At 35.6% G+C, this 72,089-nt stretch overlaps 4 protein-coding genes and 1 non-coding gene across 9 annotated transcripts; 2 read left to right on the forward strand and 3 right to left on the reverse strand.

The window, feature by feature from the left end:
- Positions 1 to 9,799: 9,799 nt before the first annotated feature.
- Positions 9,800 to 9,906, forward strand: LOC141670217 (small nucleolar RNA R71). The gene has a single exon (XR_012554458.1). It is a non-coding gene; the product is annotated as a small nucleolar RNA R71 (small nucleolar RNA).
- A 3,385-nt stretch (positions 9,907 to 13,291) lies between these two features.
- LOC141666973 (uncharacterized) lies at positions 13,292 to 21,272 on the forward strand. The gene is made up of 10 exons (XM_074473241.1): positions 13,292 to 13,648; positions 15,859 to 15,928; positions 16,487 to 16,611; positions 17,142 to 17,250; positions 17,328 to 17,391; positions 17,477 to 17,532; positions 18,646 to 18,753; positions 19,535 to 19,684; positions 20,461 to 20,631; positions 20,856 to 21,272. The coding sequence occupies exons 1-10, from the start codon at positions 13,413 to 13,415 to the stop codon at positions 21,087 to 21,089; spliced, it is 1,323 nt and encodes a 440-aa protein (XP_074329342.1). The 5' UTR covers positions 13,292 to 13,412; the 3' UTR covers positions 21,090 to 21,272.
- Positions 21,273 to 21,854: 582 nt separating this feature from the next.
- On the reverse strand, positions 21,855 to 22,990 carry LOC141666974 (uncharacterized). Its single transcript, XM_074473242.1, has one exon. It carries the CDS (start codon positions 22,760 to 22,762, stop codon positions 22,145 to 22,147), a length of 618 nt encoding a protein of 205 aa, XP_074329343.1. The 5' UTR covers positions 22,763 to 22,990; the 3' UTR covers positions 21,855 to 22,144.
- A 567-nt stretch (positions 22,991 to 23,557) lies between these two features.
- LOC141666971 (protein LATE ELONGATED HYPOCOTYL-like) lies at positions 23,558 to 29,309 on the reverse strand. Of its 4 annotated transcripts, none has more exons than XM_074473240.1 (8): positions 29,152 to 29,309; positions 28,935 to 29,034; positions 28,658 to 28,776; positions 28,203 to 28,314; positions 27,830 to 27,891; positions 25,793 to 26,020; positions 24,253 to 25,626; positions 23,558 to 24,163 (listed from the first exon to the last, which is right to left on the reverse strand). In XM_074473240.1, exons 3-8 carry the CDS (start codon positions 28,700 to 28,702, stop codon positions 23,771 to 23,773), a joined length of 2,214 nt encoding a protein of 737 aa, XP_074329341.1. In that variant the 5' UTR covers positions 28,703 to 28,776; positions 28,935 to 29,034; positions 29,152 to 29,309; the 3' UTR covers positions 23,558 to 23,770. The 4 variants fall into 4 exon arrangements, with proteins under 4 accessions (XP_074329341.1, XP_074329338.1, XP_074329340.1 ...); XM_074473237.1 differs by having other exon boundaries at positions 28,658 to 28,780; XM_074473239.1 differs by having other exon boundaries at positions 28,898 to 29,034.
- A 1,431-nt stretch (positions 29,310 to 30,740) lies between these two features.
- LOC141667317 (28 kDa ribonucleoprotein, chloroplastic) lies at positions 30,741 to 35,051 on the reverse strand. 2 transcript variants are annotated; one of them, XM_074473753.1, is made up of 5 exons: positions 34,563 to 35,050; positions 34,341 to 34,442; positions 33,926 to 34,231; positions 33,730 to 33,832; positions 30,741 to 31,089 (listed from the first exon to the last, which is right to left on the reverse strand). In XM_074473753.1, exons 1-4 carry the CDS (start codon positions 34,974 to 34,976, stop codon positions 33,770 to 33,772), a joined length of 885 nt encoding a protein of 294 aa, XP_074329854.1. In that variant the 5' UTR covers positions 34,977 to 35,050; the 3' UTR covers positions 30,741 to 31,089; positions 33,730 to 33,769. The 2 variants fall into 2 exon arrangements, with proteins under 2 accessions (XP_074329854.1, XP_074329855.1); XM_074473754.1 differs by lacking the exon at positions 30,741 to 31,089 and adding an exon at positions 32,999 to 33,410 and having other exon boundaries at positions 34,563 to 35,051.
- Between the last annotated feature and the right edge of the window lie 37,038 nt (positions 35,052 to 72,089).

Genomic DNA, 72,089 nt, shown 5'->3' on the forward strand with positions numbered 1-72,089 from the left:
TCCAACCTTATTATTGGGGTTTCTTTGATGTTCACCCCTTTCCTCACCTAACTTACCCTCCTTCACACTCCCCTCTTTGGCTTTGGTGGATTTTTCAACTGGTATCTTTTGAGAGATACCAGAGGGGATTTTCTTTGATTTGGTTTTGGAAATAGTAGTAGGTTTGGAGGCTTTGGTAGGAAACTGTTTGGTCATTGACACAGTTGCCATAGCTACTCCTGAATTTAAAGAAATAGTGGAAGTTGGAATAGTTGTAGGGATGGATGAACTTACCTCACTTACCTGAGGTGCCTGCATTACAGGAAAGTAGAACATTGGCACATCCTTGTGATGATTAGCCCTGTTCAAATCTGCAATGAGTCTTCTCTCTTGAACCCAACAATCTAGTTTGTTGTTAGGGTTCTCAAGCACAATCTCTTCACATAGGTGGTTAGCCAATAACATGAAAAATCTAGCATAATACACATTTTTACCTCTTTTTCCTAATTCACCCAATTTAAATCCTAACTCAAATAGCACAAGGTCACTGAAATTGTAAAATTTATCTGTAACTAGCATGTTAAGCATGGAAATATTCACTAAATCAAAATTACTGATTTTTCCAGAGTAAACCTTAGTAACTACATCACACATGAAATTCCACTCCTTCCGAAGACCCATTCTCCTAATATCACTCAGTTTAGAAGTAGGAAGTGCATAATGCATGGAATTAAGCATATTGATAATATCAGTGTCATTGTGTGGTGAAGTCACATTGTTATCAGGAATTTTGAAACATGCTTTTATCACATCACTATTGATACAAAATTATTTACCTTTGATGGTTAGAGTGATGGTCTTGTCAGTAGAGTTGTAGATAGCAGTGGTCCACATCTCTTCAACAACTTCACAGAAGATTGTGGGTGATTCCAGCATGGCATAACTGAGCTTGCAATTCTTCACAAAGTCCATCATCTTGTGGTAGTCCTCTGATTGTTGAATACCCTTATTGACCAATACAGTGAAATTGTTCTTCTCATAAATGAACCCAGTTTGAGACATAATCTTTACTACAGGTGCCATTGTTTGGAGAATAAAAGCTTGAAGAAAAGAAGAGTAAGTGCTTGAGAGAGAATTGAAATTAGAGAAGTTGAATTTGAGAATGATAAAAGAAAACAATTACAATGAAATAATCTTTTATACTATCTCAAAAATAACTGATAAAAATAATAAAGTAAAGTAAATTAACCAATAGATATTGCCTAAAATAGCCGTTTAAAAATAAACTGTAAAAATTCCACCCATTATCCATCGTGTAATGCTTACAAACTGTAAGTATACTTGATGGATAATGCACAGGGAATTAACGACTCAGATTAAGAAAATTCAACGGATGAGGGTAAACTGTTATCCGTCGAGACATAAGATATTCCAAACAAGTAACTGATTTTTATTAGCAAATAGTGTGTCGACGGATGTCCAGACTCGATGGATAAGGGTCATCCGTCGAGATGTAAATTTTGACTTAGCCAAAAATTTCATCCAGAATTGAAAAATCAATTAACTTTCTGGCTGCATTTCAACTTGCAAAATAACTCAGATAGATTTAAGAGTAATTAAGCATACCTAACTCACTTACCAACCTTGAAAAGGTGGATTCATCCAGTGGCTTGGTAAAGATATCTGCAAGTTGCTTCTCACTTGGAACAAAATGTAGTTCCACAGTACCATTCATTACATGTTCTCTTATGAAATGGTACTTTATATCTATGTGCTTTGTCCTTGAATGTTGCACTGGATTTTCATGATGGCAATTGCACTTGTGTTATCACAGAAAATAGGAATTCTCTCAACTTGCAAACCATAGTCTAGCAATTGATTTTTCATCCATAAAATCTGTGCACAGCAACTGCCAGCAACAATATATTCAGCCTCAGCTGTAGAAGTAGAAACTGAATTTTACTTTTTACTGAACCAAGACACAAGCTTGTTTCCTAGAAATTGACAGGTTCCTGTTGTACTCTTTCTATCAATTCTACAACCTGCATAATCTGCATCTGAATAACCAGTTAGATCAAAACCAGAATCTCTAGGATACCAAATGCCAAGGTTTGGTGTTTCCTTGAGATATCTGAAAATTCTCTTAATAGTTATCAAGTGAGATTCTCTAGGATCAGCCTGAAATCTAGCACATAAACATGTAGCAAACATTATATCTGGCCTACTAGCTGTTAAGTACAGAAGTGAGCCAACCATGCCTCTATAACTTGAAATATCCACAGACTTTTCAGTAGTGTTTAATTCAAGCTTAGTTGCAGTGGCCATGGGAGTTTTTGCAGATGTGCAATCCATTAGATCAAACTTCTTTAAAAGATCAAAAATATATTTAGTTTGACTAATAAATATTCCATCACTAACTTGCTTAACTTGTAAACCAAGAAAGTAAGTTAGTTCTCCCATCATACTCATTTCATACTTACTTTGCATCAATTTGGCAAACTTTTTGCAAAGTTTCTCATCTGTAGAGCCAAAAATAATATCATCTACATAAATTTGAACAAGTATACTAGAGCCATTAACATTTCTGAAAAATAAAGTTTTATCTACAGTACCTCTTGTGAAGTGATTTTCCAAAAGGAACTTTGATAAAGTGTCATACCAGGCTCTAGGTGCTTGCTTCAGTCCATAGAGTGCTTTCAGAAGATAATAGACATACTCTGGAAAATTTGGATTTTCAAAACGAGGAGGTTGACTGACATATACTTCTTCCTCTAAATCTCCATTCAGAAAGGCACTTTTGACATCCATTTGATAGACCTTAAAATTGGCACGGGCTGCATAGGCTAAGAAGATTCTGATGGCTTCAAGTCTTGCAACAGGAGCAAATATTTCATCAAAATCAATTCCTTCTTGCTGACAATAGCCCTTAGCAACCAATCTAGCTTTATTCCTGACTACTATACCATTTTCATCCATCTTGTTTCTGAATACCCATTTGGTGTCTATTGGATTCTTTCCTTTAGGGTTGGGTACCAGCTTCCATACATTATTCCTTTCAAATTGGTTTAGCTCCCCCTGCATAGCTAAAATCCAATCAGGATCCAATAAAGCTTCTTCTACCTTCTTTGGTTCTTCCTTTGACAGAAAGCTGCTGTATAGACATTCTTCCTGAGTTTCCCTTCTTGTTTGAACTCTAGAAGAAACATCACCAATGATAAGCTCAAAGGGGTGATCTTTTATCCATTTCCTTTGTTGTGGTAGATTAGCTCTAGATGAAGAGACCTCAATGTTGTCTTGATGTGTGATTGAGTTTTGATTGCTAGAAACTCCCCCTGAGTTTGTGGATCTTTGATTTGAGAAAGGAGAATTTTCTATTGGTGATCTATCTTGACCACTTGCTCCTTTTGATAACCCGACGGATGGTGAATTTTGAGTACCGACGGATGAGGCAGGTTGTCTCCCGACGGATAACGCAGGTTGCCTTCCGATGGATGAAGCATTATGCAACTCGATAGATGTTGAGTTTTGTGCTTCATTGGTAGCAGATTTGTCTGCATTATCCTTAGACATTATTTCTTGATCACTTTCATCATCACTGTCATCACTAACCATCTCCAGATTGTCGAATTTGAGGCTCGCATGGTAATCTCCATCTTTCAGTTCTTCAATCTTTTTATCATCAAACACAACATGTATAGATTCCACAACAATGTTGGTTCTTAGATTGTAGACTCTATATGCTTTACCAACAACATATCCAAAAAAAATTCCTTCATCTGCTTTAGCATCAAACTTCCCATTTTGATCAGTTTGATTTCAGGATATAGCATTTACAGCCAAAGACATGAAGGAAGTTTAGAGTTGGCTTCTTGTTCTTGAACAATTGATAGGGAGTCATGCATCTTGCTTGATTAACCAGAGAAATGTTCTGAGTGTAGCATGCAGTATTTACAGCTTCAGCCCAGAAATATGTTGGTAGTTTAGATTCTTCAAGCATTGTCCTTGCAGCTTCAATAAGTGATCTATTCTTCCTTTCCACTACTCCATTCTGTTGTGGAGTCCTTGCTGCTGAAAACTCATGCAGAATCCCATTTTCCTCATAAAATGCTCTCATGACAGAATTCTTGAACTCAGTTCCATTGTCACTCCTGATTCTTCTAACTTTGAAATCAGGATGATTGTTGACTTGCCTTATGTGATTGATGATGATTTCACTAGCCTCATCTTTAGACTTTAGGAAATATGTCCAAGAGAACTTTGAGAAATCATCTACAATTACTAGGCAAAATCTTTTCCTTGAGATGGATAATACATTGACTAGTCCAAACAAATCCATGTGAAGCAGTTGCAAAGGCTCTTCAATTATTGAATCAAGTTTCTTCCTGAATGATGCTTTGATCTGCTTCCCTTTTTGGCAGGAATCACACAGTCCATCCTTTAAAAACTCCACTAGAGGAATGCCTCTTACCAGTTCTTTCTTTACCAGCTCATTCATGGTCTTGAAGTTTAAATGGGATAGCTTCTTGTGCCATAGCCAACTTTCATCTTGACTTGCTTTACTGAGAAGACAAGTTACAGATTCTGTATTAGATGAGTTGAAATCAGCTAGGTACACATTTCCTTTTCTTACACCAGTGAGTACCACTTTGTTACTTCTTTTATTAGTCACAACACAGGCTTCTGAGTTGAAGGTTACTGAATTACCTTTGTCACAAAGCTGGCTGATACTCAACAGATTGTGTTTGAGACCATCCACTAAGGCAACCTCCTCAATGATGACATTGTCCTTAGAAATCAAGCCATATCCCACAGTATAACCCTTGCTGTCATCTCCAAAAGTAATACTTGGGCCAGCTCTCTCCTTAAACTCTGTGAGCAGGGTAGAATCACCAGTCATGTGTCTTGAACAACCACTATCCAAGTACCAAAGATTCCTTCTGTTTCCCTGCACACATCAAAATCAAATCAAGTTGATTTTGGTACCCAAGTTTCCTTGGGTCCTGCCTTGTTAGCCTTCTTTTTCTGTTTCTTAGGCTTTATCTCATTTGACTCAGAAATTTCAGATTCATTCTTAGTCATTTGAGTTGAGCCTTTGAAACCATTCATTGCAACAGAATTATCATGCATATTATGACTAACAGGAAATGGCATGCTATGAGTAAACATGTTATTCCAGTAAGGCATGCTAAATGACATTTATGGCAAACTATATGCAGCATAATAAGGATTAGGTGCAAATGGCATATTAGCAAAATGTGCATTCATGTTCTGTGTAGGCATAGCATTAACAGGCATGGGAGGCATGGAATTCATGTTAGGAAATTGAGACTGAACAGACATGGAAGTAGACCTAGCAGATTTGCAATTAACAGATAAATGATTTACACTACCACACTTGACACAGATTTTTCTAGGAGTATATTTATCAGGTGTGTAGTTATTGTGTTTGTTAATCCCTACTTTACCATTCCTATTGTTTTTCCTTTTAGTCTCTGTTTTTACCTCAATTTTCTCAAGTCTGTCACTTAACTGTTTGACAGTCATGTGACCAACATTAGCCTTTTTCCCTATCTTAACTTGACTTGACTCTCTAGAAACAAAGTTCTTGGAAACAGACCCATACTTCTCATTTAGCTTAACTAGTTTGGCTTTGCTAATGGGCTCGCTCACAGCCGACGGATGAGGATTTTCATCATTCGACGGATAACACTTTTTGTTATCCGACGGATAGTCCTCATCATCTGTCGAGTCTACATCTGTTAGCAGTCCATCTACCAAATTAGGTTCTAGTTTATCTTTGTCCTTTTTCCAGGCTTCATCACAGAAAGACTCGATTCCTTGAACTTTGGTAATTTGAGCATGGACATCCCTGGATGTTTTCCAAGCTTTAATCACCTCTTGTTTACGCTCGAGCTGCTTCTTTAAAATTTCTTCCTTTTTCAAGGACTCAGTTAATTCCTCATTAGCAATCTTACACTCAATTCTTAATTTCTCAAAATCAATAAACTGAGACTCAAGCACATTATTCCTCTCACTTAAAAACAGATTTTTTTCTTTGATTTTAGCATTTTCTTTAGTAAGAGACTTAAGTGTAACACGCAAGTGATATAACTCTGTAGACATATCATTTATGGCATCATTACACTCAGCTTTAGATAAATGTGCAAGGTTTGTGGTAATTACCTGATTGCTTGAGGAACTTGTCTCTGTCTCATCAGACTTGGCCATTAGGGCTAGATTGACATAGCTGACATCTTCATCCAGACCATCTGCTGCCCAGTCATTTTCTTGTGTAATAAAAGCCCTTTCCTTTTGTTTGAGTAGATCAAAGTATTTTTGCTTATAATCCACAGACTCAAACTTTTTATTACTGGAATCTGACTTTCTACACTCATTGGCAAAATGTCCTGCCAAGCCACATTTGAAACATTTGAATTTTGACTTATCCACCATGTTTCTATTTTTCTTGGTTGCTCCAAAGTTCTTCTTGAACTTGAGCTTGGAAAATCTCCTGGAAAGAAATGCTAGGTGCTCATCAATGTCCTCCATGTCATCTTGGCTCAATGAATCTTCACTTTCTACTGCAAGCTCCTTGCCCTTGTTCTCACAGACCTTTGAAGTTGATTCAACAGCTTCCATCTTCACTTCCTTCTCCTTTTCCAACTCAACAACTAGTGCAATGGATCCTCCTTTCTTCTTTCCTCTCTCCATCATTTCATCCTGCTCTATTTCAAGCTCATAGGTTTTCAGGATGCCATACAGTCTCTCCAAAGTAAACTCCTTATAATCTTGTGAGTTTCTTAATGAGACTGCCATTGGTTTCCATTCCTTTGGAAGAGATCTAAGGAATTTCATATTAGAGTCTTTAGTCTAATAAACTCTCCCATGCAACTTAAGAGCATTTAGTAGTTTTTGAAACCTACTAAAAATATCAGTGAGAGACTCATTTTCCTCATTGTGAAAATGCTCATATTGCTGAATCAAGAGCTGCATCTTATTTTCTCTAACTTGCTCAGTGCCATCACATATTATCTGTATAGTATCCCAGAATTCCTTGGCAGTTTTGCAGTTGATAATGTTGGCAAATATGTCTGCATCAACTCCATTAAACAGGATATTCATGGCCTTTTTATCCTTCCTGACTTGTTCAATGTCAGGATCAGACCATTCATGCCTTGGCTTGGGAACTGATGGCTCGTTTCCTGTTGCAGCTCTCATTGGAACATGAGGGCCTCTTTCTATGCAGTCCACATAGGCCTCATCTTGAGAAAGCATATGAAGATGCATATTTACCTTCCAATGATGGTAATTATCTTTATCTAGAAAAGGAATCTTGACTCCAACATCCTTCTTGTTCATCTTGCTGAATTGTTTTGATCTTTAAACTCTTTGTTGATTAAGAGCTTGCTCTGAACCCAATTGTTAGTCCCTTAACAATATAGCAAGAATTACAGAAGGGGGGTTGAATGGAATTCTTGAACCTTTTTCTTAAAATAAAAATGTTCAAACTCGAATACAAATATAAGTGTTTTGATTAGCACAATGCGGAATAAAAACTTAAGTGAATCAAAACATAAGTAATTAAAAACAAGAGTCTTTAAAAACTTTCTGGTGGATTTAAACAATTCCACTAGAGATATATATTATATCGAGAGAACTCTGTGTGCAAGAATGCTCACAGCTGCTTACAAATTTTAACTACTGAGAATACAGAGAAATGCTAATGATTCTGCTTACAAATGTTTCTCACTTTTTGTATCTCAAATTCTTAGTTTCTATTTGCTACTTCTTGGTTTATATATTACCAAGATTACAAAGTCAAAAGATAGAATCATTATAAAAACTATCAGTTTTTATGCTTTGCTACTTTGTTCTCTATTACCCAGTTAATAGGCTTCCTCATTCCATTTGCATACATCCCGACGCATGTGACCAGTTGTCACTGTCAACTGATGTTTGAATTCTTTATCCGTTGGGTACATGATCATCCGTCGACTTTATGATCATCCGTTGATGGCTTCATTGATCATCCGTCAACTGCTATAAAACCATCCGTTGATAGCCATTTGATCATCCGTCGATGGCTTTGTTAATCATCCGTCGGTAGCTATTTTGACACTTGACTTCAATTCATTTATGCAGAATTACAAGACATCATTTATGTACAATTAATCAACATATTCTGCATATCTAGTTAAAGTCAACACGACTTATATGCTACTACAGACTCTATACAAAGGTGTATGCAGAAATGTGCTACAGACTCATTATTACATAAGCTACTCACTCGATGGATAATAAGTCATCATCCGTCGGGACTATAATGAGTTATCCGTCAGGACTATAATTCTTATCCGTCGAGTGTTACATTATTTCACTAAGTAAAATCTACTTAGGTATTTTGTTTATGAAATCATCAAGTACACAACATATGCACAACACTTCTGCACATCTATCAAGGTTCGGCCAGTTGCCAAGAAAGGTCTTTCCAAGATTATGGGAATCTTCTTATCCTCCTCGAAATCAAGAATGACGAAATCAGCAGGGAAGATGAGTTTATCAACCTTGACCAAGACATCCTCCACAATACCGCGCGGATATGTAATAGAACGGTCGGCCAACTGCAAGGTCATATAAGTCGGTTTTGGATCAGGCAAGTCCAACTGCTTGAAGATTGACAAAGGCATCAGATTGATGCTAGCTCCCAAGTCACATAAGCATCTGTCAAAAGACACTTTTCCAATAGTATACAAAATAGTGAAGTTTCCTGGATCCTTAAACTTCGAAGGCAACTTCTGTTGCAGCACAACACTGCATTCTTCCGTGAGAGCGACTGTCTCTAAATCATCTAGCTTCACCTTCCGAGAGAGAATACCTTTCATAAACTTTGCATAACTAGGCATCTTCTCAAGAGCCTCAGCGAAAGGTATGTTGATATGAAGTTTCTTGAACACCTCCAGAAACTTCTCAAATTGTTCCACTTTTTCATCATGTTACTCTACTTCTTTCTCAGCCCCAGCTTCTTCAGTCAACTCTTGAGTTTGTTCGGGATTCGCAACCTTTCCAGACCTTAAAGTGATTGCCTTTACCTGCTCTTTAGCTTCCCTCTTTCCTGGCACTTCAGTGTCACTAGGTAGTGTACCAGGCTGACTATTTAACAAGGCATTGGCAATTTGCCCAATTTGATTTTCCAAGGTCTTGATAGAAACGGCTTGACTCTTGCACATAAGCTTCAACTCCTCTAATTCATATTTTTCATTGGCTTGTTGCAGCTGGAGTTGTTGTCTTGGTGCATTTTGCAGTTGCTGAAAACCAGGGGGTTGTACTGCTTAGCTGGATATTGCTGATAAGGTTGTTGAACCGCATTCTGAGTGTTGCTCCAGCTGAAATTAGGATGATTGCGGTTGTTGGGATGATAGGTGGCTGGCACTGGTTGCTGCGATCGCTGGAAATTCTCACAAACTGAGTTGATTCACTAGAAATTGCGCACTGATCAGTCTCGTGGGCACCAGCACAAAGCTCACATACACTAGCAATTTGATTAACTCCATAATTAGCCTAAGTGTCCACCTTCATCGTCAAAGCCTTAAGTTGGGCAGCGATAGTAGTTGATGCGTCCAACTCCAGAATTCCTGCGACTTTTCCCTGAGTCAGCCTCTGGGAAGGATTCTGGTACACATTAGCAGCCATCAGTTCAATAAGTTCATAAGCTTCATCGTAGCTTTTAGCCCACAAGACTCCTCCTGATGCTGCATCAAGCATGAGTCTAGAAGTAGCACCCAATCCATTGTAGAAACAGTTGATAATCATCCAATCAGCCATGCCATGGTGTGGGCACTTCCTTAGCATCTCCTTATATCGATCCCAAGCCTCACACAGAGATTCTCTTGTTTGCTGAGCAAACTGAGTAAGAGAATTCCTGATTGCAGCAGTCTTCGCCATAGGGAAGAATTTAGTGAGAAACTTTTGAGTAAGATCTTCCCAAGTGGTGATAGACCCTGCTGGTAGAGAATATAACCAGCACTTAGCCTTGTCCCTTAGAGAGAATGGGAAGAGTCTCAGCTTGATAGCATCTTCAGTCACATCATTGAACTTGAAAGTGTCGCAGATCTCGATGAAATCACTGATGTGCATGTTGGGGTCTTCAGTAGGAGAACCCCCAAACTGAACTGAGTTCTGTATCATCTGAATCGTGCTTGACTTGATCTCAAAAGTGTTATCCCTGATGGCTGGTCTGATGATACTTGACTGAATATCATTAATCTTAGGCTGAGAATAGTCCATCAAAGCCTTCGGATTTTCCGTTTGATCACCCATATCTACTAAAGTTGATTCTTCAACTTTCTCTTCTTCTTCTACCTTCTTTTCTTCCTCGAAAACTTCCTTACGAACTACCACAACTTCTTCATCGGCTTTATCCAGTGTTCTCTTACGAGTACGCGAACGCGTACGCATACACCATCGCTAGAGTACCTGAAATAAAACAAGGAAATAGCTAAGTAACAATGTCCGAGTCAATGAACTTTAACGACCACTGATGGAAAATATATAAACTAATAATTAACACTGCAGTCCCCGGCAGCGGCGCCAAAAACTTGTTAGTCGCTAAACACGCGCTAATATTACACGCAAGTATACGAGTTAGCAAGTAGTATAGAATCTTTTTTAGTTTGTTCCCACAGAGACTATATTGGTTAACTAATTAATTCACGCACTTAAACAACAATGTATGGTTATTATTCAATGCGAAGACGATAACAAATTGAGGTTGTTTATAACTAAGAATTTAACTAACTATTATAACTACGAAATTAAGATTGACTGAATTAATATATATGACAAACATGGCATTCTAACATCATTAAATACTTCATTCAATATCCTTATTGTTCTCAACCTTAGCATGCAATGGTGATGACACTAATCAGACAACACAAAACTGATAAACGTCAACTTTCGTTGCACGAGTACCATACTACCAGACATCCACAAAAGAGATAGAAGCTGAATAGATACCAATTATATTGAGACCCTATATGTCTATAGAATTTGACAACATAACGGTTTAAGCACAAGTTATCTATCTTGATTACACAGGGCAAGTAAGATGGGTAAAATTACCTACGAATCATGTATAACAATAATACATGAACCTATGCTAGCATGGCAAGTTCTAAATCCTTAAATTCACTGTCGCTTCATTAAGAATTAACACACAATCTTATAAGTTCGCGACGCTCATAAGACGAATACGCACAACCAATACTAGGATATCAATCAATCACCACATACTAACGTATCAAAACAATTTAACTAAAAAAATCCCTAAATAAATCCGCTAGAACCCCACGATAACGATTAGCCCATGATCGGACTCATCATCAACGTGGGTTCCGATGAAAGCATGGTATAACAAACGTAGTCTTTATAACGAATAAATAAAACCAAGTACAAAACAAGAGTAAGGTTCACAAGTAAGAAAACTAGCATCCAAATACAACTTAAAACAAAGATTCACAAGTAAAAATAAGATCTTCTTTGTCTTCGTTGAATCGTGCTAAAACGGTCTTCTTACGACTCTCCTTGCGCTCTGGTACGTCTCTCTTCTGAAAACGTTCTTATTTGAATATATATAGCATCCCTTTGGAATCTGGAAGTCTCCCCACTTAGAACGAATTAGAATCAGGATACATATTTTTCGCACCGGCGTGGCCGCGTGCTATCACAGCGCGGGCGTGCTGCCATTCTGGAATCCTGGCACGGTCGCGCGCTATAACAGCGCTGCCGCGCCGTCCTTCTGGGAAAAACTCAGATTTCATCTTTTTTCCTTGCTGCTTCGAGCCGGCTTTCCACGAGCTTTTATTCCAACACCACCTTGACAACACCAAATTAGCACTAAAACAATGCTAATTCACCCGATTCACAGATTAATGCATGAAATGCAAAAATACTAGAAAACACGTTAAAACACTTAACACCTTGCGTACAAATGCATCAATTCAAAGCTTATTAGAGCATTATAAAGTGTCATAAATGCCACTAAACAGCGTCTACTTTCCTTCCATAAAGGAGGGTCGTCTTATCTGCTCCTTTATTTTAGGTGTTTGTACCTCAATTTTGACTATTTTATCAATCTTAATCTAAATAATGTTTATACCAATTTTCGGGCATAACACATTCGATACAGATTTTTCATTGACGGGTTTCTTAAAAAGATACAGTTTTAATAAATCTTTCAGTTGTAATTTTTTTTAGTAATATTAAGTTGCAAAGTCATGTTTTTAACAAAAAATTTAATAAACTCATATCTTGTAAAAGAATCTCCAAGCATAAAGAACCCTTATCTAAAAATTGAGTTGGCATACCAAAAATAAAAAATATAGTCAACCTCTTCAAAAAATCTATAGCCAACCTCCTATGTATGACTACATTAGTCCATTCACTACAGGCCTGTAAGAAATCTGTAACAAGATTACACATCAGTTATTACCATATTAAAGTGATATATTCTATTTATAACAATCTAAAATATTAATAACATATTATTTTTAAATTATAGCCAAAATACCATTGAAGCAAAATGTCTTACAAGTTCAGCAAATTTTACATAATATCTTACAGGTCCAATGTAGCCAATCATTATAGCCAATCATTATAGCCAACCACATCGGAGATACTCTAAGTGAATAAAGTTCACGAGGGACCCCGTGAAATAAAATAAATAGAAATTATGTAATCCCTCCGTCCTATTGGATAGTTTATGTACACTATTTGCACACATTTCGAGTATTCTATAAAGTATAGTTCCATAACGTTTTTTTATAATTTTTTTTATTTGAATAAAAGTTTTATTAAAACTTTTATTCAGAGAAAAAAATTAAAAAAATATTATGAAATTATACTTTAAACGAGTATTGAAAAGCATGCCGAAAAGTAACATAAACAATTCAGTGGGACGGAGGGAGTAATAAGGAAAGTGAAATAAGTAGAAATTATTTAATAAGGAAAATGAATAATATTTTCATTTGATCTAAGTACATATCTCAGAAAAAATGTTTGGTGAGATAATTCTCAGGAAATTTACTCTCACCTTGTAGTGAAAATAAAAGATGTGTTGAAAGAAAAGATTAAAAAGGACTATTATAAATCTTACAAGTATTTTGCAATTTGTTTATGCTAAAGGGAACAAATAATCTTATTTAATCGTATTTAAGTATGAACGATAAATGACAGTTTAGGAAATTAGAAATATAAGCACGTAACTACGGAAGGTACATACAATACAATGTGGACCACGCAAGTTAAGTATGTTATGTCCGGTACTGGTAGGGTGTTTATTTGTCCAACACCAAATTAGATTTGGGGGATGTAAGAATAGGGGTTGTACTTGACAAAACTGAAAGTTTAGTTAAGTTATTATCATCAATCAGATCATGGCTGGAAGTTGGTTGCTAACTCCTCCTCCTATTCAGTTTAGTTTATTCAAGCACCGCCAATTTCATCACACTCTCTTTTGTAAGAATCAACTTATTAGCAGCAGCAGCAGCAGCAGCAGTGTATCCCATACAAGAATATATTGCAACTACAATTCTAATTATAATGATACTACCACTGATATCAATAATAAACCAGACAGAAATCCTCTCCAGCTTTACTCCCAGATTGAGAGGTTTGTTTCTCCCCTACTCTCTCTAATCTTCCTCAATTCCTCAGATTATTACTTACTTGTGATTATCATGTTTTTATATAGTTATGCAACTTTTTCTGGAGTAATTAACATGTTTAAAATGAATTTGTAAGACTTTATAATATGATTTTAGTTTTTTGAATTTTGGCAAATTTCAAGTGAATACTATAGAAAACCTCCATTTATCCATAGGGAAAAGCTTCATCTTAAAAGACATGTAACGTAATTCTTAATTTTCTAACTCTTTGCTACATGTTCGGGTTGTACCTTTAATTTGGAGTTTACTTGAATATAATTTAAATTGAAAACTTAAATATGGAATAGGGAGAATGTTTTCCCTGAATTTTATCATGTATTGAACAACGATTTGAAGTTCTAATAAAATTTCAATTTTTCTTGGCAAAAAAAAGAGTTGAAAACTGGAAATTAGGAAATTCTTTGGTATGCAAATCTTTACAGCATGGTTATCGATTGGCCTTTCAACTTGTTGCACTTGTGACTCATTATGTTGCAATATTTTCCACTCCCGTGCATCTTTCTTCGTCTAATGAAGTTTTCCTTGCATATATGTCCTTGGTCTTCTTGGTGGTTAATATTAACTCTGCATTTCCAAAATCTTTGCCTATATTATTTGTGAACTACTCTACATGATGCTTGGCAACTAAATGTGCTCTTTGATTGTCATGTTATTATTACTACCTCCTTGAGAGCATAATACATGTAACAACTATAAAGATAACTTTATCAAATATATATTTATTTAAAGAAATCAATTACATAAAATAAGCTTTACACGACCTTAGCCAAGGAACTTTAGTTTATGAGAGAATAATAGAAAATTAAACAAGTCATATCATGAAGAAAGTAGATCAAAGAATATCCTTTCACTGGTTGTTGCAAGGCGTTATCTTCCTTCCCTCATAAACTCACTAACTCACACATGACACCAAATTATATGGCTAATTAATCTAATTCAATGCTTACCTAATATTGAAATATGATTTGTACCTCGAACATATACAACTTTTAATGCTGCAATGAACATACAAGATAGTTTCCAGAACTAAATAGGATTTTAAAAGGTAAATTTGAGCTAGCTGTTTTTGCTCCGTTTCTGGGCTGTTAATTACTTAATTCTATAGTTTAATGTTGAGCTCATACTTGAATTAAAGATCCTTTCTTTAACTTCTCAAAGTTTGTTGGATCGCCTCAATTGAACTTCTTGAACCCTGAGATATGGTCCAACAATGTAAGTTGCAAAAGCTGCCCAAAAATTCAAATCTGTATTACTTCATAGTTCATATATATGCTACTCCAAATCAAATCCTTAATACTTTAATCATTCCGCCAAGATGTTTGGCTTCACCCCTATCTTGTGATTCATTAGATGCTTGCTTTTCCCACTTTCTTGTTCTCTTCCGGTCAACCGACCAATCCTTGCTACTTCGCTCACCTATGAGTTGTGAATACTTAGAGACATCTTATTACCTACACTAAGACAATTATATTTATTAAATAAAATTGTAATTTCATGCAAATACTTAGAATACAGGAATAAAATCAATACGAAATATCTATACAGATTAATATATCATTATGCAATAACTACTTTTTTGCTTAACAGTAATAAACCAATCTCTGTCTCGACCTGTAATGCTTTCTGATGCCTACCAAACAAAAGTTGAGGTATAAGTGTTGAACCTTTGTTGCATTTAAAATTATGGCAGAAATAGTATATTTGCGAATAATCTTGTGGCCTCACCATTGTTATTGCTAGGAACTTTCATTTGGTTGTCTCTCCAATTTAGTTGTCTTAATTGGTTTGTACACATATATGAAGGCAGGATGTAGTGTTCTCGATCAATATATAAGTAAAGCTATATTTTGGCATAACCCAGTGTCCTCCATTAACAATACCATATGTTATAATGTGATTTTTTTATTATATTGAAGTTATTTTGTTGTTTCCCTATATATGGCAAAGATAATTGTGATAGTGTTAAGTGCTAACCTTACAACACTGTGTGATGCCAGAAGTTTTCTATTTAACAATCTTTCTTTTTAAATCTTAATCTTCCTGCATTTGGGAGAAGCTCAACTAACTAATCAATTGAATTATATAGCCTATTAAATGCCTCGTCTTAATTTTCTTCTTTATCAAACTACACCACTAATCTCCTCTTCTTTTGCAGAGTACTTACGGAGACTGTGGTACAATCTCAAGTTGGTTCCGGTAGCTCAGGAGATTGGAATGAAGTTGAGGTATCCTTTGATAAGATAAATCATCATCTTTATTCATATGATTATAATCTTTTAATTTCTTGCTCCGCATCAACTCGTCTACTGAGTATGAGTTAAAAGAACTGTATAATACTATGATGGCACAGTCAATGAACTCATATATTAGATAGAAATGGAATCTTGAAACTTTTTAACCAAGGCAGATGTGGATTTAGCAAAAAAAAGAAATTGCATGTGGAACTTTTAGGAATGAGGATAACAATGTGGAAAGGTGTTGAAATTAATGTTTGATTACAGTCTTCACCTTGACACCCTTGGACTTGGTCTTACTTCGGCATTTATATCCAGATAAAAGGTACAGTCTACTGGATCTGTGGAACAAGCCATAACTCTCACACTTTTAGCATCTGTTCTAATTTGACTCTTCCCAAGCAGTTGATTTTTCTGTAACACCCTCTTTGGCTGAAGGCTGATATTCACAAAGAGGATGAGTATTGTAATGTCAGATTATTATGCAATAATATCGTAGTCAATTCTCAGTTTATAGGGATATTTGTAAGATTACTGTCATTATCTCAGGGTGCATGGATATTGAAACCAAGAAACTCAACACCAAGGGCCATTGTACATTTTGTTGGTGGCATATTTGTCGGTGCTGCCCCTCAGCTCACCTATCGATTATTTCTAGAAAGGCTTTCAGAAAAGTGGGTGACTAAACTGTTTATTAGTTTAAACTTATTTGAGTTTATTATTTGCCTGAACATGTGCCATATACTTTATCACATGTCACAATTAACTTGCGAGTATAATATGAGCTTTATAGTGCATAACACCAGTGTAGGATGTACAAATTGGAAACAGAAATGCTTTGGGAATCACATAAAATTGGAATTAGTGGAACTGTATCCTTTTTATTGCATTTCTCATAAAAAGTAATTAATTTAATTGGAAGGAACAAGATATGTACATACGTCGAGTGTACGACATAAAAGGTAGGTGAACAAGTCCCGTGAGAAGTTGCACTACAGTATTATATTTTTGTTGAAGGCTTTCTTTTTCTCAAACCCATCCTTCGTTTTATTTTCCTTGTATGGTTTTTTCTTCTTTGGTGTATGTATGTTTGTTGATTTGGAAGGAGTAAATAAAATTTAGAGGCTTAATTGCTGGTCCAAATACTTTTGTCCTCTTTATTCTTTTCTTACACCCCTTCCTCCGTTTGGTTGCTATATATTAGGGGTTTGTATGTGATTGCAACACCTTATGCCAGTGGATTTGATCACTTCCTCATTGCAGATGAAGTACAATTTAAATTTGATAGGTGTCTTCGGTTTCTACAAGAACCAGTGAGTTTATTTAATTAATTTAGATTACTTTTTAACTCTGTCCCCCACAGCTCTGCCATTTGAAGTGTTTTTTACAGGTGAAAGATCTTCCTACTTTTGGACTTGGTCATTCCCTTGGATCTTTAGTTCATCTTTTAATCGGTAAAAACATAATTCATTTCCTCATCTTCCTTAATCGGTCTAGCAGATCTAACTATGCTACTTAGTCGTTTTCACTGTGAATCAGGTTCACGATATGCAGTGCAACGAAATGGGAATGTACTTATGGCATTTAATAACAAGGTATATGTCTAATTTAATTTGACCTTTCTGTATTGGTCAAAGCGCTTTGCAATACCTACTGGAGTTGTGATCGACAATTGGGCTGCTAGGTTGAGAAAATGTTTTAGCCACACAAGTAGCACCTGTCCTGGTTGACCGGTGTGTAAAAAATTAAATTTATAACCTCATCCTAGCCTAGAATTTCTTCCACCTTGGCCTACCTGTACCTCCTTCCCACCTCACTATTGTTATTCACTTATCGGAGATTATAGTGAAGAGAGGTAGAATCATGGATACATCAGAGAAATAGAGTACAGAGGAGCACATGTAGATATTAACACCTAGATAAAAAGGGGGAAACAAATTGAGGAATGGAGAAAAATTTGGCATCGAGAAATAAGTATTGTTTGAAATTATTGGGAGAGATTGGACCTTTTGAAAGTGCATTATCCTATTAATCTGTATTATCGTTGACATCTGTTATCATAATTGAAGTAAAAGTTTTATTTCTTTTTATTGGTGTTCATTTTTGTTGTTAGATGAGTGGAAGTGATAGCAGTCCATCACAGTATTGAGAGAGAACATATTATAATTCAGTAGTCTGGAGAGTTAAAGATCAGACCCTTATTGCTTGTTACCTCCAAGTAATTAAATACTTGTTGACTCAGGCTTTTATGAAGGACCCTGTCATAACTCGTAATTAGTTTGATCTATCTGGACACTTATTTTCAATTTGTAGAAATCTTTTCTTTTCAGTTGATGTTCTTATTCTTTTAAATCTTGCTCGGGTTTGTGTTGATTCCTTCTTTTAAAGGAAAAATAAGAAGCTGTGTTGCTGAACTGAAACAAGTCAATTTAAGAGATAATATATTACAAGACATTGTATAAGATGATCAACATTATGATACACTATTTAAGAAATTATTGCAGCCATCGGAGAATTTTATTTTCTCTTCGACGAGTTTGTGTGTTTCCAGAAACTGTTAGATGATCAAATGCAAGATTGCCCCTCCCAGTTAGAAGATCAAATTGCTAATTACTACACTTGACCATTCCTTAGAGTTTAAACAATAGGTGCTAAATTACTCTGTTCTTTAAAAGTTCTGAATTTGATAACAGTTGCTAATTTTATAGGAAGCAAGCATGGCCATACCATTATTTTCACCTGTTATTGTTCCAATGGCACAAAATATTGGACCTCTTCTGTCTCAGATTGCATCATCTTCCACTTTCCGTCTTGGGGTGAGATTTTTTACTTTTAGCATAGTACTATATCGTTTTCTTTGGGCTAATGATGTGCTCTTCTGCTTGATATTTATTTTTTGTCTTATGTTATAATAAAGAATAGAGTTATTTGAGCATGATAAGAAGCGTTTGTGCTTCTCAGATATTAGTCAGATAATGTCTTGGTTGATATTAATGTTGAGACTTGAAATAAGGATTAATATTAATCAGCCCTTTTTTCATTAAGGAACTGCAACAAAGAAAAGGAGATAGATGGTCATTTTTTTGAGCTCTGGCAGTGCATGTTCCAGGGGCATGTTCAAACCTCAGATAGTCTTTTTTGTTCATGTCTGTCTTGTTTTCATAGTAAATTATTTCAATTACCAAGTACTGGTTGTTCCAAATTTACTGGAAAGTTTGGTACAGATTTCTTGTAGTCTTGTCTTCATAAAGCCCTCAAACTTTACTATACTAATCGCTGTGGGATGTTATTATCTCTTCATTTATCTGGAACCCTAAAGCTGCATTGAAGTGGAACTAGTGGAAATGATGTCTGTCAAGTTCTTTTTATTATTTATTTTTTTTGAGCCACATGCTTGATTTATGTCGAGTAAAAGAATCACCTTGTTAGTAGGATATATAGCATTAGGTTAGTTCCGCAGATATGCTTGATTTACATTCTGGTTATAGTAGTTGAGTTTTAGCAAGTTCTGTTATCTGCATCATCTCCGTCAATTTAAGCTGTAGATGATCAGTCATGAAGATTTGTGGACACTAACTTAACTAGTAAGTTGTGCAGGCAGAGATGACTCTAAAGCAACTTCAGAATCTTAGTCCCCCGATTGTGAAGCAAGCTCTTCCTCTATTTGAGCAACTTCCTTCGTTGTACATGGATTTGGTTAATGGAAGGGAAAATTTTATCCCAAAACCAGAAGAAACTCAAAGACTGGTACACTAAATCTCCATCTTAAACAAAGACATGCTTTAGGTCACCTCATTTTTTGCATGATTTTGCCGTATTAACCCATGATCCTTGCATGTTGTACGCGAGGTCTATGTGGATACTATGTTTTTCAAATGACTACATTATAAAATTCTTTTAAAGGGATTGTTGCAAAAAAAAAAAAATAGTGTAGAAGCGCACCGTTGCACGTCATGTAAATAATGATGGACACAAGTCCTCCAGAGAGAAGGCTACTTGCTGATCTCTATCTTTAAGTACCAAGGGATTGTAACAAGACCCACAAATGAAGTTGCGTTGACTTTTGCTACAAAATATGAGATCAGAAGTGACAGCCTAAAACAACCCTCCGATAGACCTCACAACTCTGTTGTTTCTTAAAATACTCTTTTCCATCACAATATTACGATATCGAAGAGGTTTGCACATCCAGACACATGATAGTTACCATACAATTAATTAAAAGCCCACTCGTAAGTCATAGCAAACTGTTTAAATTTCTAACATTGTTAAAACCGGGTAATATAGACATAGGAGTAAGTGAACCGACTGCTGCTCCCTGGCAATCCTCATGAACGAACTGACAAACACAAAGGTGGCGATGCAAGGCAGAGCAAGAGAAGCTAGAATGTGGGGTGAAGTAGTCTAAATAATTGTTAAGCCAGCAATTAGACATCGGTAACCCGTGCTAGGCACATGCTACTAAACTTGCATAGTTTATTACTAACCCATTTTTTGAAATTCATTTGTTTATCAATTTTCAGATAAAATCCTATTACGGTATATCCAGAAATCTTTTAATACGATTTAAAGACGATACAATCGATGAAACACCCGCCTTAGCACAGGTCCTTGGCTCCGGTTCGGCAATCAGCTCAATGCTTGATATGTCAATTCGACTATTACCTGGGGATCATGGCCTTCCTTTACAACAGGTTTGTGCTAAAGACAATTAAAATGGACAGACTGTTGAATTTTATTATATACCTAACTCATTCTGTTAAGGTTTTATGAGTGTTATTAATGCAAAACCTATTTTTCTTGTCTACCAATTGTTTTGTGTCAGATGGCAGACACCGAGTCATTAATTTTTTGAGTAGTATTTTAGCATTTCCAAATTTCTTATCGAATGCAACCCAATTTACTCAATTTGTGCCAGGCTATCCCAGATGTTCCCCCAACAATGGCAGAGGCAGTGAACAGAGGAGGAGAGTTCTTGGCAAATTTGACTGCAGGTACACCGTGGGAGCCAGCTACCAGAGAAGTAGCCAACGCACTAGGTGCAGAGTCAACTATACTTCGTGCAGGAATTTCAAAGGATATGGATATGCTTGTAGATGTGATCGCATCTTGGATCAACTTTAACATGGGTAATAAACAATTAAGTGACTGAAATATCGGATATCCTCAATATAATTAAAGCCATTAAATGTATATATGTTAATGTTTTACGGTTTCTCTATTATTATATCTACCAAAGTCTATAATGTAATTCTTGTTCCAACTATGAATCAGAAAGAAAAGTTTAGAATTTTTCAACTCTTACATTGATAGATCCTTCAAAGAATTTGCTCCATATTAGTCTTATATTTGTAAAAGGGATAGTCACGTTGTAAACAGGAAAATATTAGTTTTGTATTTGATAACAATTCCTTTGCCATGATTGGTTTTATTTTGTGCGAGGACTCCAACTGTGGTTGTATATAATCAATATGTGGTTAGTAGGATAATAGCTAGGTATTAAAGTAGGAGACACACAAACACACACACACACACCGTTGCTTTCATTTTCTTCTACTATTTTCATCCATCAAGTACCTACTACAATATGAGAGTATTATATATGTTTTAGTTTCTTTTTCTTGTTCGTTGCTTCAGTGCTTTCAGTACGATGACACTGATGATATTTTAAGGATCCTTCCTTCATATAGTTCGACCTTATACAGGTTCCAGTTTTATGCAAGGATGTGGTACTAATAGTTACTAGTTGGTAGTAATAATCTACATCTTACCTCAAAATCGCTCCGAAAACGTTCTCAAATGACACATGACGTGTTTTTTATTTGTGGGACTACGCATTTGAGAATGGTTTCAGAAACGATTTTGAGAATTCTAGCATTTCTCCGTAAATAAGTGAACCACCAAAATAAACTAAATGTGGAAGGCACAATTATGACGGTAACATTATGAATTCTGAAAGTGGAATTACAGTAAACAGGTTGATTGTAGCTGCTTAGAACACAAAAAAATATAAATAAATAAAAGTAAATATTAACACACTAATTTAGTCACAGAAAATAGAAAAAGAATGAATAATGACCTTGCTCGAATCGATCTACCAACCCTTTCAACAGCCCACAAAAGGGGAAGGAGTAGGACATAGAACCAACAAAGAGTCCCAAACAAGTGAATAATCTTATGTGTGCATATATTGTATTTAGTACTTATCTACCGGCCTCCTCCAGATGGGAAGGGGATGGAGTTCATTGATGATGATCTTTTGTTCTCGACTCCATTATTGATGTGATCATACTTGAAGGTTTGAGGAAGGGTGAGATTGGAGGAGGAACGGAGGGATAGGATCTTATCGAATTCAGACCGGACCTTGTAGAAGAGGTGCAGCCAGCTACCCTTGTTGTGGGAGCCTAGGAAGGATGTTTCTTCGTCATTCATCTCAAGATCTTGCGCAAATGCTGGCTTTCTTGACAGGATCCAGGACCATCCTAAATCCCACCATTTCCTGATGGAGCTTCCTGCATGCTCCAAACCCTGTGAGGATTTCGATCTCATGTTGTTGAATGAATCCTTAGGAATGGAGGAAGTTATCGAGTCTTGAAGCTTGTTGAGAGATAATGAGGATAACCTCCTCCGAATGCCTTTTGGTACTTCATCATTGTTGTTATCATTGCCAACATCAACTCCTGCACCGACAGCAGGACTACTGCTGGTCTTCTTCGTATTGCGAGATGAGTAGTGATCCCCATTTGTGGAGACTGGGAGCTGGTTTTTGGTGGTTAAAGATGAAGGCAAGAAAGTAGTTCCAGCCTTCTGCAACATGGAGCTCATAATTGTGTAATTTCTTTGTTGATAAGCCTAAAAATCTGAAAGAAGTACTAGAATGTCAGAAGAAGAATAAACCAAACAATAAGTGAGATTTAAGTGTTGTGGTTGCAAGAGGTAGAACAAGGTGAGATATACAATGTTGTTGTTGTGTACGAGTAAAGCTGTGACAGAGAAGAGAGAGGGGAAAGTAGGAAGGATGTATCTGTCAATGCGGTTGGTCAAATAAAATTTTAGCAGTGTTAAAAGAATATAAGAAACACCATTACAGGTTGGGTGCTTAGCTGTTCATTTCTACAGCTTGGCTGCTTAGCTGTATCCTTTGTATTATGTGTCATGTGGTTGCTTCCTTTGAGAGTGTCGGCTAGGGGTGTATTAAAGGTTTTAAATTTTAGTCGGTCCAATCTTTCAAACTACTGTATGAGTTTAGGCCGGTTTCTTCACACAAGATTGGCGTTTTAGTGGGATTTTTTTTTATCATTTGTTAATTACCTTAAGCTACGGAAAATTATTTAATATAGGTTTAAATTTTTGTAACAAATTAACAAAATGGAAACTATGAAAATTGACTAGAGGAGCATGCACTGCGAGTGATGTAGTTTTAAACAAAAATGATCATGAGATTCCACCTAATGTACAAGTGTGTTATCCTTTACTTTTCTTATATTTATGACTCAGAATCAGAAGATGGATCTAAGTAAAGAGCTTATCTTCCAATGGTTGGCCTTAACATAGTCTTGCACGATAGCCAGAGATGATGCAAATGCAAGCTTTTTTTCCCTTTTTACCACAGACTTGGAGGAACAAGCAACCACAACAAAGGACACTTTAATTTCTTTACAAATTCTTCTTAGGTTTTCTCAAAAGTCTCCCAGTGCTTCTCCACAGAGAGCACGTAATATACATTTAAAAATATTTAGTAGACACCTACACAACAAAGTCTCATGAGTTACATAACTATGATAGATAAAACGATTATAACAAAGGCTCTTCAAATGCTTGTGCTGCCAACCATCAATGGGAAGCACCTCCTTCCAAGCGCATTTTTTTAGGAGCCTTGCCTTCTTCTTGATTCATTGTAGATGCTGCTACCCTACTTTCCTTGGCCTCCACTGAACACCTTTTGTAAGGTTTAAACCCTGTTCGGCGGGCTTTGAACTTCAAACATCCAAGTCCCAAATTCAGTGTTCCCTCTCCCTCATTGCTTCCACTTGTAAAGGAAAGATTATGCTCCACAGATTTATTACTTCCACATGCTTTGTTCATATCAAATTGTAATCTCTCGTTTTCTTCCTCGTATGGGTGTTGCTTCTCCTCCCCAATACTGTACTTTTGATGGCAATACGAAGATGCAAAGCTTTGTGGCAATACTTCTCGAGAGAACAATGCTTGAAAAGCCAGTCGCCCCTGAAATATAAGTCACCGGAATTTTGACAATGAATAGAAAAACAAAATCGAATTTTGAATAATATTAAACTTAAATAATGTTCTCTTACCCCTTCCGAGACTTCTTTCCAGGATTCATTTAGATTGCTACAAAATCTACCACGACGATTAGTGGAATCACTAACTAGGAGACTTAAATCAGGTTCATTTGCTTCTTCCTTATCATGCTTCTCCAAAGCATCTGTTTCTACTTCACTACTGGAAGCGGTATTAGAGCCACATGAAGATCGGTCCACCAGCTTTTGATCCTTTGTTTTGTTTAAATCTTGAGCTTTGGTGACTGCCTCAGCTTGCTCCGGGACAACATTACTTAACTTAGTATTCAGCTTTTCACTTTTACCTTCTGCAGACTCAGATGGTGATAAAGGTGGGGACTTTACAGCTGATTTATGTTCTAGCAAAACTTCTGAACACTTTGCCTCTAGCTGCTGATCCTTCAAGGGAAGATCAGCTGGGTTCTCTCCGCTTTTATCATTGCTTACTCTAGCTTCACTGTTATCCATTGTTGTTGCAATCAAGGGCGCAGCACTGCTGGTACAGCTTGCATTAAAAGAAGTACACAAGGGAAGTAGCCCTTGGGATGCCCACCAAGCAGTCGCGGCTGTCACAGTAGCAGCAGCAAGTGCTTCAAGGCTAGGAGCTGTATTATCTAACTTATCTGCATGAGGATCTGCTGAAGGTTCAACGTGTGCAACAGGCCAGAATCTAGCTGCAAAGCTTGCTGCAGCATGGGCAGCTGGGTTTTCTAATAGAGCAGATGCAATAAGACTAGTAAAAGTAGAAGGGATCTGGAGCAATGAGTGACAATCACTTTGAGGATTTGGTACTGGGACAAAAGGAGAGTGGAATGTTGGAAAATGATTAATTGGAGATTGTGACGAATTATTCTCATTTTCAGTTGTTAAAGCAGGAGCTACGTTACCAAACATACCGGCACCAGTTTGACTATTCATTCCAAGGCTTCCATTCACAATGTGCACGGGTACATGTCTCGGATAATTTGCAGCAGCTTGCATATCATATGATGACAATATACCATAATTTACAGGAGGCTTCAGTTCATTTACTTTCTGTTTTTGTAACAATTCATGTGAGGACTGACAGTTTACAAATTTTGCAGAGTCAGAAGGAAGAAGATCTCCAACCAACTGTTTGGTATCATGTTCTTTGTCATTTCGGCCACCATTAGCTATGAAGGTTAGTTCAGATTTATTTGTTGCATCTTTGTTAACTACCTCTTGGAAATTGGGAACAAACTCCTTAAAATTGCAATGACTAGTAGATGTCGTCTTTGACACAGTACTTTTATTTTCTGAAAACAAAGGGGCGGAAAGAGCTTCTTGGGAAAAGGAAAATGCTTCAGCACAATCACCCCCATTTTGATTATTCTTTACAATTTCAATCTGCTGATTAGCACTTTGTTTCTAGGGATAGAAGAAAAACACAAGTTGGATAAATTGGACAAAAGTATAACAAATAAAGACAACCATAGATCACTTTTGACTTTTAAGAATGCATACTTCGAAATTGGGACAAATGAAGACACCATAAAGCGCTCTTAAAAGCTTTCATGCATAAAGATATGTGTACCTCAGGAGTTTCTTTTTTTTCCAAGTCTGGTACATGTGCAGTGGAGGGCAGAGAAAAATTGGATATTAAATGGTTCCCATCTTTCGTTCCAACTTGTAAGTTCAACGTTCCAACACTGGTTTTACGAGGATAAGGATTGCTTGGTTTTCTTTTAGGACGTGGAGGAGGTATTTCAATGTCAATAGCCTGTCCAATCGGAAGTCCTCTAACAAGAGCCTCCTTCTCCAGCTATATACACAGAGAATATGCATCATGTTAGTTCAACAGATCAATGTAAACCCTTTTGGCACAGAAAGCGGCAGCAGACTTGAACCTTGACCAAAATACAGACACAAAGACCATTGCATAGATTCTTAAAACTAGAAATTCGTATTGTATATGTGCATAAAGATAAAGGCCTATATACTTCTATGTTCTGTGATTAACAATGTGCAAGAGATTTCATTCATATTTAAATTACAGTAGTACTTTTGGAAAGTGGATCAATTATTTCTCACTCCTCAGTAGCAAGGCAGCAAGGCATTTTTTTTATTATTTCAAAAAGATTTTTGAGTATATATATCAGTTATTTTTGTTTTATCATAATATAATATATACTTTTTATTTAAGCTTTTCCCCCTTCATATTTCATTTTGAATTCTAAATATGTGATTTTTTTATATAAAATAAATTAATAGATTAATAACATCAAGAATGCTTGTATATATATGTCAAAACTGCATGTTAGATCTCCAGTGTGAGTGTGACAATCAAATTATATTTGCTGCATGTTTTGCCATAATAATTATCTTCATGTGATCCTGTAACGGAGTAAATGAATAACTTCTAGGAAATATTCATGTATTATTATTTGCCCCAAGTAATGACAATCATTTCTTTAAGTTAAACAGTGTTTAAATTCTACCAAGAAAAGCATTTGCCACTACAAAATAAATTTTATAATGTACTCCACACTAGTACCGTCCAGTGAACAATTAAACATTGAACGGGATTTATTCAAATTCACAAATTATGATTCAAATTCCTTCCTGCCAGCACAGCAGTCAGCTAAGTTTTTGAAGTTGTGTTTGACTGAGTGTACCTTTGTCATGTATAGTTAATTTATTTTTCAGGTGCCTCCAGGAAAGAAAATCTGGTTCTGCCACAGGCCATACACTTACTCTGTATGCATGCTTGTATAGTTGTATAGATGATGCTTACCAGATAAATAAATATTTTTGACATATTGAAGGATAATATCTAATTCTTAAAAAACTTGTTTGAGTGATTAGACAAAGGACCTATTACTATAGCAATTCTAAGAACTGCCACTGTCTTCTATGCACGATACTCTTATCCTACTCTAGCGCAGTCATTTTTTGAGTAAAAAAAAAAGAGTTCTCCGTACACATGATGAAGCATCTTCTGAAATCCTCTTCAGTGTCCTCATATCATCTGAAATCTGTTTTACATGATCTACTTTTAAATTCCACAAGGCAGTGGATGTGCACTTTTTTCCCTATCTTTAAAGAGGAGGTACCTACAACACAGGAGTACTGCTACATTTTTCTATAATCACTCAAGGAAATCAAACTATTGACGGGATAGGACACCTTGTATCGATTGTTATGGTTATGATTATTTTTTCTCTTTATTCAGTGGCTTTCACATTGCATAGGGAGATGTGTCTTTTTAATGTATTCACTATTGTCAATTTATCCACAACAAAATATTGATTAGAGAACAGCAAGTACCAATGAATGTGAAACAACAAAATGATGGCAAGACTGTAAGAGGGAAATCATTGGTACATTGGTTAAATTGTTAAATTACTGACTTCCATACAAAATCAGCTAAGCGCTCAGATCAGGAACATGCTAACACTCCTATTCAAATGCATATGTGATATGTCAAAACTTACTACGGCGTGGTGTCGCGTGGTGTGTGTCTGTGTATATATATTCACATGCATATGTTGAAACTTACTACCATTGTGTGTGTGCGCACGTGTGACAAAATATATTAAGACAGGAATAAAATGAGAAGGTACCGATTAACCTTTGTAAAGAACTTCTGTGCATGACTTCTGATCTGCACTGCAGTCTTGGTTCCTATATGTTCTGTGCACCACAAGACAATAAGGCAAAGCAAAAAGAAGATCACGAATAGGTCTCCGATTGGGGGTAACCTTTTAAGGTAAGAAAAAGAAATAAATATCCGAAGTGTTCAGTTCAGCTGAAAACACAGAAACATATATTTCAGATACGTTCACCGGAATAACAAATTCTTGAGGTTGTGAACACTTAATCTATTCATGATTTGAAATTTGGACTAGCATGATAAATTTAATATGATACCTTCAATTATATAAGTGTAAAACAGCGGATAAGGGAAAACAGGCAAGGAGAAGTAAAAGAGGTAAGAATGGCACCTTCTATTCTCTGCCAAGCACGGCCATAAAGTTTCAAAGCTTCAAGAAACCTAGTGTGCTCTTCCTCAGTCCATCGCTCGCGTTGCTTGGTAATTGTGTAAGGTTTCCTTGTCTAGACATGTAACAAGGTAATGATCGTAAATTTAGAAGTGGCAGAGCAAGTGAATAGGAATCCCAAGCATTGTAGCCTAGTACTCTTCTCTTGGTAACAAAAGGTCCAAGAATCGGGTTGAGTATTAGAGGATACATGTGTATGCGAGTATTCAAGTATTATAATCGACTAAACCGTTAAAAGGAGTGAATACTTTTAAGTTACCAGTTGAATGAGGGAAAATGCTAGGATAATAATATATGATCCAATAAAGAACTCATCCTGACACCTTAAAAGAGCTGGTAACTTAACAAATACGATCCACTAAAAAGTTACTAATAAAGGGTGAATAGCGAGAAGTGACCTTAGTATGCAAAAGTTCTTCTCCAGAAGAGTAATTGGTGTCCATGTAGGGCGACAACAACGAGAGCGAAAAAAGCAGGCTAGCAGTGATACAGGAAAGTGATAGCCTTCTCTCATTTACTTACTAGGCACAAAGACAAAGAGAAAACAAGAGCAAGTAACTATATCTTAGCCAAGAACGAAAACACGAAAAAAGAGGCAAAAATCGATCCCTGTTAGGCAAAGAGAGAATAAAACACACTATAACAAAAGGACGCATATGAATTGTGGAAATAAACCAGAAATCCATCCTGGTTAGGCTAGCTATAACAGCAAATCATCGTCCATTGCTTATCACCCTACAGTTCCAATCCACACTACTCAATCAATCACAAAAACCTACACAAACACATATAAAATAAATCAACAAACAATTGAATCCAATTAAAAACAGGTACAATTACAACAAAGTACAGACAGATGATGAAGGAGACAAGGTCATATGGTGATACATACCTTAATAGAGAGCTGTTTAGATCTGGTTGTGTAATAAGTGATCTAAAAAATAATAAAAGAAAAGGGACTAAAAATATAATGATTTTAAGAAGAGGAAGATGAAGAAGACATAGGTGAAATAAAAAGTGCTACTCATTTCTCAGCCACTATAATTTCTGGGGGTATTTTTAATAATTTCTTACAAGATGCAGGAGGATAAAAATATGAGGCTACAAAGGAGCAGAGATGAAATGAGGTGGTGTAGTGGTGACAAGTGTCGTGATTATAGTGGTGTGTGACTTTTAAAGAACTCACCCTTGGCTTGCACTTTTCCTTTTCTTTTCAACACCCAGAAGACATCAACCACTACTAGTCGTTTATTACTACATTGTATGTATAATGTATGTAAGTGTATATACTACTTGCATTGTTTTGAGTTTGGACCACTTTGGGTTTAATTTCAACCACAAACTCACCTTATGTGGAACTACTTGCACGGGGTAGGTCTGCGTGGCGTTACCGGATGTGGGTTCCACCTTTTTATTTTCCTTTTTAATTTCTCCCATTTCTTTAATATTTTATTTCTTCAATTTTAAAGATTTTTGTAAAAATACTGTATTTTTCTAAATATATTTGTGAAAATAGGTTCTACAACCATTTTCCAAACATGTCTGCAACTTAAATTTTAAAAAATATTTGCAAATTTATAATCATATTACAACATATAATGTAACATGAAATACAACCTAATGTTGTTACACAATTCAAAATAAATACAATTTATAATGTAATATTATAGTTTTGTAAATATTTTCAAAATAAGATAGTATTTTTACAATAAGTTATATTTTTTATAAATTCCCTATTTTTTTGCTAGATTGTTTTGAAGAAATTTATTGTTTAGATTTTAATATTTAAAAAGTAATCCGCAACTATTTGTACGTAAATATTTTTTAAATTTATTATGCGACAAAAAAGATATACTGATTCAGTGCAAAATGCAATAATATAAAATATTTAATTTTATTATGATAATTATTGAACTTAGGGAAAAAAATTATTCTTAATAACTTTAATAAACAATTTAACAAAATTAATTAAATTATATATTTCTTTTAAATTCATATGTTGCCAATATCTTCCATTTAGGTTATACCTAATCTTCAAAATGGATTTACAAAATATTATTGTAAACAAATCTAGTAATAAAAAAATAATGTGATATAAAAGTTCATTTAATTTAAATGTTTATGACAAATAAGTATCAATTTTTATTTTCAGAATCACAATTGAACGAGCATGTATATTTTCAAAAAAAAATTGGATCATAGCTGCTCAACAAGAGTGATGGTTTATCAAGATAAGATGATGTTAATTCTAGAGGCAATTGAGCTGCAATCCGGAGACCATTCCAAACAATGACAAAGAAGTACCTATGGACCGTGGTGCAACATCTTACCAACACTGCTGTATCTATGACTGCTCTTCGTTAAGTCTGTCACATAGAACTTCCTTCAGGCTGCTATGGTCTATACTAGTAACTTTGTTACTGCTAATGATCCACACAATGCTGCTGATTTAGATTTTATACTTGAAAATGCGTTCAATACTAAAAAGAAGAAAATATAATAACATTTAGACTTGAAGGTGCACATAAAACCCATCCGAGTATGGGCATTTTTGTTAATCAATATAAATTAGTCCTAGTTCTTGCTGGAACATGCTGGTTTACTAAGTGCAAAACACTTGAATTACCAGTTTGCTGTCCAACCTGTTGCAAATATTGTTAATACCAACTGTCTCTAGACATGATATTTTCTGCATTGTTCACCATTTACCCCAGTGTATGCATTCTCGTACTAGAGCACACCACTCCTCGAGGGTTTATCATTTTCTACTTTGCTCTGATCTTGCGCTCAGCATCTCAAGGTATACTACCTCCTACCTGCATCCTTTTACCTGATATTATGGATCTTATCATTAGTGCAATTTCAGGACTCAACAATATGTCTCCGTAGAGCATGTCCATTGTCCAATGTGTAGTTATAGTTGTTGCAATAGCTAAAATATAGATTTAGATTTATAAAATGATAAATCCAATGCATAACTATGACTAGATAAAAATATATGCATATCTGGTTTTTAAAAAGGAACCAATGATATTCTTGCCACATCAACTAATTTATGCGATATATATATCTAATTTATGCGATATATATATATATATAATTATTAAATGTCATTGGTACATAAGTGTAACCTCAGATATAACAATAGTTAAAACTATTTTATTATTAACATTACATCATCAATTTTATTTAAGCACAAATCACTTTCTGGTGTTACACATACTAGCATTACAGTGGCTCTTAAATGATCAAACCCTTCTTTTCCAAACATTCTTAGGCTCAAAACTTGAACCCAGCCAAATGGGATGTTAACCTTGGTGGAAATGTGATGGGAGTGGAATGGTATGTACTGGTGAGGGATACAAGTAGAACTGTAAAAGGTTAAAATGAACACTGGAATTTCCTATGTTTGTAGTATTTCCTATGTTTGTTGTATTGAGTTATAATTAACGTTAGCAATCTACATAGCTTGTGCACGAGCTTATATAATAGTATAAATATAAATAGTTTAAAATTAAGATATACTCCCTCAGTCCCTTCCAATTGTTTACATTTTTGAAGAAGTGTCCGGCATGCATTTTAAGGTGCATAAAAAGTATAGTTATATAACTTATTTTTACAATTTTCTTTTTCTGAATACAAGTTGAATGTTTTAATTTTTATTCAGAAAAACAAAATTATAAATTTTTTTTACTGAACTATACTTTATATGCACTTTAAAATGCGTGTCGGACACTATCTAAAAAATGTAAACAATTGAAAGGGACGGTGGGAGTATAAAATAAAAAATAAATATTTAATTGGATTGAACATTTCTATGGGTTTTGTTATTTTTAAGTACCTTAAAATGAGGAACTAATGTTTGACCAGGTAAGTTTTATATATATACTGCACATACTACATAACTTTGCACTGCATACTGCAATACATATATAAAAGGTACTACACTGAACTTTTGCCATATATAATATTAAAATAAGACTAACTCATACAAATATAGAATATTGCACACAATTATAAAAAAAACTCAAAAATTAACTCATCTATATTATGTAAAGGCTAAAGCCCATGTTTTTAACTTTTTATCATTGTAATCCGGTCCAAAGCACTAAATAATCTATGTTGTCATTATTATTATTATTTTAACCAGAAAAGAATACCATAAGTCATTAGAAAACCCAAAAAAAACTCATTTATATTACTAGTTGATAACCCGTGCTTCGAGAAGAAATCAAAGAGTAAAATTTAATTATGTAGTTATAGAGAATCGAACTCGGGGTGAAATTAAAGTAGTAAAATAAAATAAACAAATCTTATATAGCTATGTAGTAGGAAATCGAACCCGAGCCTGGAGTGAAAGTGAAACTAATTAATAAAATTATACATTGATGACCAAAATTTAGTAATTTGGTACTTTTGTATTCCACCAAAAGGGTAATTTGGTACTTTTGTATTCCACCAAAATTTGGTAATTTGGTACTTTTGTATTCCACCAAAAGGGTGTTTCCCTTATTAATAAAGAGTATATATTACTCTAAAATTCATATTTTTATTATTGTTATCCGGTCCAAAGGACTAAATAATCTATATTGTTATTGTTATTATTTTAACTATTACAATTTCGGCTTAAATAATATAGTAAGTATTTGGTATAAATAGAATGGAGGAAGGATAATTAAGTAATGCCAACAAAACAATAAGAAATCATTGCATTTCACCTTAATAATTCCTTCTAATCAAATGTAATCATCTGTAGTAGTTTTTATATTTTCCATTAGCTTGAAATGCTTGCCTCATCAAAAAATTTAACTTAACATACAAACTTAAACTTAAAAAGTACCATTGCTACCCAAAGTTAAAGTAAATTTAACTGATGTGATGAATAACAACATGCATTAATAAATATATCTCGCAGCCCCAGCCTCCAGAGTCAAATTAGAACTTCATAAAGAAGATGGCTAGTGTTGCATTTGATAGAAAAGCGGTCCACTCGAAGTGTTTGTTTTCGAAGTATTTTCTGGCTAGAGTTTCTCCCATTAAATTAAGTTCCCTTAGGTTCTGGTTATCTCCTCAGGTTCTCGTACTCTATAATACAGGGTTATACTTCTCCTCAGAGCAATATAAAACTCATACCAGCTCCCTTTTAATCTTCTGTTCACAAAGGCAACGATTCATCATTTTAAATTGTTAAGATATATGGTTCGCTGCAAATTTTAATACTCATGTACAAGATATATCTTTAAGAATGAATTATCAGCCAAAGCTAAATTAACAACATATCAATCCCGACAAGTTACAAACTTATGGTTTTGTAAAGTTTCTAGTACATGCTCATGACATGATGGTTTAAGGTTACAACATGCATAATGCAGAGATTGGGTATAATGAGTATAAGTAAAATTAGATAGTCATAGTAGTCTACATAAAATGAATAAAGTTGCATAGTTGCTGGTGTCATGTATACACATACCTTTCTTTTCCTACTCTTTATCCATGAAAATTTTCCAAGATCAAACAGTCAAGCCTGAACTTTGTTTCACTTCCCTAAGTACTATCTTCCTACCACGGTAGTCCTGCCACAGAGTTGAGGGGAAATACAATAAAGTTAGTAATGTAAGAGAAAGTGAGAGTGTTGAATAATTACAAAGAGAGTACAGTGACAGAACTGTTCCATTCAAAGCCATGGCAGCCTCAAGTTCAGCGGGTGAGGAAAATGACAGAAAACCATAAACACGGCTTTTTCCAGCTTTACGGTCTTGCTTAACTCTTGCACTGACCACCGTACCAAACTGGGAAAAAAGATTCCTCAAATCCTCGGGCTTAATAGACCAGGTGAGATTCCCGGCATAAAGTTTATAAGGGCTTTCGAAAATCAAGTCTCTTTTAGGGGATGAGTTCAATGCATCAACATTCCTCCTTCCCTTATTCACGTCAACTGAAAACATAACGCGTAGTTCACGCCCACCAACATCCTGGAAAGCAAAGAAGATGAGAGGACAATTTAATTGATTAAAAAGAATAAACAAGTAGGGTGGGGGGGCATACAAAATGTAGAGGGGGAGGGATGTTAGAAGGACATACAGAGCCATCTAATGCGGAAATTGCTGATTTGGCTTGATGAATGGAGCTCATAGTGACATAACCGCAGCCGCGGCTTAGGCCAGTTTGGGGATCCCGTGAAACCTTAATTAAAAATGTAATTAAGCATTACAAATAAATATAAAAAAGGCATTGAGATGATTGATTATGCGAAGTGAAAGAGGAGCAAGCAATAAAAAGAAGCTCAAGTAGGGGGGGGGGTACCTCAACAGATTGAACGGTGCCGAAAGTATCGAAAAGATGAAGAAGGTGAGAAATATCGAAAGCAGATGGAAGATTACAAACATAGAGTTGGCAAGGTAGTAGTTGTTTCTTGTGTTCCTCCTCAGCCTCGGACTCAGCCTCAGACTCGGTGTCCAACTCAGTATCGGACTCGGTGTCATCGTGTTGAAAATGTTGAGTGTCCAGAGCTAGTGCAAGCGGGAACACAGTAGACTTCTTGTTGATAAACAGATTGGGGTTATAAACTCCATTGGGGTTATTACAGTACTGAAGAGCAAAAGGCGGCCGGTAATAATATGTGGTGGTTGTGAAAATAGTAGGAGAAGGAGAGTGTTTGTTGACAATTACTAATGGATAACAACATGAAGTAAACAGACAAGATGGTGTTGCAGCCATCCCCCTTCAAAACCTACTTCTTCTAATCTAATCTTCTTCTGTCTGCGGAACTACTTTGAGTTCCGACTTTAACTTCCTTTTTATTTTATTTGTTTTATACTTTTTAATTTCCTCATAAAATACCTCTGCTCTTTAATTTTTGGTATTTATAGGTGAAAATATATATATTTGTATATAGAGTTTATTGTATATAATATATTGAGAGAGTCGAGTTCTATGGAAACCAAATTTTTATTGGAGACCACCTATATTATGCAATCAAAATATTATGAAATATACAAATATCACTAATTTATTAAAATTCTTGAAGATCATTTAAATTTAATAAATATATTGTGTATATTCTGCAATTTGAACAAATGTTCTGCAAACTAAACATGTTTCGTAGAATAAAATATTTTGTAATGTTCTACATGCGGTACATGTATGATATTCAAGATTTTGAATAAAATAATGATCTTTGTAGAACATAATTCACAAAATAATATATTTTCCAATATTTTTATGCAAGATTTTAGTTGCTGAACATAAGTGGTCTCCGTGGTCTCCAACAAAAACGTGGTCTTCATAGAATTTGACTTTATATTGGAAATAAATTATTTTTTTTGTTATTGAGATAGTAAGGTCATTTTGAGTTAAAGAAACGATTACTCTTCCTTTTTCATTTTGTAGAATTATGTGTCTTGTAATTAGTTCTAACTTGTAATTAGTTATAGCCTAAGTCTTAATCTGGACCATTAGTTTTGTCTGATTGTATATACAGTGATAGACTTTGAGATGCTGAGTTGTTTTTTGGATGGTAGCAGTTAGACTCCAGTATATAAACATTGCAATAGAACTTTAGGGTTCAGACCCCAAAAAAAAAATTTGGCCTCCAGAAAGTTATCTTTGGCTTTTACATTCATTTTGATAACTTGAATGCTAATTTTCTCGTGGTATCAGAGCAAACATAAGTCTGATTATTGACTATCAATAAACCATTATTTATAAGTTATTAGATTTATATCTTAAATCTTAAAAATCAAAAATGGCCACTGAACTTGAAAAGAATGGGAGAGGAATGGTGATATCATATGTTGATCCTTATTATCTGGGAAGCTCGGATAACTCCAACACACCACTTGGAACTTCAACGGAAAGAATTACAACAACTGGTGCAGAAGTGTGACAATGGATTTAGGGGCAAAAAACAAGTTGGGTTTTTTAGATGGTAAGATTTGTAAACCAGATTGTAAGTCATCTGATTATAATAAGTGGATTAGGAATGATTATATGCTTAGGTGCGGGCTTTCTGCAACTATTACACCTAGTATAGCAGAACAAATGTTACTTGTAAACTCTGCAAATGAACTCTGGGATGAGTAATTTGAAATGTATGGACAATCAAATGCACCAGAATTGTATATGCTTAAGAAAGAATTGAATGATTTGACATAAAACAACATGAATGTGTTTGAGTATTATAGAAAGCTAAAGGGATATTGGGATAAAATCAATAATATAGAAGGGTTTCCATTTTGTAGTTGTGATGTTATGTCTAAATGCACTGGTGAGATGCTTAAGAAATTAAATTAGAGGGAAGAAAAGAACAAGGTCATTGAGTTTCTAATGGGGATGAATGGAGGTTATGATAATCAGAAACAAAATATCATAACAATGGAACCTTTACCAACTGTTAATAAGCCGTATCAGATGGTGTTGCAAGTGGGGAAACAAAAGGAAATACCTGGTCTAATGGAATCAGGGGTTGAGGAAAGTTCATTGTTAGCAGGAAAACAACAAATTTATTACCCTCATCAACGAAATAACAATGCATCAAATAACTATCAGAAAAGAGAAAGTAAGGAAGAGAAGAGTAGAAAGAAATGTCAGCATTGTAAGTTCACGGGACACAACAAGGATGAATGCTTCAAAGTCCATGATTATCCAGTATGGTACACAAAGTTAAGGCCTAAAGGTGTAAAATGTTAGATATATTTGTGATGTCATGTATAATATGTTGTGTTTAGTTTCAGAACTTAATATCAGGACTTACTGAAAATCAGAACTTACTGAAGTCAGAACTTATATCAGAACTCAAGGTCGTCAGGATTTATATCAGGACTTAAGTGCGGGTATTTCAGATAAGGAATGCGGCTGATTTACAGGAGAGGATCTGGACTAAAACAAAAGAAGATATGCATGAAGAATTGGACATCTAGAAGACTTGTAGAAGATAATATCTGATTGATATATTTTAGGAGACAGAATTATATTCCATATCAATTAGAAGATATCTTGTAACTGTGTACTATTTAAACACAGCTTAGGGTTTACACTATAAGTGTTATCATTCACGAGAACATTATTCATTCTAACCTATAAGCTCTTAGTGATATTTGTTCATCACTGAGAGAGTAGTTTAACCTACTTTGTAACAGAGCTTATTATATTGAATAAACTTGATTACTGTTACATACTTGTGTTCTAAATCGATTTGATTGTATAAACACTATATTCAACCCCCTTCTATAGTGTTGTGTGACCTAACAAGTGGTATCAGAACCTCTATGTTGATATATAAACAGTGAGATCCAGTTTACAATCATGTCTGATGAAACACAAACTCCACCTAAGCCCACCAAAACTCAAGATACTCAAAACAATCAAACCCACAGTCGATATGAAACCATTAGGGTTCCCATACTGAGAGCATTTGAGTATCCTATATGGAAGGTAAAGATGGCTATGTTTCTGGAAGCCACAGATCCAGAATACCTTGATAGAATTAATGATGGACCATATAAGCCTACCAAGCTTTCTATTGCAATTGCTGATCAACCAGCAAAGATGATACCAAAGGAGAAAGGTGATTACACAACTGAAGACATCTCATCTATTGCCAAGGATGCAAGGGTAAGGCATCTGCTGCATAGTGTAATTGACAATGTCATGTCAAACAGGGTAATTGGATGCAAGACTGCAAAGGAGATATGGGATGCTTTGAAGACAAGATGCCAGGGAACTGAAGCCATCAAAAAGAACAGGAAGACTATACTCACACAAGAGTATGAGCACTTTGACTCAAAAGCTGATGAGTCATTAACTGATTTATATGACAGGTTTGCCAAACTCTTGAATGATCTGACACTGGTGGACAAGGAATATGATCTTGAAGATTCAAATCTAAAATTCCTTTTAGCTCTTCCTGAAAATTGGGATTTGAAGTCTACTACCATAAGAGACAACTATGACCTTGCTGAAACTACTCTTGATGAAATTTATGGTATGCTCAAGACTCATGAATTTGAGATGGATCAAAGGAGCAAAAGGCATGGAATAAAGTCAAAGACAGTTGGACTTAAAGCTGAGGAGGAATCTCCTAAAGTGGGTGTCTCAAAAAGGGGCAAAGGAAAGGCTCTCATCATACAGTCTGATTCAGAGTCATCATATTCTGATGATGATGATTCAGAATCTGAAAATTTATCTGAAGTGGATGTTGATGCAGAGATGATGCAACTGTGTGCTCTTATGGTGAAGGATATCACAAAGATAGCCTACAAGAAATTCAGAAAGGGCAAGAAGTTTTCCAGGAAAGGTAGATGTTCTGAAAAGAAAGGGTTCAGAAAGTCTGAAGGCAAAGGAGGAAAGTCTGACAGAGGAGACAACTCAAATGTCAAATGCTACAATTGTAGTGAAAGAGGCCACATCTCTCCTGACTACATGAAATGAAAAGGTGATAAAGGTCAGGCACTTATCATAAAGAAGAAAAACTGGGCAGACACTTCAGATTCTGAAGAAGAGGTGAATTATATTTTGATGGCAAATGCTGATAGCAGTTCTGAAACTGCTGAATTGAAGGTACCTCATTCAACTCTTGCTTTTCATACTGATGATATTTCTGAGCTAAGATTATATCTTAAAACCATGTTCATTAGTTTTAGAGATCAGACTTTAACAAATGAAAGATTAACATCTGAAAGTCTTGCTCTTAGAAACAGAAATGACTACTTAGAAAAAGAGTTAGTTATATTTCATCAAAATCAGAAAGAAAATGATGAGGCTTTGTATGTTAGAGATGAACTGCTAAAATTGAATAAATCTCTTAAATCTGAACTGGAAAAGGAAAAGGAGATAATCAAAACTTGGACTAACTCTGGAAGAACAACTCGGAAAATCTTAGAAAATGGAAATTGGAAAGAAGGACTAGGTTACCTAGATAAAAAAAGAAAAAGGGACTGTGTCATCTATACCAAACTTCACCAAGAAAGCTGAAAAGCCTAAATTTAACCCTGTCAAGTTTGTGTCAAATTCTGGCAAGTCAAAATTTGAAAAGATGAATGATTATAAAACAGAAATCAAAGAAAAGTCAACTTCTGATAAATTAAAATAGGATAAACCAAATGTGGTAAATGTTGGATTAATGACAAAGAAGCAACTTAAGCATAAGCTGAAAGAGATTAAAAATGTAAACAAGCTCAAGGAAGCTAGGAAAAATAGGAATGGAAAGAAAGGTGTGAATAAAAGCAACAATTATATGCCTGTTCCTAATGCTCCTAGAAAGAAATGCTATAATTGTGAAAACTCTAACCATCTTGCTTCTTTTTGCAGGAAAAATAAAGATATAAACTATTTACCTCCTAGATCAGGAGTTAAGAGTCAGTCTGTTAGGTTTAAACCATAAAATCCTTGTTTTCATTGTGGTAGTTTATGTCATTCTATTTATACTTGTAAGGAATATCATAGTTTGTAATATGATTATTATCAAATAAAACATTCTTTAAAGAAAGTTAGTGTAATTCTTTTTAGTGTAAATTCTGATGCAAAGTCTGATATAAAGTCTGATAAAAAGCATGTTAGCATAAACTCTGAAACCAAATCCGCTGCAAATGCTAACAAACTTAAAAAGGCCAAAGGATCCAAGAAAGTCTGGGTCATTAAAACTAACCAATAGTGGTCTTTGTGATTGCAGGGCAACAGGAAAAACATCCTGGTTCTGGACAGTGGATGTTCAGGACATATGACTGGATATAAAGCCCTGCTATCAGACTTTGTGGAGAAAGCTGGCCCAGGAGTTTCTTATGGAGATGGCAACATGGGAAAAACTCTGGGATATGGCAATATCAATCTTGGGAATGTCAAAATTGAAACAGTAGCTCTTGTCTCAGGACTTAAACACAATCTGCTAAGTGTGAGTCAAATATGTGACAGAGGTTATCATGTGGATTTCTTTGAAGAACACTATGAAGTTGTAAGTAATTCTACAGGCAAAGTGGTTCTGAAAGGTTACAGACATGGTAGCATATATGAAGCCAGACTTTCAACAAATTCTGATGGTTCTGCAATCTGTCTGTTAAGCAGAGCATCAATTGAAGAAAGCTGGAATTGGCACAAGAGACTCACTCATTTAAATTTCAATAACATAAATGAGCTAGTAAAGAAAGATCTTGTGAGAGGACTGCCAAAATCAGTATTTGCTCCTGATGGTCTTTGTGACTCATGTCAAAAGGCAAAACAAAGAAAATCTTTATTTAAGAGCAAAACTAAATCCTCAATTCTTGAGCCTTGTCACTTATTGTATGTTGATCTATTTGGTCCAGTCAATGTCATGTCCATTGCAAAGAAGAAATATGGTATGGTTATAGTGGATGAGTTCACAAGATATACTTGGGTGTATTTCTTGCACAAGAAGAATGAAACTGCATCTACTCTAACTGATCATGTAAGACAACTGGATAAGTTGGTCAAAGATTCTGTTAAAATAATAAGAAGTGATAATGGCACCGAGTTCAAGAATTTAATCATGGAAGAGTTATGCAAAGAACACGGAATAAAGTAGGAATTTTCTGCACCTGGAACTCCACAGCAGAATGGAGTTGTAGAAAGAAAGAACATGACTCTTATTGAAACTGCACGAACTATGCTTGATGAAGCGAAGCTACCAACCTACTTTTGGGCTGAAGCTGTGCATACTACTTGTTTTACACATGTGCTCCACTCATAAACAAGAACGGAAAAATACCATATGAGATGGTGAAGAAAAAGAAGCCAAATCTGAAATACTTTCATATTTTTGGATGCAAGTGTTTTGTTCTTAAGACTCATCCTAAACAGCTGTCAAAATTTGATCTAAAAGCTGATGAAGGAATTTTTGTTGGATATCCACTTTCCACAAAAGCCTTCAGAGTCTATAATTTAAGAACAAGGGTTGTCATGGAATCTATCAATGTATATTTTGATGATAAAAAGATTACTGGACTTGAAGATTTCAATGATCATGATCAGCTGAGATTTGAAAATGAAGATGTAAATTCTGATTATGTAAATTCTGATGACCTAAATTCTGATACTGTAAGTTCTGACGGGTTAAATTCTGATGTCATTGAAACTGTGGTAATTGCTCCAAAGGGAAATGTACTTGTTCAGGGGGAGTAAGCTGATGATTATACCACATCTCAAGACTCTCAAGAAGCATCAGAACCTGTCACTAGCTCTTCAAGTTTTGATTCATCAAGTCCTGATGAGCCAAATTCTGATAATTATGGAAACTCTGATTCTTCAATTTCTGAAGGATCCAACTCAAACTCTGAAATTTCAGAGAGCATAACTTCAGAGGGAGCATCATAAAATGCTGATGGAGACAGCATGGATCATGGGGGAGGATCCAGTTCTAGAGATCAACTTCCATCTGCAAGGAAGTGGATTGAATCACACACACCTGACTTAATAATTAGAGATCTTGAAGCAGGTGTCAGAACTAGAACTACAACATTAAATGAATGTTTCTATCATTCCTTTCTATCTCAGACTGAACCAAAGAAAGTGGAAGAAGCTCTTCAAGATGTTGATTGGGTGCAAGCAATGCAGGAAGAGTTAAATGAATTTGAAAGAAATAAAGTTTGGACCCTAGTGCCAAGACCAAAGGACAGATCCATTGTTGGTACAAAATGGGTGTTCAGAAACAAAACTGACAGTGATGACATAATTACAAGAAATAAAGCAAGGCTGGTTACTAAAGGTTACTCTCAATAGGAGGGTATTGACTATGATGAAACATTTGCTCCAGTTGCTAGATTGGAAGCCATAAGAATCTTTTTGGCTTATGCTGCTCACAAGAAGTTTAAAGTCTTTCAAATGGATGTGAAAAGTGCTTTTCTCAATGGAGAATTAGAAGAAAATATATATGTTGAACAACCTCCAGGCTTTGTAGATCCAAAATTTCCAAATCATGTCTACAGGCTTGACAAAGCACTTTATGGCCTTAAGCAAGCTCCTAGAGCATGGTATGAGACTCTAGCTCAATTCCTTCTGGAAAGTGGATTTACCAGAGGCACAATTGATAAAACACTGTTCTACCTCAACCATGGAAATGACTTACTTTTGGTACAGATATATGTTGATGATATCATCTTTGGCTCTACAAATATAAAACTTTGTGAAAGATTTTCCAAGTTAATGCAGTCAAGATATCAAATGAGTATGATGGGAGAATTTAGCTATTTTCTGGGACTTCAATTCAAGCAAACTGAAGAAGGTACTTTCATAAATCAATCCAAGTACACCAGAAATTTACTCAAGAAATTTGGAATGCAAGACAGTTCAACTACATCTACTTCCATGACCACTGCCACCAAGTTAGATAAAGATACTGTAGCATTAGTAGATATTACTAACTACAAAGATATGATTGGTTTTTTACTCTATTTAACTACAAGTAGACCTGATATCATGTATGCTACCTGTCTTTGTGCAAGATTTCAGGCTGATCTAAGAGAACCTCATCTAATAGATGTGAAAAGAATTTTCAAGTATCTCAAGGGTACAGCTGATCTAGGATTGTGGTATCCTAGGGAATCAGATTTTAAGCTAATATGTTACTCAGATGCAGATTTTGCAGGATACAAAATAGACAGAAAAAGCACTAGTGGAAGCTGCCAATTTTTGGAGGCAGATTGGTTTCTTGGTTTAGCAAGAAATAGAAATCAATTTCCACATCAACTGCAGAAGCAGAATATATTGCTGCAGGAAACTATTGTGCACAGATTCTTTGGATGAAGAATCAGTTACTGGACTATGGGTTAGAATTTTCTAAAATACCCATTTACTGTGATAATCAAAATGCTATTGCTATGACACGTAATCCAGTTCAACACTCAATGACAAAGCACATCAGCATTAGGTACCATTTCATAAGGGAACATGTGATGGAAGGTACAGTGGAATTGCATTTTGTCCCAACAGATCAACAACTAGCAGATATCTTCACAAAACCACTATGTGAAGGTACTTTTACAAGACTGGTAAATGAACTTGGAATGGTTTGAGGTTCTTTCTCAAAATCTCTTTAGTTTTTGTTCTCATGCATCAAACTTTATGATCAGTATTTATAGATTGTCTTATATGAATGTAATATGTGCTTAAAATGTATCATATTAAATACTGATTATTATCTGATGTGATTCTATATACTCTGATAGTGTTTTGAATGTTATGTGACTATTCAATCTAATGAGGATTACTTTGCTAGATGTTGACTTAGTAGTCTTTAACAAACTATGTATCCCATGTTTGAATTAGTTATTTATGTGGAAATCCATAACACAAGCAAACTCTGATTTTGATCTTAGTCAAATTTACTTCTTGTATCTTATTACTAAGTCACAAAATAGATTATTATTTCTTTTTTGTCAAATTCTGATGTCAGTAAATCTTAAGGATGAACTACATGCTTGATAAGCCTCACTTATCTGAAGAAAACAAATGAAAAGAAAAATTGAAGTCAGGTACTCCTTTGAGATCTAGAATAAATATGTGAAAGGGAAGACCCAAGTGCATTGCTGGTATTAAGTTATATGTATTAGAAAAGCAAATAATTTTTTCTTGGTGACTTTTCACATTCTCTGATTATTGGAGAAATATTCTGATAATAGCATAAATTCTGATAGCAGTTGTGACTCATTTACACTGAGAAGCTACTGTATAAAGAATGTCAAAAGATGCATAAAATGAGCACAAACAGTTGAGGTGGACTCTTGCATAGATTTATTCTATAGTAGACTTCAAAATTAAAGACAGATTTTAAGCATTTTTCTTAGTTATGCCTTAATTCTAAGATATTTGAAGTTTATCAGACTTTAATCTTTATCTGATCATTTGTAAGTGCGCACACTCTCACTCCATATGAATGATGAAAATTATTGTGGTGATTAAGTTGTTTCTGACAAACACTTAGGTATTATTTGCATAAATTCTGAGGACAAGTTCTGATGAAAGTTCTGATGATTAAACTCTGAAGAAACCAGTCAGTATTTGTGTGAAGAATCACAGAAACAGTCATTCACTTTTTGAGTACAGAAGCAGTATTCTGATGACCGTTAAATTCTGATAATAGTCAAGTTCTGATGCAAATCCTGATGGAAACTCTGATGCTTACGTGGCATTATTTAATTACTTGACTTATTTTTAGTATTTACTGTAACGGTTATATTTTGTCAGAAAATGATTAAGTGAGATAAAAATAGTGATAATCATTTGGTTAATGGGTTGCGTGTTTGTTTTGGTAACAGCATGTGAGCAATGATTACTGCATGTTTACCGTGCCCACTCATTACTGCTTTGACTGTTTCCATGCTACCAGGTGTAAAAAGTCTGTTCTGCTTCACAAAAAATAGCCGTTGTCACGTGGAGTGCATAAATAAGAGAGTTAAAAGATTTTACAATCTTTTACCTACTATTCTTATTTTCTAATCTCTCTTATTCTCTCACTCTCTAATATTCTCTGAAGCTATTTCTTACAGACATTTTATCAAACACCTTTCGTACACACAACTTTTCACTTAATTTCTTACAGAAATGGCACCCAAGGACATCATCTTTAATAGAGCCAATTCGTCCCCAACAATTATATGGCTATTCTCAGCAAGGATGAAGCTCCATTAGATCTTCACTTCATCCAAGACTTTCTTACTCGCAGTGAGATTGGGTATGTTTTGACCCAACCACAATTACTCTCAGGAACACATATACTGGAGTTTTGGAGGAGTGGAGTTTATGATGATGGTGGTGAAGCTGGGTCCCCAAGAATTTATTTGACAACAGGGGAAGATGAGCATCTGGTTAGTGTGTCTACTGTTCGACAAGCTCTACATCTGCCAGAAAATTGCAATTTCAATGCTCATATTGAGGAGCCACTTCTACAAGGTATGATGGCCAATATTGGCTATGAGAAAGGTTTGTCCAAGCTGGGACAACTGAAGAGGCCATACATTAGAAGGGAGTGGAGTTTTTTCTTTGACTGCATCACCAGAGCTTTTGCCAACAAATGCTCCAACTTTGATGCCATTCCCATTCTAAGTCGGTAAATAGGGTATGCACTTCTAAATCAAACTCACTTTGATTATGATACTGCTATTTTGGGTTTTATTGGGGATAGGATGAATGAGGACCCAAATACTGTTTACTTTGCTAGATTTTGTCAACTCATTTATAGTTTTTGTTGTCCTGATAAGCCCCAAAACTTTAGTGAGTCACTTCAACCTTTCAAACTTGCTAAAAGGGCCTTCACAGACTTGTTATCTACTGATAATAAGAAAGAGATACTAAGACCCCTTCAAATTCCTGATTCTGTAAAATAGTTCTTAGTAAACTCTGACCCCAACACATACACACCCAAATTTCCTGAAGTTGCACCCTCTCAACCTCCACCAACACAGCCTTCCACTACTAAACCACAACCTACTATCAGAACCTAATATCAACCAACTTCTGGTACTTCTCAAAAGGTGCCAGTTGTAAAATCTAACACAACCAAAAGAACTAAATATGTTCCTAAATATCCACCATGGAGAAGAAGGATGATTCTTAGAGATGAATCAGATGAAGATGAACATGTCCAGGTTCCAGCATCAGAACCTGAGACAATAGAAGCTGAAAATGTAATTTTTCAGAAGGAGGTAGAAGCTGAAAAAGAAATTTTTCAGAAAGAGGTAACTCCTCATAAATAGACTGAAGCTGAAGGTTTTGGAATTTTAAAAAGGAAAAGAACTTCAAATTCTGATGTTGCTGAAGCAACTCCTCCATCATCCAGAAGATCATCCAGAAGATCAAAGAAGAAGAGAGCAGGTGTGAAAATTACACAAGATCAATATGAAGAAGCTGAAGAAGGGGATCAGGAATATATAATCTCATCAGAACCAATAGTGATTGAAGCTTTGCCACCTCCACCTCAAGCTGAAGACATTGTTCAAGATACAGTGATCACACCTCCTGTCTCTCCAATCAAAGAAACTGTTACAGTTGAAGATTCAGGATTAAGTCCTGAAATTGAAATTCACAGGCTGAACATACCAACTGTCTTGTATCTGGAAGCACCAGCAAATGAGACAACTCCACCTGTTTCTCCACTAAATGCTAAAGTTCCTACCACACCAATTCTGGATGTGGAAATATATGAAGTTGTACCAGAATCACCTTCAGTGACACACACTTTAGTAATGTCAGGATGTTAGGTCACACTTTCACTGTAGAGGGGGTGAATACAGTGTTTATTACAATCAAATCAAACTTCAAGAACTTATGTAACAGAAAACAAACTTTATTTAAACAATAAACTCTGTTACAATCTGGAACTGTTATCTCTCAGTGATGAACAAAATATCACGAGAGCTGCTAGGGTTATAGTAAATAATATTCTCGATAATGATAACACTTATAGTGTAAACCCTATGTCTGTGTTTATATACTACACAGTTACAAGATAATCGCTAATTGATATGGAATATAATTCTGCTTCCTAAAATATATCAATCAGATATCTTCTATTCTAAGTATTCCATTCTTCACGGAATTCCTTCTTCATGCATATCTCTTCTTATGTTTATCTTGATCTTCTTAACTTTAATCAGCTACTGTCCTTATCTGATCGTCCTTCAGCACTTAAGTTCTGATATCTATCTCCTGATGCTTATCTCCTGATAACATAAGTACTGATATCCCTTAAGTTCTGTCGTCCAGTATAAGTACTGATCAGTTAAGTATTGATTTGTTCTGTTCAAATAAGATCTGAAATCTAAACATAAAACATATTAGCCATGACATTATCAAATATATCTAACAATCTCCCCCAACTTGTAAATTAGCAAAATATACAAGTTTAACAGATATTTGATGATGTCAAAAACATTAAGTACAAATGCATGAGAAATAGACAAGATAACTACAACTTACAGTCCTTAAAGCTTTTACCAATTCAACTTCTGATAACAACTTTGGTCTGTATACACATCAGAATTTAAGTAGTTGTAGATCTTTGACTTGGCTTCATCATTTTCTGATCTCTCTGATGTCAGGAGTTGTTCTGAGATAATTCTTCAACAAACATTTCTCAGCATATCTGAGTTCATCAATCATTCTCCGTTTGACATCTTTAAGCTCTGCAGTATCTTCACCAGTTTGAAATATTGCAGCTCTGAGATCATTAATCTTTGCTTTTCTCAACTCCCGATCTAGTCTTATGACATAAGCTTTGTTAGACTCTAGATTGAATTCAAGCCCCTTAATACCAAGATATGTTCTGATCTGTGCAGTATTAGGCTTCATATCAACAATATCACCATTGTGATTTCTGTACTTTGGAACATATCTGCTGTCAGACTTAACAAAATAAAGCCTTTTCTGTCTCTGAATCTGTTCTTTTAAGTAGTTTGCAGCAGTCTCTGTTATTCTGTCATCCACTTGAAGTAAGAATAATACATGCTCCAATTCTTCAAAATACTTCAATGGAATGGCATTTTGTCTTATATGATAAACCCTACCATCTGTCATGAAATACAACATGATGTATTCTTTCAAGTAGGTATGGTAAACCATCTGTACAGATTCTAGTTGATTCAATCTCTCAGGAGTTGCTCCAATACCTGGTTCACTCAAGGAAGTTGGATCATCGGTAGTGTTGTGTACTCTTCTTTCATCAGCACTTCCCAATCCAGTTTTATCTCTAGCTTCCTTTCCAGTAACTACTCTTGCTTCAAAACCACTTGAAGTAGTCTTCAAAGATTGAGTCTGTTTTGCTTTAGTGAATCCTGGTAGGAGTGTTTTAGATTTATTTTCTGATATCAAGTTAACTTGAGCACTGTCAGAGGTTACTTGCTTCTTCTGAATATCAGAACTTACAATTTCTTGACTCTGAACAACTTGAGCCATGTCAGAGGTTGTTTTAAGAACTTTTCTTGAAGTCAGAGCAAGATTATCTTTTCCATCAGTAATTTCTTCTTCCTCAGGAGGTACATAAGGCTTGATAGGTTCACCAACCTTTTCTTTACCCTTGGATCTTGGATCTATCTGTGGTTGTGATCTAGCCAAAGTTTCTTCAGTATGTATCCTTTCTTTGATCACAATACCTTTAGGTTTTGGAAGTAACTTTTTACCAGAAGCTTCAGATTTAGATGTGACTTTCTCTGATTTAAGTCTGGCTTCTTCTTCCTTTAAACTTTCCAAGTCCATCCCTGGATTTTCTTGAAGAAATAACTGTCTTGACATTTCCTCATCAAGATCTAGAAGTTCATCAGAACTTATCCTTTTACCAGCAGCAGAACTTATTCTTTTCCCAGTATCAGAACTTGTTCTGTGACTAGCTTGTCTTGATGTAAACCTTCTACCTTGACTATGACCACTACCCATTCCAGAGTTTCCTTGGTCATCTTTTCCATCATCCTTTCCTTGCAGTGACTTGTTGGTTTTGCATTTGGACTTAATTACCTTCTCCCCCTTTTTGGCATCAGCAGATAATAAAAGAGAGATAAGTAGTTCCACTGAGGTCTGGATTTCAGTAAGTTGCGATTGCTGAGAAGCTTGATTTCTCAGAATTTGATCAATCTGAGCTTGTTGCTTCTCTTGAGTTTTCTCAATATAAGCAACCCTGTCAATGGTAGGTTGGAAGAACTTTTTCTTATCAATTTTCCAAACTTGTTCCTGTTTGATAAAGTTCTCCTGAATCTTGTGTAGCTCTGCATGAGTGTTGGAATGAAGACCTTGTAGATGTTTAGTACTCAATGCAGTGACTCTAAGCTGGGTTTTAAAATCATCAGAATGTAACATTTCATCAGCTTTAGTCAAGTGCTCAGCAAGATGTAAAGCATTAGGAACACATGAAACTGAGTTCCATTCCTTAGTCCACTCCTGACCTGCAGGAGTTTCACTCCAAGGTACTGGTGCATCCCTGATAACAAACTCCTTTACCAGTTCAGACTTAGGAAGAGTCAGTGGAGGAGTATGTCCTGAAGGACCTGCTTCATCAGCATCTACAGTTGTAGCAGCTTCACCAGTATCTCCAACATTTGCAGCATCAGAACTTAAAGAATCAGTATCTTCTGATAAGACAACTGTGTGAGTAGCAATGGAGGCTTCAACATCCTCTAATTGCTGATCTGATACTAAGTTCTGATCAACAGCCATATCCTGATGCTCACCTAAAATCTGATCATCAGCATCTTGATGCAGAGAAGGTGTTAGTGATAACTCAGGAGTTTGAACAGCATCAGTAACAGGTGTTGTGGAAGGATTATTTGCTGTTGGAGCTTCTAAGAAAAGTATTTCAGGCACAACCAGGTTCTGAATATCAATTTCAGCACTTGTGCCTGGATCAACAAGAGACATAGAAGGTGAATTAGCCTTGTCAGATACAGGTTCCTGAGATGGAGTTGATGGAGAAGAAGTGACTGGAGCAAATTCCTTGTCTTGTGAGATCAGAGATTCCTGATCCCCTTCCTTAGCTGCTTCCTCCTCATCATCTGAAACTGGCCTCTGTGCCCTCTGTTTCTTGTACTTCCTTGTTGATTTGGATTCCTTGGGAGTTTCAGGAACCGTCATACGTCTAAGCCTCTTTAGAAGCCTAGAACCCCCAATTACAGAATCCTTCTGAGAAGTTGCCTTCTCAGCTTCATCTACCACAGGTTCTGAAGAGGGAATCTGATCCTCAGAATCTGATTCATCTCTCAAAGTAATCCTCCTCTTCTTCTGAGATGTGTGAGGAACAGTCTTTGTTCTCTTTGGCTTAGAGGATGTAGGCTTCACAGTAGGTGCTGAAGAAGAAGGTTGAGCAGTCTGTGAAGTGGAGAGATAGGATTTGAGATAAGTTCTGAGGGTAGGTTGAGTAGAATGAGAGGTAGGGACTGAGGTTGATGGATTTTGGTTATGGTGAGTTGGTTGAACATTTGAGTAAACAGATTTGTAAGTAGCAGGATCAGCATTTACCAGAATCTGTTTCACAGACTGAGGAATCTGTAATTGTCTCACCATTGATTTCTTTGTGTCAGCATTTATCAGGTCGTTAAAGTACCTTTTTGCAACCTTAAAAGGTGGGGTTTGAGTGCTGACTAACTGGGGTTCAGCAGTACAATACGTATAAATAAGTTGACAGAATCTAGCAAAATAATAACATCTCGATCCTCTGTCATCCTATCCCCAATAAAACCAATTATTCCAGTTGCAAAATCAAAATGAGTTTGATGGATAATAGCATACCCGATGTGCTGACTCAGAATTGGGATGGCATCAAAATTTGAACACTTGTTGCCAAAAGCCTTGGTGATGCAATCGAAGAAGAAACTCCATTCTCTTCTGATATTAGCCCGTTTCAACTGTCCAAGTTTCGTCAGACTCTTTTCATATCCCAAATCAGTCATTAACCCCCGAAGTTCTGATTCCTCTGGTATAGAGAAGGTACAATCTTCTGGAAGATGTAATGCTCTTCGTACTGTACCAGGAGTGACTACATAGGAAGAATCACCCACTTGGAAGATAATACTGGGAGTTCCTCGTTTACCACCATCATCATAAACTCCAGTCCTCCAGAACCGCAGAACTTGTTGACTTGAAAATAATTCAGGCTGAGTTAAGGCGTACCCAACCTCACTATGTGCAAGAAGATCTTGCACAAAATGCAATTCAGATGGAGCTTCAGCATGATCAAGAATTGCAGCATAGTTGTTTGGAACAAACTTTGCTCCATCAATGATTAAATCCTTTGGTGCCATGTGAAAAAAAATATTGAAATTCAAGTATGCCTGTTAGGTGTTTGAGATAATGTCTGTATGAAAAACCAACGTGAGAAAGAATGAGAAAGAGAGTAAAAGTAAGAAGAGAGATAAAGTATAAAGAAAATAAAAGATTAAAGAAATCTTCTCTCTGTTATTCTTATACTCTGAAAAAAAATGTTACCGTTGGACACCTGTCAGACATGCAGTAATAACGGATAGTTACTGAGCTCGAGAAAACAGGAATGATTACTTACCCAGTTGCCTTGTTTCAAGGAAAAACCATTTCAGTTATCAAGAGACACAGTTTTAATTCAAAATTGAAACCGTTAGCACTGATTGAATTATTTTTCACTGCAACATTAATATTCTGAAAATGAATCATGTTAAAAATGACCGAGATAATTTCGATGAATAAGTGCTGACAAAGAATCAGAACTTAAATAAAGACAAAATTTAAATGGTCATCAGAATATCAAGCAGGATTTAACAACACAAGATAAAATAACTCAGAGACAAAATCTTGAAGTAAAAATAGTTTTCATTAATATATCAAGTCAATACATATATGAAATAGAAATTACATCAATACAAGATTTTCCCTAAGCTTCTAATCCTAACGTCAACAGCTTTAGTCCTAGCTAAGAAGCCTGACAAAGCTGAGGATGAAGAAGAACAGGAAGAAGACGAGATTAAGTCATCTTCCTCTTCCTATCTTCGACAAACAAGATAGCGAGTCGAATGATTCGCTCTTGCTGACGGATAGCTTCCCGCCTTTCCTCCTCCAGGCGCTCCAGATGGCGATGGTAATCCATCTCGAAGAATAGAAGGTGAGCCAGCACCTCCTGTGGGACAGAGTCCCAGATCTCCTCAGGAATGGCTGTTATATGCCACTCCTGCTGCCACTCGGCACAACTGAGCTCCATTGTGAAGGTTTGTGTGTTCAAAAACATGTTGTATCGAACCATTGTGTTTTTGACAGAAGAAGGAGGATAAGTGTGTGTGATGGAAAGACTAATGTGAAGTGGCTGTGTATATAGGCAAGAGAATGCCAAGAGACGCAAAGATATTTAATGCTGACAGGTAGAATTAATTCTACCTCGTCTCCCTAGACTTTGAAAAAGAATAACAGTCATTGGAAAGAGAATGTGCACATGTAACAAGAGTGAACTGTTCAAGGACGAGTGCCATTATGTTTTAACCATAGACTATTAATCTTCCACTTCAACATTTCGAAATTAATCTGAGACTGTTACCAAATTTTACTCACAGATAAGTCAAGTAAAGGGTTAGACTGAAAAATCAGAACTTAGACCTATACCAGAACTTAACAGTCATCAGAACATAATGTCTTAACTCGAACAAGGAATATCTATCTTAGTAAATACTCATACAAGTTCTTAGTTATGAACGTCAGAACTTAATCATCAGAACGTGTAACTAGAACTTGTCCTCAGAATTTGTGCAAAAATGACACAATGACTGTTTATCTAAAATAACATAGACCACCACAGAAATTTCATCATTCATATGGAGTGATTAGTGTGTGCATTAAGCTAAATAACAGACAAAGAGTAAAGTCTGATTCACTTCAGTACATCTTAGAAATAAGTCATAATTAAAATTTTGCTAAAGAGCTGTCATTATCCTGAAACCTACTGATAAATGAGTTCATGCATGAGTCCACCTCAACTGTTTTTGTGCTAATTTTATGCATCTTTTGAAATTCTATTTTACAGTGGCTTCTCAGTGTAAGTGAGTCACGACTGTTTATCAGAATTTATGCTATTATCAGAGTATTTCTCCAGTAATCATAGAGTGTGAATAGTCACCAAGAAAAAATATTTTGCTTTTCTAATGCATATTTACTTAATATCAGCTATGCACTTGGGTCGTCCCATTCACATTTTTACTCTAGATCTCAAAGGAGTACCTGATATTATTTTTTGATTCTTGTTCTTTTTCTTTTGATAAGTGAGGTTTATCAGCACTTAGTACATTCAACAGTTTTACTAGAATCAGAACTTAAACAGATGAGTAGCATTATTCTAATTTGGGACTTAGTAATAAGATGAATAAAGTAAACTAAACTAAGCTCAAGTATCAGAATTTGCTTGTGTCATAAGATGTCCACAGAAATAATTACTTCTTTCATGGGATCATTTGTTTATTGAAGACTAGTAGGTCAGTATCTAGCACAATTATCCTCATAGGGTTGAATAGTTACTGAAACAGACATATCACTTATCAGAGTTTAGAAACATATATCAGACAACAGTCAGTACTTAAAGACATTTATCAATTAATGCACAGAATATACAAAGAGATTAATTCTGTAAATACTGATCATAAAGTCTGATAACATAGAACAAGTTTAAGCAGATTTAGAGAAAGAACCTGAAATCATTCCAAGTTCATTTACCAATTTTGAAAAGGTAGCTTCACACAGTGGTTTTGTGAAGATATCTGCTACTTGTTGATCTGTGGGAACAAAATGCAATTCCACTGTACCTTCATCCACATGTTCCCTGATGAAATGGTACCTGATGCTGATGTGCTTTGTCATAGAGTGTTGAACTGGATTACCTGTCATAGCAATAGCACTTTGATTATCACAGTAAATAGGGATTTTGAAATATGTTAACCCATAATCCAGTAACTGATTCTTCATCCAGAGAATCTGTGCACAGCAGCTTCCTGCAGCAATATACTCTGCTTCTGCAGTTGATGTGGAAATTGACTTTTGTTTCTTGCTATACCAAGAAACCAACCTGCCTCCAAGAAATTGGCAGCTTCCACTTGTGCTTTTCCTGTCAATTTTGCAACCTGCAAAATCTGCATCTGAGTAACCTATTAATTTAAAATCTGATTCTCTAGGATACCATAATCCTAGATCAGTTGTTCCTTTAAGATACTTAAAGATTCTTTTTACAGCTGTTAAGTGAGGTTCTCTTGGATCTGCTTGAAATCTTGCACAAAGACAGGTAGCAAACATGATATCTGGTCTACTAGCAGTTAGATAGAGAAGTGAGCCAATCATACCTCTGTAATCAGTAATATCTACTGAATTACCAGTATCCTTATCCAGTTTTGTTGCAGTGGCCATGGGAGTGGATGCACTTGAACAGTCTTGCATTCCAAATTTCTTCAGCAAGTTTCTGGTGTACTTAGATTGACAAATAAAAGTTCCTTCTTCACTCTGCTTGACTTGAAGGCCCAGAAAATAACTGAGTTCTCCCATCATACTCATCTGATATCTTGACTGCATTAGTTTGGCAAACTTTTTGCAAAGTTTGTCATTTGGAGACCCAAAAATAATATCATCAACATAAATCTGGATCAAAAGTAAGTCCTTGCCATGGTTGAGATAGAACAATGTTTTGTCAATAGTTCCTCTGTTGAATCCACTTTCCAGAAGAAACTGAGCTAAAGTCTCATACCATGCTCTAGGAGCTTGCTTAAGTCCATAAAGTGCTTTATCAAGCCTGTAGACATAATCTGGATGTTTGGAATCTACAAAGCCTGGAGGTTGTTCAACATATACTTCCTCTTCCAATTCTCCATTGAGAAAAGCACTTTTCACATCCATTTGAAAGACAGTAAACTTTTTGTGAGCAGCATAAGCCATGAATATCCTTATGGCTTCTAACCTAGCAACTGGAGCAAATGTTTCATCATAGTCAATTCCCTCCTGTTGAGAATATCCTTTTGCAACCAGCCTTGCTTTGTTCCTTACAATTATGCCATCACTGTCAGGACTTGAGGTATCAGAATATGAATCTTCATTTTCAAATCTCAGCTGATCATGATCAATGCAATCTTCAAGTCCAGTGATCTTCTTGTCATCAAAAGAGACATTGATAGATTCCATGACCACTTTTGTTCTCAAATTATAGACTCTGAAGGCTTTTGTAGAAAGTGGATATCCCACAAAGATTCCCTCATCAGCTTTTAGATCAAACTTGGATAGCTGTTCAGGATGAGTCTTGAGAACAAAACACTTACATCCAAATACATGAAAGTATTTGAGATTTGGCTTCTTGTTCTTCACCATCTCATATGGTGTTTTTCCATGCTTGTTAATGAGTGTTGCATTTTGAGTAAAACAAGCAGTCTGCACAGCTTCAGCCCAGAAATAGGTTGGAAGCTTTGCTTCTTCAAGCATTGTTCGTGCAGCTTCAATGAGAGTTCTATTCTTTCTTTCAACAACTCCATTTTGCTGTGGAGTTCCAGGAGCAGAAAATTCCTGCTTTATTCCATGATTTTTGCAGAACTCTTCCATTATCAGATTCTTGAATTCAGTGCCATTATCACTCCTCAAAATTTTCACAGAATCTTTGATCAATTTATCCAGATGTTTGACATGATCAATCAGGATAGATACAGTTTCACTTTTTGTGTGCAAGAAATACACCCATGTGTATCTGGTGAACTCATCTACTATGACCAACGCATATTTCTTCTTTGCAATAGACATGACATTCACTGGACCAAATAGATCAACATGAAGCAGATAATAAGGCTCAAGAATTGATGATTCAGTCTTGCTCTTGAACGAAGATTTTCTTTGTTTAGCCTTCTGACATGAGTCACAAAGACCATCAGGAACAAACACTGATTTTGGAAGTCCTCTCACAAGATCTTTCTTGATCAGTTCATTTATCTTGTTAAAGTTTAAATGAGAGAGTTTCTTGTGCCAATTCCAGCTTTCTTCAGTTGAGGCTCTACTCACTAAACAGATTGCAGAACCATCAGAACTTGTTGAAAGCTTAGCTTCATAAATGTTACCACGCCTGAATCCCTTCAGAACAATTTTTTCTTTAGATTTACTAACTATTTCACAATGTTCTGCAAAGAAATCAACATGATAACCTCTGTCACAGATTTGACTTATACTCAGTAAGTTGTGTTTAAGTCCTGAGACCAGAGCTACATCTTTAATGATGACATTCCCAAGATTGATATTGCCATATCCCAAAGTTTTTCCAATGTTGCCATCTCCATAAGAAACACTTGGGCCAGCTTTCTCCACAAAGTCTGATAGCAGGGCCTTATTTCCAGTCATATGTCCTGAACATCCACTGTCCAGAACTAAAATATTTTTCCTGTTGCCCTGCAATCAAAAAGACCACTAATTATTAGTTTTAAGGACCCAGACTTGCTTGGATCCTTTGGCCTTTTTAGGTTTGTTAACATTTGCAGCGGATTTAGCATCAGATTTTATGTTAACAGTTTTCTTATCAGAACTTATACTACCAGACTTTGAATCAGAACTTACACTAGAAGGAACAACAGAAACTTTCTTTAAAGAAGGTTTTATTTGATAATAATCATAGTACAAACTATGATATTCCTTACAAGTATAAATGGAATGCCATAAACTACCACAATGAAAACAAGGATTTTGTGGTTTGTATCTAACAGACTGACTCTTAACTCCTGACTTTGTAGATAAGGAGTTAATATTCTTATTCTTCCTGCAAAAAGAAGCCAGATGGTTAGAACTTCCACAGTTATGACATGCTTTCCTAGGAGCATCAGGAACAGATTTATAGTTATTGCTTTTATTCACACCTTCCTTTCCATTCCTGTTTTTCCTAGGTGATTTTACCTTGTTTGCATTCTTAACATCTTTCAGCTTATGCTTAAGTTGCTTCTTCGTCATTAAGCCTATGTTAACTTCAGCTGTCTTTTCCTGTTTTAGTTTGTCAGAAGCTAATTCCTTTTTAACTTCTGATTTCTCATTTTCAGATTTTTCAGTTACAAACTTAACAGGTTTTAACTTCGGCTTTTGCTTATCAACAGGCTTAATTTCTACAGTTCCTTTTTCATTTTTATTTTCTCCATAGCCTAAGCCCTCTTTCCAGTTTCCACTGCTTAGCAAATTTTGAGTTGTTTTGCCAGAGTTAGTCCAAGTTCTGATAATCTCTCTCTCCTTTTCTAACTCAGTTTTTAGAGATTCATTCATTTTTAGCACTTCATCCCTAACATAAAAAGCATCATCTCTATCCTGCTGAGTTTGATGGAATATGACTAACTCTTTTTCTAAGAAATCATTTCTTTTCCTAAAAGCAAGATTTTCAGAAGTTAATCTTTCACATGTTAAAGTTTGATCTCTATAACTAACAAACATGGTTTTAAGATATCTTCTCAACTCATTAATATCATCAATATGAAAAGCATAAGTAGTCTGAGGTACCTTTGTTTCAGCAGCTTCAGAACTGCTCTCAGAACTTGATTTATCAGCATTTGCCATCAATGCATAGTTCTCCTCACTTTCAGAGTCTGAGGTGTCTGTCCAGCTTTTCTGCTTTGTGACAAGAGCTTTGCCTTTGTCACTCTTGGTCTTCTTGCAATCAGGAGATATGTGGCCTTTCTCACCACAATTATAACATTTAACATTAGCGTAATCTCCTCTGTCAGACTTTCCTCCTCTTTCTTCAGATCTTCTGAAATTCTTCTTATCAGAACTTATGCCTTTCCTGGAAAACTTCTTTCCCTTCCTGAACTTCCTGTATGCAATCTTTGTGATTCCTTTCACCATAAGAGCACACAGCTTCATCATCTCCTCATCAGCATCAGTTTCAGGCAAGCTTTCAGAATCTGAGTCATCATCACTCTCAGAACTTGATGACTCAGTATCAGACTTTATGATAAGAGCTTTACCCTTGTCTTTCTTTGAGGAAGGTGGTTTGGGGGATTCCTCTTCAGCCTTGAGAGCAACTGTCCTTGACTTTCCTCCTTTCCTCTTGCTTCTTTGTTCCATCTCAAGTTCATGAGTCTTGAGCATTCCATAGATTTCATCAAGAGTTGTTTCATCAAGATTGTAGTTGTCTCTTATTGTTGTTGCCTTCAAATCCCAACATTCAGGAAGAGCTAACAGGAATTTAAGGTTTGTATCTTCAAGATCATACTCCTTATTTACTAATGACAAGTCATTCAAGAGTTTGACAAATCTATCATATACATCAGTCAATGACTCATTAGTCCTAGAGTCAAAGTGTTCATACTCTTGAGTGAGTATTGTCTTCCTGTTCTTCTTAACTGTTTCAGTTCCTTGACACCTTGTCTCCAGTGCATCCCATATCTCCTTAGCAGTCTTGCAGTTGATTACCCTGTTTGACATTACATTATCAATGGCACTATACAATAAGTGTCGTACCTTGGCATCCTTAGCAATAGATGCTATATCTTCAGCAGTGTAATCACTCTTTTCCTTTGGTACGATCATTGCTGCTTCACCTGCAACTACAACAGCGAGCTTGGTAGGTTTGTGAGGCCCTTCCTTGATTCTATCAAGGTATTCTGGATCTGTTGCTTCCAGAAACATGGTCATCCTTACCTTCCATATGGGATATTCAGATGGTCTCAATATGGGAACTCTGATAGTCTCATATCGACTCTGAGTTGATGTCTTTGATGATTCCTCAGTTTTGGTAGGCTTAGTTGGAGTTTCTGTGTCAGACATGATTGTGTTTGGATCTTTAACTGTATGTGTGTTAACAGAAGGCTCTGATACCACTTGTTAGGTCACACTTTCACTGTATTCACCCCCTCTACAGTGAAAGTGTGACCTAACACAGGATATGATGAGATTCACTCAAGTTCTGGAGACAGTGCTCCAGTAAATGCTCCAATTCTCGGAAAGGATGCACTGCTTAAAAAGTTTATTGAAGAAGATTCTCCTGTTCCTTGGGAAGAAACTCAGAGAGGAGTTGAGTGGACCAAGAAGTGGAATGAGCCTGACTTCATTCCAAGCTCAAAAGTTCTGACATATCATATTGAAAAAGCTGATGAGTTGTTGACAAATTCTGATTTTAAAGCACAACTTAAAGTCACAACTCTCAGTACCAAAAAACTTTAAGGTCAACATTCCATTACCCATGCCAAGGTTGATAAACTTCAGGAAAATGCTGATAAGCTGGACCTGATGCTCAAGCTGGACAAGAATAGGTTTATCAGACCAATTTATGAGAAAGTGGAAGCTATTGAAAAAGTTCAAGAAAAGCAGCAGGCCCAACTGGATGAGGTCCTACAAAATCAAGCTGCTCAACAGACTCAACTGAATGAAATCCAATCTTCAGTGGAACTTCTTCTCTCTCTACTACGATCAGATGATGCCAAAAAGGGGGAGAAGGTAGTTAAGTCCAAATGCTCTACTATTCAAACACTGAAGAAGAAGGATGATAAAGAAGATGACCAGGGAAACCCTAGCAAGGGCAAGGGTCAAGGTCAAGGGCAAAGGAGCAAAGTTTCTTCACAGAAACTAATTTCTGATTCTAGCAAATCTTCTACACAGAAGAATACAAGTTCTGAAGCTGTGAATGCTCAAGTTCTGAAAGCAAGTTCTGATGATCAAAGTCTGATGACAAAGCTTGATATTCTGATTCAAGCTAAAAGTCAAGACTCTCAGAAGTTTTTACAAACTCTGAAGCTTAAGGGGAGGGAGACTACTGTCTACTATAAGGATCCCAAGATTCAGACACTTGATGAAGAGATTGTTAGAAGATTATTTCTCAAGCATAATCCTGGAATGGATTTAGAGACTCTAAAGGAGGAGGAAGCTAGATTTGCAGCTGAGAAGACAAATCTTAAATCTAAAGCTTCTAATGCAAAGAAACCTCCAAGGTCTAAGGCAAAAGGCATTGTGATCAAGGAAAGGTCAACTTCTGAGGCTTCAAAGCCCAAGACAAGATCACAAGTTGAAATTAATCCGAAGGCAAAAGGGAAAAGAAAGATTGATGAACCAACAAAGAAACGGGAGATGAAGATTCCTCAAATCCTGATGAAACTTGTGTGCAAAATGGTTCATGTTTTTGATGATACAGCTGCAGAAGATGAAACTGTTCAAACTCTAAAAAGAAAGAAGATAACAGAAGAATCTAATACAATGTCTGACATAACTCAAGTTGTTCAGAGTGAAGACATTTCAGAACAGTAAGGTATAAATGAAACAGTAAATCCTGATCAAGTCATCAAGACATCAACCTCTGACAGAGCTTAAGTTGATTTGGGTAAAATGACAGTTACTGATAAGAAGAAACTCCTGTGGAAAAATGTTAAACCATCAGATCCTAAGAAAAGTCAACTGCTATCTGATTTCATGACTTGTATATTTTTCAAATAAACTCTCATTGCATTTGTACTTAAATGTTTTTGACATTATCAAATCTATTAACTTGTATATTTTTCATAATTTACAAGTTGGGGGAGTTTGTTAGATATATGTGTGATGTCATGTCTAATCTGTAAAGTTAAGTTTCAGAACTTAATATCAGGACTTACTGGAAATCAGAACTTACTGAAGTCAGAACTTATATCAGAACTGTAACGTCTGGAAAATATTATGTAATTATTTTATCAGTAAATAATTATTATGTGATTTTTATGTGAATTTTGGTGAATTAATTGATAATTGATATTAATATTTGGATGTTTATTTCTGATAAAAAAGATAGATATTTTAATTTTCACTTATCCAGAATTAAATCTAGATAATTTTGGTATTTTTCTGGTAATTTTTGGATTATTATATGATTTCATAAGGATTTATAGAATTAATAATGATTATTCTTACATAATTATAAAATTACTTTTTAGAATCAGAAATCGTTCCACTTCAACCGTTTTTGCGTTTTTACAACCCGAAACTCTTTCGAAAACTCCTTCCCAGCCTAATCTGATAATTCTGAACACTTTCCGTGTTTTGACTTTTTCGATTCGGGGTACGGTTTGACCTGTACTAGTCCCGGTGTGAAATTTTCGATACACAAATCATTTTATATATCGATAAGAATCCATATTCTCAAAAGACGAGACTTTATTATCTTATTTTCGTATAAATTATTTTATAGGAAGCTCTGTTTTGAAAATTATCCAAATTTGGTATTAAAATCGTATCGTCTTTTCAGTTACTTAGCGGCTAAGTAACCTATTCTCGGATCCGATGTGTAAATGTAATTATTGAAATTTTTAAATAAATAAAATATGCAATGGTTCTGTTTGCGATGTGTTGCTATATTGTGAATTGTGTTTGATTGGTTAGACACGAAGATTACTTTTATAATTAATTATCGAGCTGTATAAACTTAATTCATTTTTTAAGTGATTTTATTGATTATTTATTCTTATAAATGCTAAAATTATTTCTAAAATTATTTTTGTTGTTCTACAATTTTACTTATTATTTTTAGGAGTTTATAAAATTTAGAAATCAATATTTTATTAATTATTTATCTTCAAATGATTTTCTGATTTCATTTCATTGTAAAATCCGTATTTAATTCCCGAATGTTTCAAAAATTGTGAAAATTTTATTTTACTACGTTTGGAATATTTCAAGAATTTTAAAATTATTTCGAGAATTTTCTAACTTTTATTTAACCGCGCATGTATTTGTTAAACGATAAAATACGGGTGATAGTTACGAGTCAAAAATGATTTAAAGATTATGAAAATTTCAGTTTATTAGTTTTTAACTATTCCAAGAACTTAAATTACATTTCAGAATGATTCTTTTTATTTTTATTTATTTGTATCTTCGAAATTATATCGTTAAATTCAGGGTTGCGAACAGATTAGGACACGAGGCGGACCGAGAAAAAGGAAAATAAATATAAATAAAGTAATAAACAGAAGATAAACACCAATCGTGTTTATCCCCGTTTTGTACCACCGCCTCTTGCGAATCAATCTCTCACTTTCCTCTCTTGTCTCTCTCTATCTCTCCCTCTGCTCTCATCCTCAAATCTCTCTCGCTCTCATCTCTCAATTATCTCTCTCTTTTCTCTCTTTCTCTCCCTCCTCCTTCTCTCTTTCACCGCATGTGCTCCGTTTTTCTTCCGGTAAGTCCGGCCGCCCCTCTTTTTCCGGCCTCGTTTTTTTGTTTTCAGTTGGTTTGGTTAATTGAAACACATATATACACGCATATATGTGTGTATATATGTCTGAGCAGTAGGAAATTGTTATTGTGGTAGCCTGAGTTTTGGTTTTCTCCCGGGTTACCGCCGATTTCCGGCGAGGCAACGCCTCCCCTGTATCGCAACGTGTAGGCGCGTGTTGTCCTGATTTTTTTTTATTCAGTCTAATTTGCAGAAAAATAATTTGATTGGAATTCGTGAAATAAAAAAATATTTCGTGAGGGGAAATTATTAATAATTAATCGGTGGAATTCGTATGGAAACCCGAATTTATCGGGCACCGACGAATTCTACCGCCGCCGGCAATGAGCCTCGGCGAGCCGACGGTGGGCGATGATAATTTTTATCTCAGTCCTACGAATAAAATGCAAAATACGAATACAAATTATAAAATGCGAATTGAAACGAAAAATGCGAGTATTAATTGATAATTGTTTTAATTGATGTGTGTGAATTTGCGAATAAATATTGTGAACTGAAATCGGTGGTTGGGAATTGAATTGTAGTTGGTTTAAAATTGGTTGTAATTGATTTGACGTCTGGTTGTTCGACGGGTAGGCCGATAAACAAAGGAAACGCTGCCCGATTTTGGGAAATTAATTCCGAAAAATACGAGAACGTAACCTATGATTATCGGAAACGTCGAATAACCATATATAGTTATATTATACGAACTTAATTACGATTGAGACAAAATAATTTATAAATAAATAATTGATTACCCATTTTTCCAAAATGACGACTATACGTATTTTCCGAAAACGAACACCGAACTAAGTTTCGAAGATGTGAACCAAAATTTCTATGTGTATTTCGATAATACATATAAATATGAATTCAGTGATGAAACCGTATGGGTAGAATAGGATAACGATTTGATGCTAAGCTTAATCGGTTATCTGAATTAGGGTATTTCAACCTTGTAGGTTTCAGACGGAAGACCGAGACGTGACATCGGACTAGGAACGATCTAGTGATTAAACTTCGAGATCAACAAAGTTCCAACCGAAGGGTCTGAATGTTGGGATCGTATCCAGAATAGGATAGTAGTTTGACGATAAAGCCGAACGATTAAAGTCGAACCAAAGTCAATAGCGGTTAAAGCTTATTGAGGCAAATATTCTTGATTTTCTTTTAAATACTGCAAGTATTCTGGATTTTTCTTTTAAATACTACAAGCATTCCTGATTTTCTTTTAAATTACTGCAATTATTTCTTCGTTTCTATTATAAGTTCAGAATAGTTAAATGCTTTACATTTCGCCGCAATTACTCTGATTATGCATGTTCTTTTATTCTTGTTCCTATAATTCGATTGTTCTCTTAAGCAAATACCCATTCTTTCGGGTTATTCGCGAACACTGAATTGGGATGTTTTGAATTCAAAATGATTTGACATCAAAACACTCTATGGGCTGGATAGTGATATTTTGGGGATTGAGTTCTACTTAATCATGAGGACCGGGATATGACTAGTGCCTCGAGATGGGCCGTAGTGCCTGGGGACCCGACTGGATCTATATATTGAGATATAGATCTGTATTATATTCTGACTGATCAGCAGAATATAGATGCGAACTAGTGTCTAGTCTAATTTATTGTTGATCGCCATTAACGGCATTCTCTCTCGAATGGTTTTATGATTCCAAAACCGGACAAAACCCTAATTCAGGAGATGAATCGGTGAATCGCTTGTCATTTTTGGATTTTAGTTAAAGGCTGGTGACAGCCAACATTTATTCACTCACTCACTCAAAATAAATAGAATTGTTTAAAATTGTTTTAAGATTTTATCTGGGAGTTTTTCCTTTGGTATTAATATTTGAAATCAAATTATATACTTGCTGGGTATTTTTGGCTCACTCTTGCTTTGCCAATTCTTATTTCTGCCAGAAACAGATAAGGATAAAAATGAATAGCTTAGATAGACAGCAGAAGTTCGAGAAATCTCCGCTGCGAGAAGTGGAAGAAGTTAGAAGAATATGACACGAGCATTAGTTCAAAGGTATTTACACTTGTATTCTAGTTATTGTGAGTTGTAAAGAGGTAGATTCTTGTTTCATACCATAACCTATAAACGATCCGGATTCAAGGGGTTAATTGAATATTCTTTTATTTTATGTAAAGACTGTTTTCGTGACACCAAATCTTGACCCCAGATTTGGGTTGTTACAAGTTGGTATCAGAGCTGCAGGTTATTGGTCACCGAAATAAGAATAGGTGAGAGTAAGATAGGAATGATAGGTCGTACAGGATAGGAAAGACCCTAGGCATACTCATGTTAAGTTGAGTTGAGAGCGAATTAGGGTTAACAGATCCGATACGGAATGGGTAAGCCAGGATTGGTGAGGGAAGTGTAAGGCAAATGTCGCAACGCTATAGGTATATTGAGTTCTCAGATCCTACAGTAATGAGGAATCGACAGATCGATGGAGATGGGGTATGTTACCCTACTTTTCATGTGGTTTTGAAGACTATGCGATCGATTCTTGTGGGAATTTGTGTAAGAAAAGCTACGATTTAACTTAGAATTAGGTATTAGGACGAGTTCCACGTCGGGAGCAACCAGTTGATGGAAGCTGATGAAGAACCAACGTTGCACGTTTTGAAGGCACCACTGTTGCAAGAAGATTCTTATCACCCATCGGGAGCTGCGCGAGGAATGATAGCTACCTTAATAGGTGTAGGGAAGACTAGCAAGAAGATGCGACCCTATCTACAGACGAAACGTCGAATCGCATGCGTAATTGCAAATATAACGTCAAGGACGACGACAAGAATGTTAAAGCCAGTACTAGATGTCAGCGTTGCGGTGGAATTGCGAATAAAATGATATACAACGGTAAATGAAGTTTTGTCGACTGATAAGTGCGAGTTGAATTTGAGGAAATGTGGAAGTGGTACCAAAGTGAAGAGACCCTTATATGGGCATCCTTTCAATTAGAGATTTCATGGGTAAATCATAAAAATAGCAAGTAACTTATATAGTAATGACAACCAAATATTTGATTTCCAAAACTTTAAAATGAGATGTCGGAAAAAAAAATTTAATCACTTTTAGAATTTTTTTGCATAAAATGAGTTTCACAATTTGGTTGTCGAATTACTACTTAATTTCTTGTTATTATAAACAGAAAATGACCTAAAAGAAGAATGGAATTAGAATCAGTGTTGTTAGTCCGAAGGATCAAGTAGACCCACCAACAGGAAGAAAGTTTAAAGTTTTTCGTGAAAGACGAAAGTAAACTTTGTTTAATAAAATCAGTAATTGAATCAATATTTTAAAATATTATTTACCCAATTTATAAAATTATTAAAAATTTAACGAAATTCGTGTTTCGAGCGGTTAGAGGGTGATTGAAGAAAATGAAAGAATCTTTTAGATGGTTGGAGAAAGAATCGTATTTCTATCGACGAAATTGAGGTGTTGCGTGATCGATGGTTATTATACGCGGCCTAATTGGAATCTGAAGTGGTGGTTATAAATTTTGCAAGGACGCAATTATGGTCAAATCATTAAAATATTGGATATGGAGGCATTTCCAGACGACATTCCGAAGTTATAACGTGACCTAAACGGTGAATCTCTCATCCAAATGGTTCCTGAAGGCATATGTAAATGGAGCGTGGACGGTGACCAATGGTGATCTAAAATGTTATTCTTTTTCAAATACGATAGTATATGTTCTTCTTGAGTTTTGAATCCGTATGAGCTTCTTCTGTTGATAAATTATATGAGGCGAAAATGAAAGAAAATTTATTGTATTCCTTCTGAATTGTTTCTCTTCTCAAATCCTTGATTGAGACAACAGTGTTGTGATATGACGCTTTGTCGAAATGACGAAGAGTCGGGTGGGACGCCACCTAATCATGTGATGTATGCCATATAGTATGAAAGACTGGCCATCTTGAGTACGAATACGGTTGTCTCATTCTTCACTCATTTTTCTTCCTTCGAATTTTCTGAGTGGCAAATTCTTTCAATTGGTTGTTGCATTGTTATTCCTTATTTCGTTTTCAATCAAAATCATGTTCACAAACTCTCCTCTTGCATCGAGTCTGTTCGTTGACGATTACAAAAGAAATAGAGTACTTCTGTGCGACAGGTAGAATTACGTGTCGAATGAGAATAGGATTGCAAGCTGATAAATGATGAACATTTGCGAGCAAGGAAGAATGGACACACTGACAATGTGGTCGTGGCAAAGACATCAAATCTGACAGTTGTTCGTGCTATGAGGATCTTATCAGTATGGTAGATTACGTTAACGCGATGCACTTCAAATTGGAAAATTTCGATGGAAAAGGAATTGTTAGTGAACCGTAATAATTAGATTAATTACGAAATAAGGAAGTAAAGTTGTGTGCTTCAAACGGAGCAAACGAGTATCAGGACGACAATCGAAGATCAAGGGAATTCTGAACAATGACTCAGACATGCAATTACTACGTGAAACATCCCTCCTCGCTGGAAGATACTTGTCGTAAAGATTTAAGATGGGAGAAATTTTAAATGTAATCAAACTTCGAACGTGTTCTTCAAGAAATTGTGAAGTTCTCTAACTTGCGTAAATAAGTGATTGTGAATTCAATGCTCATACCTGGGTCAGTGACGAAAGTTCGATGCGAATCCATAAGTGGAGATGAAGCAATGGTGACTCGATTGTGAAACTTTTCAAGAAGTAATGATCTAATGATTGAGTTTCCACCAGATTGTGACGGTAATAATGAAGACCATGCGCAGTTATTAAAAGATAAACCGATTAATAATGGTCAGAAATAAATTAAAAGAATCATGAAATCAAACCTTAAGTTCATTAATAATAATTCGTAATATTCTGAATGGACTGAGAAGGGTATGGTTATATTAATCATTGTTGGTGTAAGACCCAATTTCCCAATTAAAAAAAAGATATATGTTATGCCAATTAATAATACATATGCTGATCAAAACAATATAATCTGAATTGTGTTGAATGGATGGATGTGGTTGATGGGAGTGGACGGATATGATTACGGACGATTTGGTTGATTGAGGATGTCGGCTTGAGTTCGACTGGTAGTCAATGGTATAGGGGAAGTGCTGCCAAAATTTTCAGAAATTACCCTATAATTAAGAGCAAAGAAGTATATTATCATTCTCGTCAGTACTCCAACTAATTGCGATCTCGGTTCTTGAGAAAGTTGTTATGACCAAACCGACTTTATATAATTGGTCTTTGATTCCAGTTAACTAGTCAGCACTTGGTTTAAGTGATCATTTAAGGGAGTTAATTGATCAACGTTGCCAACTAATGGTTAGTTAAATGGAGATCGATTCCAATTAGATGGAGTCAAGCTCTAACATGATTTCCAGATCCGAAATCAAAGCGATAAGAAATTTGGAAAAGTAATGGCGTTAACATAAATTGAAAGCTTAATACAATTAGCGTAATGTTACTGCAAACAGGTGCAAGGTTTGATCCAGAAGAATACGCTCTTTTCGATAAATACGAGGAGCAGAAAGTTACTGGTACATGCTAGTAAGAAGAATATTTTTAAGAACTGAAGGTTCAAGATAAAGCAAAGAGATTATATCATCTGCAATAGCGTTCCAGGTTGGATGTATACCCATATCGAATGACGAATTAATGGAAGATTTGAATATACACTCCTTTTGAACGGTGATTGAATGGAGGTTGTTGTAAAATAACGGAAAGCTCGCAAATTTAAGCATCCAATTAAAGACGGAGACTGATGAAGTCCGCATGTGAACTCATGAAAAAGAGATGTTGATCAATGAGGAGAAGTCAAACACGTGATTTGTGATGAGTTAAGCAAGGCTAAGAAAATAGCTACCGATGAAATTCGATAAATATTTTAGTAAGAATTTAAATATTATAAATAAAAAGCCTTCATTCCAGTGTGAACTCCAGAAATGACCTATCCAATACTAAACAGATTAATATTACTAAGAAGAAGAAATTCGTCATGTTTAAAAGAAATAATGAATAATGAGAATGGAGAAATAATAAAGAAAAGAAGTGGAATCAAAAAGGATGATAAAGAAATTTTATAAAATAATCCAGGAAATATACAAGTTGGGAACGTCGGTTGTGTCCGAACTGTTAAGAGAATGAGGTGAAACGTCGATAGTTGGAGATAGGAATTCGTTCCAAAAATGCGTGTAAACATGGATGATTAAATAAAGGTATTGATGGAAAACTTCTAGAGAAGAACATTGCAATGAATCTCATATCAGAATTCTTTAAAATTAAAGTGAGGTCCCGGAGGTTCGAACGAATGCTTTACCAAGATTACCTCAGGGAATGAGGTAGGAATTTCTCGTTAGATTCTGCACCGAGTTAAGCTAGTGTCAAAAGCCCCATATCGTCTAACTCAATAGGGATAAAATAATAAGTGAAGGAAAGCTTCAGAAATGTGGAATGAAAGAATAATGAAATAAAGGGTATTGTGCGCTGTGCACAAAAGCGGTCATGGAAAGGAGAATGGAGGTATGAAATTACGCACCGATTATCAGAAATTTTAAATCTGAAGATTAAATTAACACAATGTACCAGGAGTATTGGGGTGGTGTGATTGTATTTATTGATAACATCCTCATTCAAGGACTAAGGAAGACCAAGTTGAATGCCTGAAGATATGTTTGCGAAGAGTTGGAAAATAGCAGCTACATTCTTAGCTTCAAAGATATGAATTTTGGTTATAATTGATTATGAGCTTGTCAAGTACTAAAGGCTTGCCACCTTCTGTACTAACTATACGATATAACAAGTGTTCATGATCATAGTGATCTCTCAACAAATTCCTTTACTTCTATATGATTGATCAAACTTTGGGAAATAGAAACAGCTGAAAAAGGAGTAGTAAAGTTATGGTGGTATTCGGAATGGAAACACATTCGTGATACTAAGGTTTACGTGGTTATTAAAAGGTTATAGAACGCTAACGAGAAAGAATATAACCAGTATAATATTAGGAACGGAAGGTAGTAGCGATTACGAACTGGAAAAGAATGGGTATTGAGAAGCAAAAGCTCTAATGCTAAAAGCTATAATGAGAGTCTGTGCAATAGACTTGAAAGAATTTGGAATGATCACTTAACATGGATTGAGTTTTCTTACGACAATAGATCATATGTCAGTATTGAGATATCGCCTTATGAGATCCTTGAGGGAAGACAATATCGATCTCCCTTATGTTAGGATGAAGTTGTAGAGCGCAAGATGCTCGGACCCACAGTAGTCCAAAGGACCAAGGATATAATAGATCTAATCAGAGGACGGCTGGTAGTAGCCCAAGATGGACATAAGAAGTATGTTGATTTGACACGAAAGGACAAAGAATAGGAAGTAGGGGACCTACTGTTTTTAAAGGTATACCCTTGGAAACCCTTGGAAAGGATTGATGAGATTCGGAAAGAAAGGAAAGCTAAGTCCACAATTTGTCGGACCCTTGCATATACTAAAACATATTGGGAAGTTAGCATACGAGCTAGCCCTACCCCCGAACCTGTAGCAAGTTCATAACATGTTCTACGTATCAATGTTAAGGAAGTGTAATTCGGATGCCAGATAAATAGGGGCATATGAGCGCATAGACATGCAACCCGACGTAACCTATATGGAGCAACCAGGAAGGGTTATAGAGTGAAAAGGAACAAGTGCTTAGGAGAAGGGTTATCAAACTAGTCAGAGTTTGGTGGTAGGACCACAATGTGGGAAAATTTACTCGAGAGTTAGAAAGTGCAATGCTAAGAGAGTATCCCTATTCATTTTCTATCTGATTCCGGGACGGAATCCTTTTAAGGAGGGGAGACTATAATAACCCCAATTTTTGGAAAATTTTGAAACCCATATGAATAGTGATTTTGCAGATTATGCTGAATAAGAAAACTTTTCATGCCATACTATGTAGGGGTCTTTTATTGACATTCTGAGATTTTATTAGTACTCTATATGGTATATAAGTGTATGTAAAGATCATCAGAATCCAATTCCGAACACTTTGATTTTTCCCGGAAATCCACCAGATACAGAAAGAAGTGAGTATAAGGTAACAGGATAAATAGGATTTAAATTCAAGGATTTTAAGAGGGGATCCTAAAAAGGAATATAATGTTTTGAGAAAGGTTAAGGAAACCTAAGTAATAAGATCCCGGGTATGATCCCTCAAACGATAAACGAAAACGAAAGTTAAGCGAACCGTATAACAGATCAGCGGTTATTAGCCAAATAATTAAAAGCTAATCAAAGAGATTAGTGGGGATGATGTCATCAAACCAATGAGAAGAGGACAAAGGAGGGAGGGTGACATCACATGGTGACATAAGCATGACCAAGCAAGTGTGTTGTTGGATGATTGTGAGCCACACAATATTTACCATGGTAACAACCTAATTAACAAGCAAAACAAACACAAAAATCAAAAGCAACCAAAACAAAAACATTTTCTTCTTCCCCCACTCTTTGCTCTCGGCTTTTACATGAAAAGCAAAGAAAAAAATTTCAAAAATCAAGCTACACACCTTCATAATTCAAGAGGTTTGTTTCTTTAGCTTCCATAATTCATAACTAAGATGAGCCATAAGTTTAAGCTCAAGATTCCATGTTTAACATAGCTAATCAATTCATCAAAGTTCTTGGTGAATAGTGTTTTCAAGAAACTAACTTTGTGTTTTCTTATGTTTTCTTCAAGATCCAAGCTTAGTAAAGATAATTAGTGGTTATTTAAGGCTTCCTAAGTGATTCTCCACTCTCCAACGAAGGTATAACCCCTCCAAACCCTAACTTTACTTTGAGTATTAGGTTTGGTTTTGTTTGTTATAGTTCATGAGAGCATGATTCTTGTATGTTTAGAGTTTGGATGGAATTATAATGATTTTGGGTTATAAATCTTGGTTGTTGGTTGATGAACCTTAAGTATAATTAGTAGCTCTTGTTTGAGATTGAATAAGTTGGAAAAATCATGAGGTTATGGACTGATTTAGTAAGGTTTGGATGAATTTTGGTGGTATTGGTGGTTATGGGTTGATTTGTGGTTGATTGTGGTTGTTTAAAATTTGGTAATCGCGTAAACATAGCCGTCGTAATGTCCGATTTACTTTAAGACTGTTTTGTTCTTAACAATCAGGACCCGTGAACTCACTGTTAGGTTTTGACCATTGCCATGATTAGATAGTTCATGTTACGAGCTTCGTTTTGATATGTGGTTCGTTTGAATCCGATGTACGGTTTAGGAGAAACGACCGTTTTAAGTAACGGCGTTTCGCGACCGAACCATTACCCCTCGCCTTACTTTGAAACCTTGGTTAAGGACTTTAAATGACTAATTCGGGTATGAAACAATTATGTTAAGTGTATTAGGCAGTTGGTAAGGTACTCGCGAAAGAATCGCTTTAAAATTCTTAATGGTTAATTTATTAAAAATGGTAGAGCCGAAGGTACTCGAGCGACTTAACTGAATCGTTAAGCGCAAAAGCGAACGTTAGGGTCTAATTGGTTAAAGTATAGATTCATAAGCGACTTTGGTTTGATTCCAACTTATATGTTGTTTATAGGTTACCAGACTCATCCCAAGCCATTTGTAACCCCCAGTCGCTCAGGCAAGTTTTCTACCCGTATAACTGTTGTTGTGATGTATATGTGTATATGCATGATCTTGTGATAAATGCATATTTGTTATTAGAAAATTCTTGCGATATATTGGAGCATATGATATGGTATATATGCATGTCTGTTTCGTATTCTTGATTTATATATCTGTTGGTTCAAATGCTTATTAGTTGCATAATACATATGCTAGAGATAAGCAGTAGTTGCGTATACCCTTAGTATAGAGGACCCAAAGGTGAACATATTTCTAAACCGGGAGTCGATGTTCCCGAGTATATATATATATATATATATATATATATATGGATATAGTTTTCAAAACTATTGATCGAATAAGGTTTATTCGATAACTTTATTTTATATAATGAATATTATTTGAATATTCATTTGAGGACTTATGACTCTGTTTATTCTATTTAATGATTATTATTTGAATATTCATTTGAGGATGTATGACTCCGTTTATTTTATTTAATGAATATTATTTATAATATTCATTCGAGGTATTAAGACTTCGCTTATTATTTAATAATATCCTTTATTTTATTAAAGAATAATGTTTCGATAATCA

Source organism: Apium graveolens, chromosome 6 (assembly GCF_009905375.1).
Source record: "Apium graveolens cultivar Ventura chromosome 6, ASM990537v1, whole genome shotgun sequence".
Classification (NCBI taxonomy): domain Eukaryota; kingdom Viridiplantae; phylum Streptophyta; class Magnoliopsida; order Apiales; family Apiaceae; genus Apium; species Apium graveolens.

Bases quoted from the DNA above. Each gene is read 5' to 3' on its own strand.
- LOC141666973 (XM_074473241.1), top strand. From the start codon at position 13,413: ATGGCTGGAAGTTGGTTGCTAACTCCTCCTCCTATTCAGTTTAGTTTA. The intron at 13,649-15,858 runs GTTTGTTTCTCC...CTTCTTTTGCAG, and splicing joins CTTTACTCCCAGATTGAGAG to AGTACTTACGGAGACTGTGG. The intron at 16,612-17,141 runs GTGGGTGACTAA...GCTATATATTAG, and splicing joins CTAGAAAGGCTTTCAGAAAA to GGGTTTGTATGTGATTGCAA.
- LOC141666974 (XM_074473242.1), bottom strand. From the start codon at position 22,762: ATGAGCTCCATGTTGCAGAAGGCTGGAACTACTTTCTTGCCTTCATCT.
- LOC141666971 (XM_074473240.1), bottom strand. From the start codon at position 28,702: ATGGACACCAATTACTCTTCTGGAGAAGAACTTTTGCATACTAAG. The intron at 28,315-28,657 runs GTCACTTCTCGC...TTACATGTCTAG, and splicing joins AAGAACTTTTGCATACTAAG to ACAAGGAAACCTTACACAAT. The intron at 25,627-25,792 runs GTACACATATCT...TTCTATCCCTAG, and splicing joins AAAAAAAAGAAACTCCTGAG to AAACAAAGTGCTAATCAGCA.
- LOC141667317 (XM_074473753.1), bottom strand. From the start codon at position 34,976: ATGGCTGCAACACCATCTTGTCTGTTTACTTCATGTTGTTATCCATTA. The intron at 34,443-34,562 runs GTACCCCCCCCC...TTTTTAATTAAG, and splicing joins GCACCGTTCAATCTGTTGAG to GTTTCACGGGATCCCCAAAC. The intron at 34,232-34,340 runs GTATGTCCTTCT...TTTGCTTTCCAG, and splicing joins TTTCCGCATTAGATGGCTCT to GATGTTGGTGGGCGTGAACT.